This window comes from Petaurus breviceps, unplaced genomic scaffold, assembly GCF_028583685.1.
Source record: "Petaurus breviceps papuanus isolate PSGF00001 unplaced genomic scaffold, PetGlider_PUasm1.0 90602, whole genome shotgun sequence".
Classification (NCBI taxonomy): domain Eukaryota; kingdom Metazoa; phylum Chordata; class Mammalia; order Diprotodontia; family Petauridae; genus Petaurus; species Petaurus breviceps.
The window spans coordinates 294952-367040 of record NW_027187283.1 but is presented as its reverse complement, the minus strand read 5'-3'; the positions used below and the strand labels follow the sequence as shown (position 1 = coordinate 367040).

The following is a 72089-nucleotide window of genomic DNA, read 5'->3' as shown; positions in this document are numbered from 1 at the left end:
GAAATATCTCATGGGAAAAGAAACTGACCTGGAAAATATATCCAGGATAGAGAATTTAAAAATTATTGGACTACCTGAAAGCCATGATTAAAGTAGGAACCTAGAAATCATCCTCCAGGAAGTTCTCAAAGAAAACCACCCTGATGTTTTAGTACCAGAGGGCAATGTAGAGGTTGAAAGAATCCACCGATCACCTCCTGAAAAAGACCCCAAAAAGAAAACTCCTAGGAATATTATAGCCAGGTTCCAGAATTCCCAGATTAAGGAGAGAATATTACAAGCAGCCAGGAAGAAACAATTTGAATATTGTGGAAACACAATCAGGATAACCCAGGATCTGGCAGCTTCTACACTGAGGGATCGAAGGGCTTGGAATATGATATTCTGGAGGTCAAAGGAGCTGGGATTAAAACCAAGAGTAACCTACACAGCAAACGTGAGTATCATGTTTCAGGGGGAAATATGGTTATTCAGTGAAATAGAGGACTTTCAAGCATTCTTGCTGAAAAAAGAAACAAAGTTGAATAGAAAATTTGACATTCATATACAAGAAGCAAGAGAAGCATGAGAAGGGAAAAAGGGAAAAGAAATCATAAGGAACTTGTCAAAGTTGAACTATTAACATTCCTACATGGAAAAACAATAATGGTAACTTATGAAACCTTTCTCAGTAGTTGAAAGCATTCGAAATATATATACATATATATGTATATATATAGTCTCTATGTCTATATATGAGGGTATATGGGCATATGAATACATAAGTGAATGTGTGTATATGTGTTTACAGGCATACATAGATAGAGGGCATAAGACCAATTTAACAGGAAGGGATAATAGTTAAAAGGTGAAATTAAGAAGTGAGAGGAATATAATGAGAGGAGATGGGGAGAGACAGATTGGGGTAAACTATCTCATATAGAAGAGGCAAGGGAAAATGGTTACAATGGAGGGGAAGAATAGGAATGCAAAGGAAATGAGTCAACCTTATTCCCATTGAATTTGGCTTCAGGAGGGAATGAAATACACACTAAATAGGGTATCTCTCCCCCTAGGAGAGTAGAGGGGGAAGGGGATGAGAGGGGTAATGATGGAAGGGAGGGCAGGCTGGGGGAGAGGGAATTTGGAAGCACCCTCTTTTGAAAAGGGATGGGATTAAAGCAGAGAATAGAACAAGTGGGAGGTGGGATAGGAGGGAGGGAAATATAGTCAGTATTTTAAAATATATATACTTTGTTATTGTTTTGCATTAGCCACACATGTACAACCTATACTGAACTGCTTATCTTCCCAGTAAGGGTGGGTGACAAGGAAGGAAGGGAATGAATCTGGAATTGAAAGTTTTAAAAATCAAATATTCAAATACATATATATATTATATATGTATATATATATACTTTTATTAATACCATCTTACATGTTATTGGGAAATAAGATATACAGGCACTGAGCCATAGAGATCCACTGGAAAAGTCAAAAGGGGTATGGGAGAAAATATGGGAGAGAGCAGGTTGGAGGAGGGGATATCCTGTGGGACTGCTATTTTTGGGTGGTGGGTAGGGAAAAAACAGGGAGAAAATTTGTAACTCAAAATCTGGCGGAAACGAATGATGTAAATCAGAAGTTAATAAAGCATTTTAAAAAAGCACTAGAGAGCAAGGGGAAAATTTAGTTTTCCTTAAAATTGTAATTAGTTTCTGTCTTAAACTTTTGACACACATTATTTGTAATGGGGATAAGCTAGAAGCATTACTAGTAAGATCAGAAGTGAAATCAGGAAATGATAATAGGGAATGATAAAACAAAGCTATTTATCATTGCTTATGATATGATCATATACTTAGAAAATCATAAAGAATCAACTAAAAAGAGACTTTGAAAAAATTAAAAACTTTAGGAAAGCTGCAGGGTATAAAACAAACCCACAAAATCAACAACATTTGTCTGTATTACTAACAAACCCCAGCATCAAGAGTTAGAAAGAGAAATTCCTTTCAAAATAACTGCAGTCATATAAACCATTTTGGAGTCTAACTGCCAAAACAAAATCAGGATCTATATGCACAGAATTAGAAAATATATTTCACATCAATTAAGCTGTATCTAAAAAAAATTGGGAAAATATCTATTTCTTATGGGTAGTATAAGTTAATATAATAAAAATGACAATTCTAACAAATTTAATTTGCCCATTCAGTGCCATATCAATTAAACTACCAACAATTATCTTATGGAGGTAGAAAAAAATGTTAACATAATTCACCTGGAAAAACAAAAGTAAAGAATATCAAGGGGATTAATGAAAAAAATGCAAAGGAAGGTGGCCTAGTCATATGAGATTTCAAACTATATTATAAAGTGACATTCATTAAAAAAATTTGGTACAAACTAAGAAATAGAGTGGTATATCAGCGGAATAGGTTAGGAACACAAGACATAGTAGTCAATGGCAATGGTAATCTGTTGTTGATAAGCCCAAAAATCCCAACTTCTGGGATAAAGGATAAGAACTTACTATTTCACAAAACTGATTGAAAAACTGGAAAGTGGTATTGCAGAAACTAGTCATACAACAACATTTCAAATCATATGCCAGGATGAAATTGAAATGGGTATATGATTTAGACATGGGATGATACCATAAGCAAATTAGGAGATCAAGTAATCATTTACCTGACAGATCTGTGGAGAAAGGAAGAATTTATGACCAAACAAGAGATAGAGACCATTATTAAATGCAAAATAGATAATTTTGATTACAGTAAATTAAAAAGAATTTGCACAAACAAAACCAATGCAACCAAGATTAGAAGGAAAGAAGAAAGCTGGGAAATAGTTTTTATAGTCAGTATTTCTGATAAAAGTCTGCTTCCTATAACATGTAGAGAATTGAGTAAAATGTATAAGAATACAATTGATACAGTTGATAAATTATCAGAGGATATGACCAGGTCATTTTCAGATGAAAAAAATATTAAAGCTGTTTATATTCATATGAAAAAGTGCTCCAAATAACTATTGATAAGAAAAATGCAAATTAAAACTCCAAGGTACTACCTCACACATATCAGATTGGTTAATATGACTTAAAAGTAAAATAATAAATGCTGGAGAAGATGTGGGAAAATTGCAACACTGACACAATGTTGGTGGAGTTGTTGATTGATGCAACCACTCTGGAGAGCAATTTGGAACTATACTCAAAGGACTACAAATCTGTGCATGCTCTTTGACCCAGAAATATCACTACTAGGTCTGTATTTTAAAAGAGCATAAAATTGGCAAAAGGGCCCACATGTACAAAATATTTATATCAGTTCTTTTTTTTGTGGTGACAAAGAATTAGAAATTGATGGGATGTTTATCAGTTGGTGAATGGCCAAACAAGCTGTGGTGTATGAATTTGATGGGATACTATTGTTTTGTAAGAAATGATGATCTGGCAGATTTCCAAAAAAAACAAACAAACAAACCTGAAAATACTTGAATGAACTGATGCTGAGTGAAGTGAGGAGAACCAGGACAACATTATACACAGCAACAGTAACATTGTACTATGGTCTACTATGATAGACTCACCTATTTTCAGCTACAGAACTATACAACACAATTACAAAAGACTCGTGGTGGAAAATGCTAACCACATCCAGAGAAAGAACTATGGAGTCTGAATGAAGATATTTTCACTTATTTTTGCTTGCTTTTCCCCATATGTACTGTGCCTTCTTTCACAACATGAATACTGTGGAAATACTTTTAACATGATTGTACACATATAAACAATATCAGATTGCTTGCTTTCTTGGGGTGAGAGTGAAGTGAAAGAAAAAAGAAATTTGGAACTCAAAATTTTACAAAAATGAATGTTGAAAACTATATATGCAGTTGGAGAAATATAACATCAAGAGAAAGGAAAGGAAAAAAAACATTTCAAGGATAGAAAAAGAGGCTTACTGAAAAAAAAAAGATTTTATTTGAGCTAACCAAGAATGCAATAAGCTACCTCAGACCTTGTGATGGAGCCTTCTCTTTAACTTCATGTCTTAAAGCAATGGCTGGATGAAAACTTATTGGGAAAGTGGTAAAGAGGACCTTAGTTTATGTACTAGGTTAGAAGACACTTGGTTTCCCTTAATATTGAGATTCTGTGACTTACACTCTACTGTGAGCTTTTTACCATGGATCATCCTTTCACTATCCTGACCTCCTTCTCCCGTTTTTGGGTTCCTGTCAGAACTTTCACTTTGAGGAATGGCTTAGGTCACTAATTCTTTGTTTTCTCTCAAGGTCATTCTGATTCTTCAGATCCAGTCACCATAATTATAATATTTCCCCGATTACATGTTAGAACAGTTTTAAATTTTTTTTAAAGTTTTGAGTTACAAATCCTATCCTTATCCTCTTTCTCCCTTCTCCCTTCCCCCCCACCCCATCTCTGAGACAGTAAGTAATCTGACACAATTTATACATGTGCAGTCATGTAAAATATTTTCAAATTGGTCATTTTGTACAAAAATACTCAACTGAAAAAAAGAAAGCAAAAAATACTGTGCTTCATTACTGAAAGCTCTCTCAGTGTCTATGGCATTTTCCCTCTGGAATATTGCACTTGTTTTGGCCTCTTTCTTCCATTAATGAGTTCATGCTATAACTTCTGTTTTGTAGAAGTGCTCAGGTCATACTTCCTTCAATTCTTCTCCTAGCTCTTTATAATCAGTAGACTTCACCAACATAACCACAAGCAAGTACCTTCTGTTTTTGTTTCCAGATGCGTTGTCTTCCCCCATTCCTTTCCCTCTTCCTTGAGGTAATGAACTATTTGTCTTTTAGCACATTTCTTGGGATGTGATAAGCATGTGATGATGAAGATGATGTTTTGTTTACTAATTGTATAACAGTAATTATTGATATTTTATATATTTATTCATGTGTATGTGTATGCATGCATGCATTTATTTTGTCAACTTTAAAGGTTCTACAATGGTATTTTCTGTTTTCATGTCATGTCTCTAACTTCCAGGATAAACCTTCCACCTGATAATGCAACTCCCATTCCTTAGGCCTTGCACTTCTAATTGGTGAATATTATATATATATATATATGTGATCCACTGAGACTCAAGCATTCTATTCTCTGGCTGTCTTCATGACTACCTGTTTGCTCCACATTCTACTACCCCTTTATTCCCTCTAGATCTGAGAAAAATCTTCAAACCAATATCACCATTTTAGGAATAGACATGACAATGAATTTCGTATGGTTATATTAATACTTAATTATTATATAGATGACTCATGAAAATTTTACACTGTTAGAAGGGTAGATATATAACTGTTGTTGTTGAATTCCTCTTATTTAAAAAAATGGGGCCAGCACAGTAAATAGAGAACATGCCCTGGAGTCCAGAGGACATGAGTTCAAATCAAGCCTCAGACACTTGACACACTTACTAACCATGTGAATTCAGGCACGTCACTTAACCGCAATTGCCCTCACAAAAGCGAAAAAAATTGGCATTAGTAAGGTCAGAGTGTTTTGCATCCATACCCTTTTGAATCTCTTTTCCTCCTTCTTATGTAGCTCTCTCCTTGCCCAACAAGTGTGTTATTTTCATCATGAATATCCTCTATATACATTTGATCCAAACTGACTGTTTCTCTTGTCTTTGTTCTTTTAAGAACAGTTTCTAATTTCTTATAAGCACACTCAGAAAGAATAAAATCTGATATTGACTGTTCTTGATAATAAAAAATTTGTTAATATAATCTTTACAAATACATTTTTATATCCTTCTGTTATTTTCAAGTTTTATGTATCCTAGAGATGATATTACTTATTAAGATCCTTTATGTTATTTATTCTGATTTCACCATTCAATGTTCATTTCTACTTTTTGAGAATTTCTACTCATCCTTATTCAAAGATTTATATAAACAAATTTATACTCAAAACAAGTGTTGCATTTGGATGTCATCTTTCTCTGGGAAAGAAGCAGTGGGAAGATAATAAATATTTAATAACTGACTCTCCAAAATGCATTTCAAGTATTTTACTGCTACACCAACAATTAGATTTTTCCTAAATGCTAAAATATATTTCATTTCTGTGAGATTATTTGGACCTCAACATATCTGACTAGCAAAATCCTTCTCAAAGTAAGTATTCATAAGGCTTCTCTGTCATCTTCAAATTATGGTCTTCTTTCATTGATGTTATTGAATCATTTTTTTAAACATATTTCTTCCCATTATCACATTTTTCTTACTTCAAAATGAAGGCTCTTAGTATCAGAGCATGTATTGATTTAGATGGAAGAATCTCAAGTTCTTTGAAGAATTTTTCTATTCATATTAAGAAATGAATTTTGTCTCATATGCTACGTTAATTTTCATAATTGTCTTACTGAAAATTATCATTCATACCACATTAAAAGAATATCAAATATCCCATTAAATAATGTTCCTTTTTACCTTTGAGAGAACAACAAAATGAATTCTGCCAACCCCGTTCGTTTACCCTCCAAAGAGGATATGTGAGGCCACTCTTCACTTGGCTTTATCTTGCCTCTTTATTCTGTCATTGCTTAAGGGGAGAAGGTTAAAACTAATTTTACTAAGACCATCCAACAATATGTCCACTTTTTGTACATTGAATAAACAACTCACATTTAGAATAACAAAAATAAATTTGAAATTTAGAGATGGTATAAAAACCATATTATTCTTTATTTTAAACCAGTAAATTATTTATTTCAAATATACTTCAAAAATACATTCCTTGTTCCCTGGCAATATGGACTAGGGATAAAAATTAGTGGGGTTACATCTAGTACAATGGCAACTGAGAGAATGGATTCCTGTTTCTGGCTGGCTTGGGGACCTATGTCTGTATCTATGTCTATTTGTCTCTATATTTATCTCTCTACATATCTATACCTTGAAATCCATATCTCTATAGGACTTTGTCTCTATGTATCTCTTTTTATATGATATCCCTAAAGTCTTAGTGTGGTTTTATTTTTTAATTAAATTTTATGTTTATTTTTAGTTTACATCATTAATTTCTTTTTTTTCTTTTTTTATTAATTCTTTAATTTATTAATTTGTTTGTTTCCTTTTAATTTACAGGACTCAATTCCACAATTCCTTGAATTTCACATTTTGTCCCCCTTCCTCCCCTTCCCCCCCCCCATGGCATCTTATAATCAAGTATAGGATCTGTAGATACTTTCACATTATACAATGGTCAGGTTATAAGGATGGATTGTACCAGCTGGGATGAAAAATGGTATAGAGGACATAAAATCAAATAAGAGAACAAAAAAGATCAGGTATTTTGCTTCCACCTGGATATAAATTTAGTTCTTTCTAGTTCTTTCTCTGGATGCACGTTTTTCTCTCCATCATGCGTCTTTTGGGATTGACTTATATCCCTGCATTGTTGAGAAGAGTCCAGTCTATCAAAGTTGGTCATCACACATATGTTGTGTCCGTAATTGTGTACAAATTCCTCCTGGTTCTACTCTTCTCACTCAGCATCAGTTCTTTTAAGCCTCTCCAGGTAAATATGAAGACCGCCTGCTCCCCGTTTCTTATAGCGCAATAATATTGCATAACATGCATATACCACAACTTGTTCAGCCATTCCCCAATTGATGGACACCCCCTTAATTTCCAATTCTTTGCCACAACAAAAAGAGCTGCTATAAACATTTTTGTACATATGGGTCTTTCTCCCATTTCTATGATCTCTTTGGGATATAACCCTAGGAGTGGTATTGCTGGATCAAAGGGTATGAAAGTATTTATAGCCCTTTGGGCATAGTTCCAGATTGCTCTCCAGAAAGGCTGGATCCGTTCACAGCTCCACCAACAATGCATTAGTGTTCCAGTTTGCCCACATCCTCTCCAGCATTTGTCATTTTCCTGTTTTGTCATCTTAGCCAATCTGACTTGTGAGATGTGGTACCTCAGAGTTGTTTTGATTTGCATTTCTCTAATCAGTAGTGAATTAGAGCATTTCTTCATAGAGAACATTATAAAATGTAAAATGGATAATTTTGACTACATGAAATTGAAAAGTTTCTGTACAAATAAAGCCAATGTAACCAAGATTAAGAGGGAGGTGGGAAATTGGGAAAGAACCTTTACAACCTATGTCTCTGACAAAGGACTCATCTCTAAAATATACAGAGAACGGAGTCAAATTTATAAGAATACAAGTCATTCCCCAGTTGATAAATGGTCAAAGGATATGAACAGGCAGTTTTCAGAGAAAGAAATTAAAGCTATCTACATCATTAATTTCCACAAGATTTTGAGTTACAAATTTTCTCCCCATCTTTCCCCTACCCACCACCTCAAAACAGTGATCCCACTGTATACCCCATTCCCCAATCTGCTCTCTTCTATATCTTCCCCCATACTCCCTCTGACTTTCTGGTAGGGAAAGATGGATCTCCATACCCCAGAGCCTGCATATCTTATTTCCCAGTTGATATGTAAATAATAATAATAATATTTTCTGGAGGTCAAAAGACAAAGGATTAAAACCAAGAATCACCTACCCAGCAAAACTGAGTATAATGTTTCAGGGGAAAATTAGGTCATTTAATGAAATAGAGGATTTTCGAGCATTCTTGATGAAAAAAAAAAAGACTTGAATAGAAAATTTGACGTTCAAATACAAGAAGCAAGAAAAGCATGAGAAGGTAAACAGGGAAAATAAATAATAAGGAAGTTATCAAAGTTGAACTATTTACATTCCTACATGGAAAAATGATAATTGTAACTTATGAAAGTTTTCGCAGTATGAGGATAGTTGAAGGGAATATAAATGTGTGTATGTGTGTATGTGTATATTCATATATATAAATGTATATATATACATACATGTCGATATAGGAGGGTATATGTGCATCCATAGACAGAGGGCACAGAACCAATTAAATAGTAGGGAATGATATTTAAAAGGTGAAATTGAGAGGTGAGAGAGGAATATAATGAGAGGAGATGGGGAGAGACAGCATGAGGTAAATTATCTCATAGAGAAGAGGCAAGGAATAACTGTTACAATGGAGGGGAAGAATAGGAAGGCAAAAGGGAATGGGTCAACCTTACTTTCATTGAATTTGGATTAGGGAGGGAATGACATTCACACTAAATTGGGTATCTTGTCCTACATGACAGTAGAGGGGAAGGGGATAAGAGGGGGGATGATAGAAGGCATGGGAGGTTGGGGGAGAAGGTAGTTGGAAGCACACACTTTTGAAAAGAGACAGGGTCAAAGTAGAGAATAGAACGAGTGGGGGGCTGGACAGGATGGAGGGAAATATTGTCAGTCTTTCACAATATATCCACTATGGTAATATTTTTTGTAACTACACATGCACAACCTATATTGAATTGCTTATCTTCCCAATAAGGGTGGGTGATGAGGGAGAAAGGGAAAGAATCTGGAATTCAAAATTGTAAAATCAAATGCTTAAAAAAATGTTATTCTTCACATCTTCTTCCTCATTTCCCAACATTCTCCCTCATTGCTGAAGAAAATTCAAGGGACTAGAGAGGGATGGAAAATATTTGTCGCATGTCTTGCCAGACTAAAATCATAAATAAGAGATGATTCTGCTGCTCATAAGACTCTCTTTATGAAATTAGTCTGATGCTAGGAAAGAAGAATCAGCTTTTTGCTGACTCTGTAATGGGATAAATATCTATAAAAATCTTTGACATGTACTGAGTAATCATGTAAATTCATAAAATGTCCTAATGCTTACCTATTTCCTCACCAGGTACCATTAGCATTATTTTCCAGTAGTTTTCCTTCACTTTTTATCATATGACCATAATTATTATATATTTCATTCTTATACCAAATTCCCCCTCACATTGTCATCCAGATTCCCAATATTTTCCATTTCAATTCAGCTTAACTGCATAATTATGACTCCTGAATTGTCAGTATTTTTTAAATGTTGAGATAAAATGCACCAATAATTATTTTGATGCAATTTAAAAATCATGAATCAATATTAAATATAATTGGAAACTTTTCATGAATCTATTAAATTTTGGCCAACTGTATTTTAGGTGGAAAGGTGAAGGGACATACCCAAACAATTCACTCTGCAGATGCTTCAATCATTGAGATTATGCAGAAGTTATATTTTTATCATCTGCAGAAGTTATATTTTTATCATCTTAATAAAGTGTTAATTAAAATGTCTGTACCATATCATGACTTAAAGACAAAATGAAGTCAGCAAATAAAAGCTTAGCAAAATGAAAGTTCATTGTGTAGATTGAGGATCTTCCCTGTTCAACTCTTTTTTTGTTTCATTTCTTTTGTAATGCTTTGAATTTTATTTTGAATATTCAAAAACCTTACTCTGAGACAGGGTACATAGGTTTGGTTGTTTAGGGTGGGGGGGGCTGTAGTATTTATTTATTTTCTAGTTTTCAACATTCACTTCCAAAAGAATTTGTATTACAAATTTTCTCCCTGTCCCATACACCCAAGATAGCAAGCATACTGAATGCCCTTCCCCCCAATCTGTTATGTCCTCTGTTATGTCCTACCCCATCACCCCCCCACCCCTTACATTCTGTAGGGCAGTATGGATTTCTATCCCCCATTGCCTGTATATCTTACTTCCCTGTTGCATGTAAAAGCAATTTTTATATTTTGTTTTAAAACTTTGAATTCCAAATTCTTTCCCTCCTTCCCTCCTCACCCACCCCCATTGGGAAGACAAGTAATTAAATATAGGTTATACTTGTGTAGTTATGCAAAACATTTTCATAGTAGTCATAATAAGAAAGTTTAACTGTATTTGCTTCTATCCTATCCTGCCCCCCATTCATTCTATTTTCTCTTTGACCTTTTCTCTTTTCAAAAGTGTTTGTTTCTAACTAACCTCTCCCCTAATCTGATCTCCCTTCTATCCAACCCCCTCTTATCCCCTTCCCCACTACTTTCATGTAGGGTAAAATGCCCAATTGAATGTATATGATATTCCTTCCTTAAACCAAATCCAAAGAGCGTAAAGTTGATTCATTCCTTTTAACCTTTCTGCACTTCCCCTCCATTGTAGCAGTTTTTCCTTGCCTCTTTTATGTGAAATAATTTACCCTATTCTATCTCTCCCTTTCTCCTTCTCCCAATGTATTCCTCTCTCTTCTTAATTTTATTTTTAGATATCATCCCTTCACCTTCATTCAACCTGTTCCCTCTATGTATACATGTACACACACATATATACACACAAACCCTCCTATACACATATATGTATGTGTACATATATATGTATGCATATATATATATATATATATATATATATATTCCATTCAACTATCCTCAGGCTGAGAAAAGTCTTGTTAAGTCACAATAATCATTTATCCATGTAGGTATTTAAATAGTTCATCTTCAATTAGTTCTTTATGCTTTCTCTTTTCCTGTTTACATTTTCATGCTTCTCTTGCTTCTTGGATTGTGAAAGTCAAATTTTCTGTTCAGCTTTGGTTTTTTCATCAAGAATGCTTTAAAGTCCTCTAATTCATTGAATACCCATATTTTCCACTGAAGTATTATACACAATTTTGCTGGGTCAGTGATTCTTGGTTTTAATCCTAGCTCCTTTGACCTCCAGCATATCATATTTCAAGTCCTTCAATCCCTTAGTATAGAAGCTAATATATCTTTTGTTATACTGATTGTTTCCACAATACTCAAATTGTTTCTTCCTGATACATTGTAATATTTTCTCCTTGATCTGGAAACTCGAGAATTTGGTTATGATATTCCTAGAACTTTTCTTTTGGAGATCTTTTCAAGAAGTGATTGTTGAATTTTTTCTTTTTCTATTTTGCCCTCCCATTCTAGAATATCAGGGCAATTTTCCTTGAGAATTTCTTAAAATGGGGCGGCCAGGTAGCACAGCGAGTAAGAGCACTGGCTGCAGTGTTGGGATGACCTGGAGATCGAATCCCAGGCTCAGACACTTAGCACCCAACCAGAAACACCTGTCCATGTAACCTTGAGCAAGTTACTTAACTCCTGATTGCTGTAAAAAAAGAGAATTTCTTGAAAGATGATTTCTAGGTTCTTTTTTTGATCATGGCTTTCAGGTAGCCCAATAATTTTTAAATTATCTCTCCTAGATCTACTTTCCAGGTTAGTGGTTTTTCCAATGAGATATTTCACATTTCCTTCGATTTTTTCATTTGTTTGGACCTCTTTTATGGTATCCTTACTTCTCATAAATTCATTAACTTCCATTTGCCAATCTTATTTTGAAGGAATTATTCTCTTTACTGAGTTTTTCAACTTCCTTTTCTGTCTGGGAAATTCGACATTTTAAGGCATTCCACATTGGCTTTTTGGACCTCTTTTGCCATTTGAGTTAGTCTGTTTTTTAAGGTGTTATTTTCTTCAGTCAGGCTGTTGACTTCTTTTTCATGATTGTCTTGCATCATTCTCATTTCTCTTCCCAATTTTTCCTCCACTTCTCTTACTTGGTTTTCAAAATCCTTCTTGAGCTCTTGCATGGCCTGCAAGCAGTTCATATTTTTCTTGGAAGTGTTTTCACTTGATTGTCTCCTTCTGGTTCTATGTTTTGATCCACTGTATTCCCCAAACAGTGATTCTATAGTCTGATTGAGCTTATTCTGTTTGCTCATCTTGACACACAATTACTTGACTTTTGAGTTCTTTGCCATTGTAGAACTCTGCATCCAGAGTTGAGAGTGCTGTGTCCCCAATTTCAGGGGTTTTGCACAGCTGTTGTCAGAGTTTTTCCAGTCACCTGCCTTAGAACTGTGAGGAGTGCTTTCTCTATATAACCTCAACAAGCTCTGACACACCAGTGATCCTCACTCCAGGATCACCACCAAAGACTGTGACCCAGATCCATGAAGGGCAAACAAGAGAATCCTGCCTCAGTGCCAGCAGAGAGATTCCTGCAAATACCCCCAGGTCATTCATTTGGTCACCCTGTTATCTGTAGGACGGGAGTTGGAAGAAGGAGCAGCAGAAGTTGTAATCACCATCATCCTCACCACCTGGAGCAGGGAGCTTCTCTCACCTAGGATCAACAGGTTTTCCCGCTGATATTTCAATTTCTTATTGGTGTTTATGGATTGAGAAGTCTGGAAACCATGACAGTTGCTGATGATTGACTCTCCTGAAGTCTGCTCCTGCCAGTCTGTGCCATGGGTCAGGGCTGCTCTGCATCTGGGCCCCCTCGGCTCAAGCACTACTCTCCTCAGCTCACATACCAGTGTAATAGACCCTACCTGTTGGCCTTCCAGGCTGCCTTGAGTGGGAGGTTTGTTTCTCTCTGTCACTTTGTAGGTTCTGGAGATCTAGAATTTGCTTAGAATAATATTTTACAGGTATTGGAGGTGGTTGGAGCAGCAGCTGAAGCAAGTTCCTGCTTTTACTCCATTATCTTGGCTCCCTCCCCACACCATTCAACTCTTTACTCTTTGTATGTATCTTTGATATGTATCAGATAACTAAAGAGGGATTATAACTTCTATGCAATTTTCATAAATATTGCAGGAATTGTAATGTTATACTGTATTGTAAGACATTCCAAAGCTGAGGCTTTGCTTTCCAGATAGTCCTTGACTCCACAATATATTCTTGACATTTTATATAGACATTCCTACAATTTTGTGATTTTTTTCCTCTTTGATTCCAATCATGACTCTGTGCTTTCAGGTTCTACAGTCTATGAATGCCTGGATTTGACTTTAAGTTGACTTGACTAGCACTTGAATTTCAGCTTTGGCCATGCCTCTAAACATTCCTTCTTGGCTTGTGCAATATCACTGGTACCTAGTAAATTGAATCCTAGACCCTCAGTACCTCAACACCTCTTAAAAGCATGAACAAAGAGATAAATACAAGAGATTATTGCCCAGTGGACACTACAGTGGAAGCTCTAGAGTTTGTAATGCTAATTTTCTAGTCAGATAATGGAGATTTCTTTCATGGACATGGAATATCAAACTCAAAAATGAAAGAAGAATCAGTAATGTTCCTACTATTAAGAGACTTTTTTTCATTTTAAAGCTTTTATTTTTCTCAATTCCATGTAAAAAACAAATTTTAGTATTTGGAATTTTTTTTTGTTTGAGTTCAAAATTCTCTCCCTTACTCCTGCCTTTCTACTCTGAGTAAGAGAGAAAATAATTTGATATAGATTAAATATATTTAGTGATGCCAAAAGACATTCCTGTATCAAACTATGAAAAAAACACAAAAAACAAGATAAAGTAAAAACAAAAACAAATAAAAACAAACAAAAATGCTTCTATCTCTATACAGAATACTTCAATTCTTTCTGTGGAAGCAGGAAGAATTTTTCATAAGTCATTTCAGAATTGTTCTAGATTATTGCTTTGCTGAGAATAGCTAAATTTTTAAGTTGATCATCATGTAGTATGGCTGTTACTATCTATAAAGTTCAACTGATTCTGCTCACTTCACTTTGGCTCAGTTCATGTATTCAAGTTTTTCTGAATGCATCTTGCTCATAATTTAAATAGCACAATATTATTCCATCACAGTCAAACACAAATTATTCAGACATTCCTCAATTGATGTGAAAGTCATTGAATTTCTCAAATTAGGCATATAGAGGCTCTCCTGAAGTATGCCACAAATTAACCTATTTGTGAATTTTTATCTCCAAAGGGTTTACCAAGGTTTTTAACCCAAAATAATGCTATTCCTCATGAAAGAATTTTACCCTTGACTGCTATATATAAATATATATATATAATATGGAGGTTTTCCCTAATAAATAAAATAGAATTTTCAATAGTTATACTCAATTTCAAGCTTCTGAATTCACTGGCCCAGGTAGGTATAAGAAATGCTGGTGGAATATGAAAATTCCCTTAGGATCCGAAACCAGAATATACCTGACCTGGTTGACTGGTTTTTATTTGCTTGTTTTGTTTTTGTTTGGGGAGGCAGTGAAGTGAAAATGAATGCTTAATGTAGACTATAAAATGTAAAATAATAATTCATAGTACAAATAGTTAATATGATTTGCTTAGAATATTAATGCTCATTTTTATGTGAAATACCATGGATATGAAGACAAAGAAAAGTGCTTGTTTATTTTAGGACCAAGAAATTATCGTCACTGCATTAATATATGTTATAGATATTTTATGCTTTTGTTTTGTTTATGCCTTATGTTTTGACTCAATGTTTATTATTTTTACAATGTTTTTGTTTTAGAAACTGCTTGTGATTAGTTAATTTATTTTCCCACATTAACTCAAAATTAAAATAAAATGAGCCTACTCATTATGTAAATATCCACCAGCTGTAGCCCTTCATCCTGTTGTGGATGAATATAGATATCATTTTTATTAAATATTTCATTACCAGAAAAAATCTACCTCACAACTGAGGAATGTATATAAATTTCAAAGAGAGCTAAAATAATCTAGGAATATACATAATTATTATTCCTAGATATTGATATTCTCCATGTACTAACAACAGTAAAACTAGTACACCTCTTTTTGATATCTTAATCAGTTCTGATAGAATAATTCATCCAATTAATATTAACCATAAATATCACTTAAATAATTATTTCAAAAGAACTCTCATAGGCATGATATAACCACACAATTGATCCTACTATTAATACACTCCAAATCTTAATAAGGTGAATTCTAAATTTGATTGCAATCTATTTTTTCTGAATAAAAACCTATAGGAATAATGAATATCAGACTTGGAAGTATCCTCAAATTTTGACTTGTTCAACCTATACTTGTACAAATATGCCTCTATCAAATTTCTGATAAGACTTCATCTACTTTGTACAGGGAGACCTGCAAAGAAGATGAATGAACATGCTACTTCCTCAAGTCAAAGATATACCTAGAAATATTTTCGCCTAAGAAAAGAATTTAAGGGTGGGAGAAGGGTAAGAAAATATTGGCTGTTGTTGGTATTTAGGAGTAGGTATGATTTTCATCAAAGTAATCACAGGGCTACTGGTAGTAAATAACAGAAATTGGATTGGGATTAGAACTCATTCTCCAACTCTAAAGCCTCTTTCCTCTGTAATGCATTGTCATATATTACTCTATATTCCAGGTGTAGTTTCTGAAATTGAGTTGATGTGACTTTCCCAGGGCCACAGAATTGAAGCATGATGAAAACTCTGTTAAGGTATTTAGCCTAATAAGGAGGAACAGCAATAACATCTACAGCTACTGTTGTTGCTGCTGCTGTTGCTTCTTCCTAACAAATCTTCCCTGGGGTAGATGAGGTCATTTTAGGATGTGGTAGATTCCTGCTCCATGTAAGTATTCAAGTTAAATCCAAATATGTGATTGTTTATCATGTTGTAGAAAAAAAAGTCTTATGCAAGGTGTGGAGTAAAACAAAAGTCTTCTGAAATAATTTATACCTTTGATATTCAGTTCAATTTAATTCCTTAAGCAATTTTAAGGGCATATCATGTGTCAGGTACTGTGCTAAGCATCTTGAGAATACAAATAAGAAAAAAAGAGACAGTTTCTACCTCCAAGGAGCTGACAAATGGGAGAAGGCAATGCACATAAAGAACCCTGGGGGAGGGGGAGGAGTGAGTCACAGGGAGTCATGATGTTCCATGGAGTATAAACTATGCAGAGTTGCTGGAAAGTGGAGTTACCTGAAAATTTCTTTAAGTTCAGAGATCACTGTAAAGGAAAGTTTTGGGAGGAGTTTATTGCTTTATTCTCCTTCCCTCCAAGTAGGCTGAGAGGCAATTGAGGAGTTGAGAAACTGATGAGTATTAAAAACTGAGTCAGTTTGCAAGGTGATGAGATTTCAGGTAATCACTTTATCCTGAATGAGGTTTAATGTTAAATGGAGTTGAAAAGAATACTTGCTGACAGAAAATGGATAGTTACCAGAGATTAGGTGGTGATTTTTATGTAATGATGGACAAAGAAGACTTTTTTTTAATTAAGTATAAATTATTTAAGAAGCAAAAACTCTATCATGTGGCATAGAGGACCTATGGGCCATGAAGGATAAATCTTTTATTTTTTTACTTTTTTGAGGGGAGAAGGCAAGGAAATTAGATTTAAGTGACTTGCCCAAGGTCACATGGCTAGTAAGTGTTAAGTGTCTGAGGCCAGATTAGAACTCAGGTCCTCCTGAATCCAAGGCCAGTGCTCCATTCACTACACCACCTAACCACGCCATAGACTCAATCTTTTAAGAGCAGTAGTTAGGCAGTAAATATTTATTAGGTGCTTACTATGTGGCAGGTGCTGTGCTAAGTACTAGGGAAATGACAAAAAGGTAAAAGATAGATCTTGCTATCAAGGCGCTTACAATTTAATAGGGGAGATGCCATGAACATAACCTTATACAAAATGGCAAGTTATAGGACAAATTGGAAATAATCAACAGAGTGAAAGTCCTAGAATTAAGAAGAATTGGGGGGTGGAGTCAAGATGATGGGGCAAAGCCAAGAAGAGAGGGCAGAGTCAAGATGGAGGAGTGAAAGAAGGAACTCATCTGAACTCTCACATGAATTCCTTCAGTAACATCCAAAAAATGAATTTGAATGGTTTTTAGAGTGGCAGAATCAATTGGAAGACAGAGTGTGGCAAAATTCCAGCACAGGAAAGTGCAGAATGGTAGGATTTGTTGTGCCAAGCAGGAGAGCACAAAGCACAGAGCATGTAGGCTGCAAAAGGACAGACTTGACCATAGCAAAAAGGGAGTGAGTGCTGGCAAACTGGCTCACCCAAAACAGGTGATTCCTAAACCTCTCAACACAAGACAGGTGTCTTTCGCAGCTGGGTAAGAGAGAAGCACAGGGCCAACATCAGAGCCAGCAGCTACTCCTGGAGTTATCAGTCCACAGCCTGGAAATTAAAAAATCACCTACCTGAACTTCCAGGATACAACATGGTGGAATAAACTGTGGAATAAAACCCTCATATCACTCTCCAACCCTGAAAAACCTAGATAATATTTCCCCAGTGTAAAATCCTGAAAGAATGGAATGAGCATCAAGCTTGGGAGTACTAGTTGAAGGACATGGATGTGGCTGTACTGAAGCTGAAGTGCCGTATGGGAGGCATCCCAACAATCCCCATCTCTACTGGCCAGTGGAAGAACCTTAACCCACAGGAGGTGGAGGCAGGAAGTGATAACATGAGAACTCCATGTGTGCCTTTGCACAATAAGGGGAATCTGCAGACAGAAGAATGGCCCCAGCCACCATCAGCTGAATCTGCCTGAGTTCTACCCCAGGGTACAGAGGTGGAGTCCTGAAATGACTACACTAGCCCTCCCCCACACATCACACTGTGAAATTCAGTGTAATACCAGGGAAATGCCAAAAGTTCTGGACTTGCCCTCAGTATCAGTACTCAAAGGCCACAGCAAACAAGGCCAATAACCAGGTTTTTAGCTCCTAGCATAAGAAGCATGGGTCAGATCCCTATGTACACTAAAAGCAGAGATCCATTTTAAAAACCAGGAAATAGGCAATCACAATGGGCAAAAAGCAAATTGGGAAAACAAAGATTTTAGAATCCTATTATGGTGAATGGAAAGAACCAAATTCAGAAGAGGACAGAATTAATACTCTACCCATATCTGAAACCTCAAAAGGGAATATGAGCTGGTCTCAAGCCCCAAAAGATTCTTGGAAGAGCTCAAAAAAGTATTTTAAAAACCAAATTAGAGAAGAAGAAGATAAATTGATCACCTATTTTAAAATATAACTGGCAAGGAGTCAGAGTCAAGATGGTGGAGTAAAAGGTAGAACTTACTTAGGTTCCTACAACAACCACCTCCAATACCTGTAAAATATGATTCTAAACAGATTTTAGAACTATAGAATCCACAAAGTGACAGGCAGCCTAGCAAGCAGACAGATAGAGTCTATTGCCCCAAACTGGGAGCTGAGCACAGTACCACATCAACTGAGCAGGCCCAGACCCAGGGCAGCCCTGAATAGTGGCACAGAGTGACTGCAGCAGAATTCAGGAGAGTTACTAACCAGCAGCTGTGGTGGATTCCAGACTTCTCTACCCATAAATGCCAAGGAGAAAGTAAAAAGTAAATAGGGAACTCTGTTGGAACTGGGTGAGAGAAGAGCACTGTCTGGCTCCTGCCCCTGGGGTGAGAAGTGGCAGAGACACAGCAGGTGAAGCTGCTGCCATGTGGCTGCCTCCCAATTTCCTAGTCTACAGAATCATAGGGGGACCAAGAGAACATTCAGAGGGTAATCACTCTTGCTCTGACCTGCTTGGATCTGGGTCAAACTCTTGGGTAGTGGTCCTGGGGTGAGAAATGCCAGAATACCAGAGCTTGTGGTGATTGTAGAGAAGGTGCCCTTCTCATATCTCTGACAACATTTGTGAAAATCCCAGCAATTTGGGACACGGCTCTCTCCAGTCTGGAAGCAGAATTCTATTGTGGCAAAGATCTCAAAAGTCAAGTCAAGCAGAGAAAGCAAGGTCACATCATATACTCTTTTTGGGGGACAAAAAGGATCCAAACATGGAACCAAAAGAAGTCAACAAAGTCAAAACTCCTGCATCAAAAGCTTCCAAGAAAATTATGAACTGGTTTCAGACCAAGGAGGATCTCAAGAAGGATTTTGAAAATCAAGTAAAAGTGGAGGAAAAATTGGGAAAAGAAATGAGAATTATGGGAAAAAAATTATCAAAAGCAATTTAGTAGTCTGGAATAGGAGACCCAAAAAATACTGAAGAAAATAACACATTAAAAATAGACTAACTCAAATGGCAAAAGAGGCCCAAAAAGTCAATAAGGAGAAGAATGTCTTAAAAAGCCAATTGACCAAATGGAAAAGGAATGTCAAAACTTCACTGAAGAGAATAATTCCTTCTAATTTAGAATGGAGCAAATGGAAGGAAATAAATTTATAAGAAATCAACATACTGTAAAACAGATGCAAACAAGTTTAAAAATAGAAGGCAATGTGAAATATATTTTTGGAAAAAAACACTGACCTGGAAAATAAATCCAGGAAAGACAATTTAAAAATTTTTGAACTACCTGAAAGCCATGATCAAAAAAAAAAGAACCTAGAAATCATCCTTCAAGAAATTCTCAAGGAAAGTTACCCTGAGATAAATAGAGGGCAAAATATAAATTGAAAGAATTCACCAAATGCCTCTTGAACCTCCCCCCCCCCCCACAAAAAAGAAAACTCCTAAGAATCTCATAACCAAATTCCAGAGTTCCCAGATCAAGGAGAAAATATCACAAGCAGTTAGGAAGAAACAATTTTACTATTGCAGAAAAACAATCAGGATAACACAAGACCTAGCAGCTTCTACATTAAGGGATTGAAGGACTTGGAATATCATATTCTGAATGTCAAAGCAGCTATGATTAAAACCAAGAATCACTTCCCAAGGAAAACTGAATATAATGCTTCAGGGGAAAATATGGTCATTCAATGAAAGTGGAAAGAAATGCGTTGGTGGTTAGAAGGTAGGGAAGAAGTAAGGGGAAAGGGTAGGAAAAAGAAGAGGGGGCTGATAGGGAAGAAATATTGAGGGAGACAGTGGTTAAAAGGAAAACATAAGGAGGGGAAGGGAGATGGAGAAATAAAAGCATAAACAGGGGAGAGAAGAGGATGGAGAGAAAGACAGAAATAATAATCATAACTGTGAATGTGAATGTAATGAACTCTCCCATAAAATGAAGGCAGATAGGAAAATGGATTAAAAACCATAATCCTACAATATGCTGTTTGCAAGGAACACATTTGAAACGGGGATATACACAGATTAAAAGTAAAAGGTTGGAGCAGAATATATCATGTTTCAGCTAAAGTAAAAAAAAAGTAGCAATTTTAATCTCAGACAAAACAAAAACAAAAATAGATCTAATTTAAAAAAAAAGATAAGGAAGGAAACTATATCCTGCAAAATGGCACCATTAACAATGAAACAATGTATTACTAAACATATATGCACCAAGTGGTATGCATATATGCATCAAATCCTTAGAGGAGAAATTAAGGGAGTAAGAGGAAGAAATAGAAAGCAAAACTATACTACTGGGAGACCTCAACCCTCCCCCTTCTTTGAAATTGAAAAATCTAAACTGAAAATAAACAAGAAAGAAGTTAAGGAGGTGAATAAAATTTTAGAAAAAGGTAGATATGATAGACCGCTGGAGAAAATTGAATGGGGATAAAAAGGAATATACCTTATCCTCAGCAGTTCATGGCATATACACAAAATCTGACCATGTACTAGAGCATAAATACCTCAAAATCCCTTTCAGAAAGGCAGAAATATTAAATGCATCCTTTTCATATCATGATGCAATAAAAAAGGATATGTAATAAAGGGTCATGGAAAATAGACTAAAAACTAATTGGAAACTAAATAATCTAATCCTGAAGAATGAGTGGGTCAAACAAGAAATTATAGAAACTATAAGCAAATCCATTCAAGAGAATGACAATCATAAGACAACATGCCAAAACTTATGGGATGCAGGAAGAGTGGTTCTTAGGAGAAGTTTTATATCTCTGAATGTTTACATGAATAAAATGAAGAAAAAGGATATCAAAGAATTAAGAATGCAACTGAAAAAGTTAGAAAAAGAACAAATTGAAAATCCCCAATTAAATACTAAATTAGAAATACTGAAAACTAAAGGAGGGATTAAAAATGAAATTATGCAAACTATTGAACTAATAAATAAAACTAAGAGCTGGTTTTCTGATAAACCTTTAGTCAATATGATTTTTAAAAAAGAAAGAAGAAAATGAAATTACCAATATCAAAAATGAAAAGCGATGATTTAACACCAATGAAGAGGAAATCAAAACAATAATTAGGAATTATTTTACTCAAATGTATGCCCATAAACTTGACAGTTTTACTAAAATGGATGAATATTTACAAAATATAAGTTGCCCAGATTAACTAAAGAGGAAGTAAAATATTTAAATAACCCCATCTCAGAAAAAAAAAATCGAACAAGCCATCACTGAACTCCCTAGGAAAAAACATCTGGGTCCAGATGAATTTACAAGTGAATTCTATCAACGTTTAAAGAACAATTAACTCCAAGACTTTATATGGTATTTGGGAAAATTGGAGGAGTCCTACCAAATTCATTTCATGATACAAATATGGTACTGATATCAAAGGAGGAAGATCAAAAAGAGAGAAAGAAAATTATGACTATTTTCCCTCATGAATTTAGATGCAAAAATTTATAAATAAAATGTCTGCAGAAAGATTACAGCCATTTATAATGAGAACAATACAATTTGATCAGGTAAAATTTATTGCAGGAATGCAAGGCTCATTCAATATTAAGAAACTATCAGCATAATTGATCATATCAACAACAAACTAATAGAAATCATATTTTTATCTCAACAGATGCAGAAAAAATTTTTGACAAAATACAAAATTGATTCCTATTGAAAAACACTAGAAAGCATAGGAATAAGGATGGCTAGGTGGTGCAGTGAGTAGAACACTGGCCTTGGAGTCAGAAGGACCTGAGTTCAAATCCAGTCTCAGACAATTAACACAAAAACTAGCCATGTGACCTTGGGCAAGTCACTTAACCCCAAATGCCCTCCAAAAAGCAAATAAAAAAAGCATAGGAATAAATACAATCTTCCTTAAAATAATAAGTAGCATCTATCTAAAAACATCAGTAAGTATTATATGTAATGAGAATAAAATAGAAGCATTTACAATAAGATTGTGGATGAAAGAAGGATGTCCACTTTCACCCCTCTTATTCAATTTCGTACTAGAAATATATATAGCAATAAGAGAAAAAAAGGAAATTAAAGAAATCAGATCTGGCAAAGAAGAGACTAGGCTATCACCCCTGGCAGATGATATGATGTCATACTTAGAGAATCCTAGAGAATCAAGTAAAAACAACTACTTGAGATGATGAATAAATTTAGCAAAATTGTATAATATAAAATAAACTCACATAAATCTTAGGCATTCCTATATGTTTCTAATGACGCCCATCAGCAAGAAATAGAAAGAGAGGGGCAGCTAGGTGGCACCGAGAGTAAAGCACCGGCCCTGGAGTCAGGAGGACCCGAGTTCGGTTCCGGCCTCAGACATTAACACCCCCACAAAAAAGCTAGCCATGTAACCTTGGGCAAGTGACTTAACCCTTAACTGCCCTCCAAAAGGCAAAAAAGAGAGAGAGAGAAAGAGAAATTCCATTTGAAGTTACTGTAGATATTATAAAATATTTGGGAGTTTGCTTGCCAAAACAAATCCAAGAAGTATATGACCCCAATTACAAAACACTTTTCACACAAATAATGTCAGATCTAAATAACTGGGGGAAAACCAAAACAAAACAAAACATCAGTTGCTTGTGCTTAGGTTGAGCTAATATAATAAAAATGACAATTTTACTCAAATTAGTTTACCTATTTAATATCATAACAATTAATCTACCAAAAAATTATTTTATAGAACTAAAAAAAATAGTAACAAAACTTATCTGGAAGAACAAAGGTCCAGAGTATCAATGGAATTAATGAAAAGAAATGCTAGGGAAAGTGGCCTAACCATACCAGATTTTAAACTGTATTATAAAGCAGCAGTCATCAAAATTACTTGGTACTGACTGAGGAATAGAGTAGTGGATCACTGGAATAGATCAAGTACTCAAGAAACAGTAATCAATGACTATAGCAATCTACTGTTTGATAAACTCAAAAACTCCAGTTTCTGGGATAAGAACTCACTATTTGACAAGAACTACTGGGTAAACTGGAAAATAGTACAACAATCTGGGAGAGCAAAGAATAGTTTACCTGTCAGATTTATGGAGTAGGGAAGAATTAATGTCCAAACAAGAGATAGAGAGCATTACAAAATGCAAAATGGATAACTTTGACTACATTAAACTGAAAATGTTTTGTACAAATAAAGTCAATGTAGCCAAGCTTAGGAGGGAAGCAGGAAATTGGGAAAGAATTTTTACAACCAGTGTGTCTGATAAAGGCTTCATTTCTTTTTTTTACACACATTCACATATGTATTTATATGCCCATATACCCTCTTATATCAACATATATATATGTATACATATATATATATATATATATATATTCCCTTCAATTACTGAGAAAAGTTTCATAAGTTGCAATTATTGTTTTTCCATTTAAGAATGTTAAATGATCAACTTTGACAAGTTCCTTATGATTTCTTTTCCCGGTTTACTTTCTCATGCTTCTCTTGCTACTTGTATCTGAGTGTCAAATTTTCTATTCAACTCTGGTTTTTTCAACAAGAATGCTTGAAAGACCTCTATTCCACTGAACGACCATATTTTCCCCTGAAACATGATACTCAGTTTTTCTGGGTAGGTGACTCTTGGTTTTAATACCAGCACCATTGACCCCAGAATATCATATTCCAAGCCCTTTGATCCCTCAGTGTGGAAGCTGCCAGATCCTGGGTTATCCTAATTGTGTGTCCACAAAATTCAAATTGTTTCTTCCTGGTTGCTTCTAATATTCTCTCCTTAATCTGGAGACATGGCTATAATATTCCTAGGAGTTTTCTTTTTTTGGATCACTTTTCAGGAGGTGATGGGTGGATTCTTTCAACCTATTTTGCCCTCTGGTTCTAAAATATCAGGGCAGTTTTCTTTGAGAACTTCCTGGATGGTGAATTCTAGGTTCTTACTTTTATCAGGGCTTTCATGTAGTTCAATAATTTTTAAATTATCTCTACTGGATCTGTTTTGCAGGTGAGTGGATTTTCCCATGAGATATTTCACATTGCCTTCTATTCTTTTATTTGTTTGGATCTGTTTAACAGCATCTTGATTTCTCATAAAGTCATTAGCTTCCTTGTGCTCCAGTCTAATTCTGAAACAATGATTCTCCTAAGTGAGCTTTTGAGATTTTTTTTCCATCTGGCAAATTTGGCTGTTTAAGGCATTCTTCTCCTCATTGCCCTTTTGAGCCTCCTTTGCCATTTGAGTTAGTCTGTTTTTTAAGGTATGATTGTCCTCAGTCAGGCAGTTGACTCTCATTTTGCAATTTTCTTGCATTGTTCTCATTTTTATTCCCAATTTTTCCAACATTTCTATTATCTGCTTCTTAAGGTCCTTTATGGCCTGTAACCAGCACATATTTTCCTTTGAAGATTTTGGTACAGGAGTTTTGACTTCACTGTCTTCCTCCTGTTCCATGCTTTGCTCCTTTTTGTCCCCAAAATAGGAGTCTAATGTTGGAATCTTCTGTCTGCTTTGTTTCCTTTGCCTGGTCATGTCACCTGAGGCTTTTTGCCACAGGAGGACTCTGCCACCAGACAGGGGAGCTTTCGTCCCAAACACTAGCGTTTTCTCAGTTGCCAGAGGTATTAGATAGGTGCCCTCTCTGAGGTCTCCACAAGCTCTGGCAAGCTGGACACATACCCCAGGACCTCCACCCTAAACTGCAATCCAAATCCAAGAAGGTTAAAGCAAGAGCAATTACCCCTCAGACTGGTGCTTGGTCCCCCTACACTCTGCAGGCCAGGAACTCAAGCTGCCATGTGGAGCTGGCTGGCTGTGCCTTTGTCTCAGTGCTTCTTGCCCCTGGGGCAAAAGCCAGGCACTCCCACCTTCTGGGTACCAAAGGCCAGACTACACTGACCTCTCACTTTGTCCTTTGCATCTATGTGTTGATAAATCTGGAAGTGGCCACAGTTGCTGCTGATCTGGAGTCCCTCCTGCCTTGTCAGGCCTGCCCTGTGGCTAAAGCCTAGGCATGGGGCTGGGCTCGGCTCCCAGAGCACTGCCGCTGGCTGATTCCTGCCACTTGCTGGGCTGTCCTCAGTGGGAGGTTAACTTCTCTGTGTCATTCTGTGGGTCCTGCAGCTCCAAAGTTGGTTTAGAATCCCCTTTTTACTTGTACTGGGGAAGTTGGAAGAGCAGCGGGGAGGTCCTGCTTCTACTCTGCCATCTTGACTCCGCTCCCCCTAAAGGCCTCATTTCTAAAATACACAGAGAACTGAGTCAAATATTTAAGAATGAGTCATTCTCCAATTGAAAAATTTTCTAAGGTTATGAACAGGCAGTTTTCTGAGGGAAATAATTTAAGATATCTATAATCATATGAAAAAAATGATCTAAATCACTATTGATTAGAAATACGCAAATCAAAACAACTCTGAGGTACCACATCTCCCTGGTCAGTTTGTCTACCATGATGAAACAGGAAAATGATAAATGCTGGAGATGTGGGAAAATTAGAATCTTGATGCATTATTGGTGGAAGTGTGTACTGATCTAACCATTCTGGAGAGCAATTTGGAGCTATGACAAAAGGACTATAAAAATGTGCATTTGCTTTGACCCAGCAATACTATTTCTAGGGCTGTATTCCACAAAGATCTTACAAGTGTGAAAAAGACACATATGTACAAATATTTATAGCACCTCTTTGTGTGGTGACCAAGAATTGGAAATAAAGGGGATGACCATCAACTGAGGGATGGTTAAACAAGTTGCAATATATGAATGCAATAGAATACTATTGTGTTTTTAAAAATGAGAAGACAGACTTCATAATAACCTGGAGAGACTTATTTAAACTGATGTTGAATTAGAGTAGTAGCACCAGGAGAACACTGTACAGAATTACAGACATTGTATCTGCGATGACTGACTTGCAATGACAGCAATGCAAGGCTATAAGAGAACTCCAAAGGATTCATGATGGAAAAGGCTGTCCACATCCAGAGAAAGATTTACAGAGCCTGAATGCAGACTGAAGCAAGTTACTTGCTGTCTCTCTTTCTTTTTCAGTTTTTTTTCCTTCTTTCTCTTTCATTCCATTGGCTATAATCCTTCTTTACAACTTGACTAATGTTTAATATGAAGGTATTTTTAGAACCTATATAGGATTGCATTCTGCCATGGGTGGAGGGAGGTGGATAGGGAGGGGGAGAAAAGTTCTAATCCAAAAGCTTGTGGAACTGAATATTGTAAACTAAAAATAAATAAATAAGTAAAGTACATTTTTTAAAAAGAGGGATCAGAAGGTGGAATTTTAGCTGGGATTTGAAGGAATCCCGTGAATTTATGAAGAAGAGGAAGAACATTCTATGTAGGAGGGGCTATCAGTGAAAATACCCAGGTTTAGGAGATGGAATATCTTGTTCAAGGACCACCAAGATAGATATTCCAGGGATATAGGTACATTGCTTCCTACTTCCCACTCGCAAAAGATCAGTCCTCCCCTCTATGTGTCTATACCCTATGCAAACTGTCTGTTGCACTCAACTGGAATGTGAGTGAGTCCAATCTTGCTTTTGGATTATTGTACTTACATAGTCTGTATCTCTTTAATTACCTGAATTTTTAGTAAAACTAATAACTTCCCAGAAAAATAGTTTATGAGTGAGACTTGGATGTAGTGAGACTATTCTCACTCACATATGGTCATTAATAAGAAAATAGCCAAAATAAACATAAATGAATTGCTTCTATGGTAAAGTAGGAGAAGAAAGAAATCTCAGTGATTTTTACTGTTATTTCCTTGGTATTCTGAACATAAATGACAGGATGATCTCTAAATATATACTTTTACTGTAATAGTTAGACCAAGTCATAAAGCATTTGTTAAGCTCTTATGATGTGTCAGACATTGTACTGGACCAGAGGAAAATCCAGCTGGACCAGAGATACATTAAACTATTTGGTATCCTAAAAAAATATTGAAGCATCTCTTACATCTTTACCAGTCTTGCAAATTTTATGGAATGTGAATTTCAAGTTGTAAAGATTCCAAAAGTAGAGAATAAATTCTAAAATGACTGGTTTAGATATAACTTAGTTTTCTAAAATGCAGTGTGATTAATAAAATAGGGTTTGTTTTCATTTTATTATTGTAGAGAGATAAAAGCATATTTGAATTTCTGGATAGAGAACACATATGATGACTTCTCTAATATGTTTAATAAGCATCATTAGAATTGCTGTAAAAAGAGATCAAACTTTCTTCTTAGAGCATGTGACACATGTCATAACAGCTTAATACAGCAACAACTGTGTTTAATCAATAGAAAGAAAATGTTGCTCAGAGACTGGCACTGAAGATTTAAGCTTTTCATAAAGGATTGTTCACCTGGATACTGAAACTGATGGTCAAAATAAAAAGGAAAATCCCCAAGGTACAACTCTGTGTTTGAAGAGGTTTCTCTTTAACCAACTATAAATTATGATTCATCTAACAATTACAGATAAAGGACAAAATTATATTTAATATGAAAAATAACAGTTAATGTATACCTTATATCCAACAGATAAAATGTAGAAATATAGGATTGAAACAAACTGGTTTGCTGATAATTCATAAGAAAACCTAAAAGTTTTATTTGACAGCAATGGCCAATGTTAGGCCACAACTTCCAAAGGAAAGCACAGTTATTTACATCATGTTAAGTTTTTAAAAAGTATTTTTTTCCATGCAGAACATGGCAGATAATTATTTCATTGGACTCTAAAGTATTCAGAAAATATTTTGGCTAATGTGCTGCATCTGAGGCACACCTTTAAAAGAATATAGAAAATCTAGATCATGAGCAAAAATTATAGTGAGTATAAAGATGAGTATAAAGGAAATGCTAAATGACAAACAGATGGAGAAAGTGGGAAATGGCAGGATTTAAAGAAATGAGACCATGGGCACCACTCCTGTGTTCTTATACAAGTTATGAAATTTCATGGGTCTCATTTTCCTCATCAATAAAATGAAAGATGAAATTTATGATCTCTTTCATTCCCTTCTATCCTCAAACTCTGATCCTATGTGATCCTGTGATTCTAAAATGTAAATCTTCAGATATTTGAATATCTATCATTGGACAGAACTGAAGCAAGAACTAAGACCAATGGGTAGAATACAATTTGATTAAATTTAAGATGAATCAATTTAATACCTACTTGTCAAAAGATATTTGCTTAGCAGTTAGGGATACAAAGACAAAACAATCACTGCCCTTACAAAGCTTATATCCACTGGGAGTAAATAGAAGAAGGTTTGAACTCAGTGTATGAAGGAATGACTTTAAAAGATTTTCCAAAAAGAATACATTTCCTCAGGAAATGTTGAGCTTCCTATCACTGGAAGTGTTAAAGCTGAGACAGCTAGTCATCCTTAACAATGTTTTAGAGCAAACTCAACTATTAGGTATCAGGTACTTTACACCCTTTCAGATTTAAGGCTCTATGATTTATGACAACATTAGTGCTTATTTTAAAGTATTTCAGCCTATTATTTATCACATTATCTACTTTGTACCATGTCCTGGAAATGCAAAGACATAAGTGAAACAGCAATTGTTCTCAAGGAACTTATATTTTAATAAGAGGATACAGTACATATAGTGTATTGGTAGCCAAGGATTCAAATGATACTGTGTCCAGTCAGACTAAATTTCAATGGAGCCACAGTTTGATACATTTCTATATCCTTTCCATTATCAATTTATTAAATCAAAGTATTGATTTGATTATTATTCTTGGTTCCAGAGCAAAAAGTAGAAATGGGACAGAAAGGGGAATGTGTACAGTAGCAGGGCAAATGAAAAGATGCTTATCCTGAATAAGTGCTAGTGTCCTGGTGGATTGGTAGATGTAATATGAAGTATGATATAAAGTTCAAATAGAGTGGATTGTGGAAAACCACCAAGGAAGACAGTTCAGCCTAAATGGGAAGTCTCACAGTTGAAGTGATTACCTGTTTCTTATGGAGGTACAATCATATCTCTTGAGGTCCTAATGCATATTATTCCTGGAGGGAAATAAAGGGCCAGTCATGGGGTATGTGTGGATCTAGATAAGGCAAGGTAGTGTCTTATCACAAAAGAACAAAGATATAGCAGTCAAGAAAGTAAAAGTCTGGGCGTCCAGGTAGCACAGCAAGTAAGAGCACCGGCTCCAGTGTTGAGAAGACCTGGAGATCGAATCCTGGGCTCAGACACTTAGCACCCACCCAGAAACACCTGGCCGTGTAACCTTGAGCAAGTTACTTAACCCCAATTGCTAAAAAAAAAAAAAAAGTCAATAAGAAAATAATAAATGTCAAGTGCTTTAAACATTGGGGGTAATGGTGATGTTATATGTAACATTAAAGCATTAGTTTCGTTGAGTAATTCACATTTCAGTAAATTTTGCTCATAAAAAGCTCATATATGTGTTTATCTAACTGAAATTTATTTTCTATTTCTTTGTGTTATTCACATCAAAATAAATTCTTTGTCATTATTACAATTTAGAACAAGTGATATTTTTATCAATGATTTCGCATAATTCCATATGAGATTAGTCAGTTTCACTGTTTTCCCAGATGCTAAGACTTGATTTTCATATTAATAAGGGAGATCCTACCAGCATTTTCTAAGTGGCTGAATGAGCTCCTTACTTTATGAGATCAAATGTTCACTTGCACACACATTTCAACCAAGCCACATGTTTATTGTTCTGGGGCTCACTAGCTGATCCCCCACACTCTTTTCTTTACCAAGTAATGTAAAGAGTCTCAAAAATATTCTGTAACAAGGCCAGACATTTGATTATCCCAATGATTTATGTTGATGAGAACAGTGAAAAGGAATGGAAAGTTTCTGCTATGTTTATACAATTTCTTTTCTGTTGCACTCCAAGTGTTCTTTCTTTGCCTGAAGAATTCTACTCAGAACTAAGAACTGTACCTACAAATAGCAAAATGGACAAACATTTAATCCATTTGGGATCGTTTATGGATGTATATATCTGTGATAGAATCATAATATAATTGAAATCCAGTAGCCACTAACAAATTAGTGCTTTGTGTTTCTGATTTCTTAAACTAATTTCCCTAATATGTAAAGAGCCTCAAATAAATACATCCACACAGATGTGTACAACCTCATCAGCTGTTTGTCCTTTAGTCAAGATGCAAATTATTGGGGGGCAGCCAGGTAGCACAGCGAGTAAGAGCACTGGCTCCAGTCTCGGGATGACCTGGGGATCAAATCCAGGCACAGATACTTAGCACCACTCCCAGAAATTACTGGCCATGTAAACTTGAGCAAGTTACTTAACCCCTATTGCTTTAAAAAAAAAAAAGATACAAATTATTGGGACTCATATGGAATTAATTATAGAACAATAAGGAATGGTAGAAATTGTAGAGTCCAACTTCATCATATTATAGATAAGGAAGCTGAAATCTGGAGAAATCATGTGCTTGGCTCAAATCACACTGGTAAATAGCTTTGCCAAGGTTCAAATTCAGATATTTTGACATCTAATTCAGTGCTCTTAAAGCTAGACAACATTTACTCCTCTAATTCTTTCTGATTAACTCCTGTTCTTGAGTCTGTCTTTGTTCTCTTCTAGAAATATTGAATGGAATATATCAAATAATTCTCTTCTTAAGTCTGTATTACATGTTCTGTATGATCTAAAAGGCCAACACATAGAGAGGAATGTGAGCTTCCTCCCGCTACCAGTATAATTTCATCACTGTGGCATTTCTCAGATGAAGTGTAAAATCAAAGCACCACAAAATACAAAGATGAAATGTTCTTTCCTGGAATGCATATAGTCAGTGTTGGACTACCCTCAATACAACTATACTCTCTCCCCCAAAATAATTTTTTCCTGGGTGTAGTTCCAAATACTTATACCCTTGCTGTTCAAAAAAGCAACACAATCACTATTTCTGCTTCCACTGACAAAACAATTATTTTTATTCTTCCCTAACAAAAACTGCTATTTATAGGACACTTTTTAAAATAAAGAGTAATAACATGTTCATTTTCCAAGCAATCCATAATGATGATGTTTCTCTCTCCCCCCTCTCTCTCTATCACACACACACACACAAACACAAAACCATAAATTTGTTTGTATATATAATACAGTCCATATATACTATATTTAGTTTGTTTTTAAAAGTTTTACAAATGTGTGACTTCATTTAATAATCATTTCATTGAGTTCTTACTCTGTATAAAACATTGAATTTCTTAAGTTACAATTTAACTGAAGTTCATTCCCTTATTTTTTGTGAGTGATAAAAAGAGTTTTCTCCCCAACAAAGTTTAATTGAAAAAATGTAGTCATAGTCATTGCATGTTCTGATTTGGTGTGAGAGAGGGAGCAAGAGATAAGTAAGCAAATGAGATAAGGAAATTCTCCTAGTGAATATGAAAGTTCTTTTTTTTCCTCACTTGGCATTTTACTGTTCCATTTCTTTTGAATTGCAAGATAATAAGGACTTTTGTTTCATTTATTGCTGTATTTTCTAATTAGACTATTTTTTGGTAGATGATGTCAAATAAAAGATGGTGGGTATTCAACTTTACAATAATACCACACTATACTATTTCCAGAAAAATATTGTCTAGTAAATGTAAAGACAGCTTTAGGCACAACACTGGATGCAGAAGATGGTGCAATGTACAGATTCAGTCAGCACCTGGTGAAATCCAATGTATTCCCTATGGGGATTGTGGAATGATGATTTCAGGAGATTAATGAATCCAATGAGAAGGGCAATATTGTCACTAATAAAGGGTAACCTTTTCATGTGGTTTCAAATGCAGCAGTCAAGGGAAAGGGAAACTAATGTTATTATTTTGTCCCATATATATTTGCTAAATGGATAAACATAAATTTATAAACACAAAACCAATTATTATTAGCACCCATGAAGATCAGGATTCTGGGAAGCTACGTTAATGAATGTCTACATATTACCAGTGGAAAATGAACTGCGGCTTAACAAGCTCTCTCTGAGAATTGTTAATTCTGCCAGTGTCTTTTTTTTCCTTCTATTATTATTACTGGAAAGACTTTGTTTACTATGCTGTGGTCTATATTCCTAAATGTGTTTTCTGCGGCTTCAAGTTTTAGGGTACAAGGCAATTGAAGGATCTCAGATTTAGAGCTGAAAAGGAATGTAGAAAAAAACTTTCATTTTACAGATGAAGGAACTAAGGAGCAGGGAGGTAAAGAAATTTAACATATAATAAATGATAGAGTTTAAACTTGTATCCAGTTCCTTGGAACTGAAAGGGCATTACTAACTCCCTAATACATATTATTGTAATGATAAATGTTTTTTATTACAAGAACAGCAAAAGCCATAAAGTAACAAACACAATTCTAGGAGGTATTTTGACTACTATGATTAATAAAATACTGATTATGATTTAATCAGTAACCATTTATTTGTTACATGTTATTTGTGCCATGTACTATGCAAAGGGTTTGGAAATATAAAAATAGCCAAATAAGGACCTCTTCTAAAATACTGTGTTCTAATGTGGGCTTCAAAAAGAACATAACTTGCTGCACCATAAATACATACAAAATAAATGAAAGTAACTTGAAGGAGAAGGATGTGGAGACTTGGGGGAAAATGAGAAAATATCCTATAATGATGGTAGGGGATGGGATGTGAGCTGAGACTTGAATGCAACCAGAGAAATTAAGAGATCAAGACAAGAGGGTAGGATATTGCAGACATGAGGAGTTGATGCGGAGTGGGAGGATGAGGGTAAGAGACAGTACAACAGTGCAAAAGTTCTGAGACAGGACTTATAATATTATACAAGTAGACCAGTAGCCATTAACAGGAAGATATTGCTGCTCATTTCCTTAGGACTTTTGACTTGCTGTGTTTCCAGCCTTGTCCAGTTTGAATATCCTTAGGCAGCCTTCTATTCTCAGTTATCTTTGTGTTCATCATACTGGTGTGGTACTTACTATAGACACCCAAGCAGCTTTAGTTCTATTATAGTTCAGAACTCATACTCAAGAGACCCAAAAGCTTCATCTTCCCCAGAAGCAGGGATTCCAGGTATGTGCCACCTTGACAAGCAAGCCACTAAATCTGTTAGAGAATAGTGGCCACTAAAATCTAGCCTGTATTCATCAAAAACAGAGTATGTGGAAATATCCTATTTCTTTTTTGACAAGATAATTTGACCACCGATCACAAAAACAAGGTCCCAAAACTATGAATATGCAACCTAAAGAAATAGATATACATGGATATAAAGAAAACATAATGTTCTATTGAATGCACAATAACTTTTTAAAATTCCATTGGTGACATATTCTAGAATTTTGTCATCAAGAGAAATCAAGATCAACAGTCTGTATTTGGAAGAATGTAGTCTCTTTTAAATTTTTAATCAAGAGAATTAGAGGTGGGGGGGTTAGATAGAGAAAGCAAATGTTTAGATGTTAGGAAGAAATGGAAGATTAAAATGAGAGTGGGTATGATGTTAGAGGCACTCTTCAGGAGAAAATGGGATGAGATCAAGGGCACATGTAGACAGGTTTGCTTTCGCAAGGTATGAGACCTTTATTTTATTTTTTTCTGAGACTAGAGTGGAGGAAATAGTGAAATATGTCCTTGTGTTATGAAATGAGGAAATGTTGTGTGATTTGACCAGATGAGACTCTGGACAGCTGTTGAGAGCCCTCTCCCCCTCCTCCCCATCCCCGGCTTTGAAAACCCAGATGTTGATACTTCCCTTTCTGGTAACTGTTTAGGTATGGATGTATGTAATGGCGTTTGGAAGTCTGTCTGGTGAAATGTTTCTCTGTCTCATAACTTGTGCTTGTAATCTCTTTATACTCTGAAGTTCAGGGTGCTGACCTTTTCCCCCTGAACTAGGTAAACAATATATGTTTGATTGATTAAAGCAAGATTGTTAACCCATTTTGAGTTGCTTTGCTTAAAAAAAGCAGATCTAAGAACCTGTGTTGGCAGCCACCCTGGGTATGCTAGGGTGCTTGCTGCTGCAGGAACAAGGGAAAAGAGGGAGTTCTTTTTGTTGTTGTTGTTGATGTTGTTTAGCTTTGGCAAAGTACCAACTGAAGTACTCAACTGACACATTAAAGGGAAGCTTGAGGAAACAAGGTCTGAAACAGTCTCTGGAAAATTGCATAGAGCAACAATTGGGTTAGACTAAAATATTTGGCTCACTTCTCTGAGTCCCCAGTTGTACTCAGATAACTTACATTTGTCTTGGGCCCAATCAACACAGTTTCTTGAATTCCTCCAGCTCCATTAAAAGCAAGTGAAGCAAAGGAACCAGATGGTGGTAGCAATCTGGGAGTGGGGATTGGCCAGTCATTTTAGGTGATTGGAAAATGGGGCATGGGAATCATGAGTGGAGGAAAGTGTAAATTACAATTGCTTCACCAAGGGGACAAGATTTGGAGGGAAGCAATCTAGTGAATTTATGGGTGATAGTGTGAGGGAAAACAGTGAGATCCAGAGAGAACAGAGGTCATGGTGGAGCTAAAGGACAGGCATAATACATAGAAGAAGATAGAATTTTTGTTAATAATTAGATAAAGAAGTTTTAGAGCATATTAACATGAAAGTAGAACAATTATGGGTGATAGCAAGGTCAAGGTTGTGATCATCTTCATGTATAGCATGAGTTAAAATGGAACAGAAATGAAATTCACCTCATTTTAATATGGAATAAGGCACTAGCTAATTTATTTGCCTGGCTTCCTTTTCTTGCACACATTAGATTAATAGATAATAGGGTAAAGTAACACCTTTTTTACATTTAGAATTTTTGTGAAACAATATTCAAACTAAATTCAACAACCATTCTTCTAGAAATATATATGGAAATAAACTTAAAATATACATTTATGATAGAACTGGATTTTCTGGAGGAAAATTTAAGTCATGTAAGTTTTACTTTGAAAAACACTTGTTTAATCAAGGTTATATTAAAAAAGCATATATTTTTAAGAAGGAAACCTTTAGAAAAAAGAATTTTCCTTCCTTTTCACCTTCATTGATTCACCTTCTATTACTTTTATGTTAAAAGGACATTATTTAATATAACCATGAAATAGACACACATTTCTACATTAAATGTACAAAATGACAGGATAGAGAATAAAAATGTTCAGTGTAGAAAAGGCATTTAAATGTCACTGACTCAGGTACATACTCCCCCCAAAAATTTTTTTAAGCCCCAACAACAAGTAACAATCACTTTATCTTACAACCTGAGCTCATTGAGGGCAGAAGATATATTTGAACTTTTCTTTGTATCCGCAGTGCCTGACTTAAGTGATTTTTGGATTGAATACACTTAATGTGCTCCTATCTGAGTCAAGTAATATGTGTTAGATTAATAACATAATTTAAGATACTATTCATTAGATAGAATACTGCTTCATTTATCTTCATATTTATCTACTTCTTTATATTACATATTCATAGCAGTGGGACCTTGAATTTCCTATAACATTTCAGTAATCAATCATCAATCTATCTTGTCAAAAAAGGGACTGAGTTATGTTCACATGCTCCCTTTTTTATCAACCCAGACTGATTTAATGTCCATTGTTTTTATTTCTAAATACTCATAAACAATTTCCTTGGTGACATATTCTAGAATTTTATCATCAAAAGAAATCAAGCTTATCCCCCTGTATTTGAAAAAATCTGCCATCTTATTAATTTTGAAAATGTTCATAATTCTTCAATATGTTATTCTTTAAGGTCTTTATAAGTTGTAGTGGCTTGTTTGTCATGGTAACACACACCTGCGATCCTTGCTATTGGGGAAGACAAAGATGTTGGATCTCTTGAGCATGTGAGTTCTGAAGTGTAATAGAGCTAAAGCTAATTGGGTTTCTGTACTAAGTCCCACATAAATATGGTGAGCACAAAGAGGGTTGAAGACAATGGGTTGTCTAAGGAGATTAAGACTGTGCCAGATTGAAAACACAGCAGGTCATAACTCCTGGAGAAATTAGCAGTGATATCTATCCATTAGTGGCAACTATACATTTCAAATAGACAAAAGGAAATAAGAGAGAGACAGAGACAGACAGAGACAGAGAGAGAAGAGGAGAAGAGGGAGGGAGGGAAGAAGGAAGGAAGGAAAGAAAAGAAAGAAAAAAGTTTAGAAATCACTTCTACCAGAGGTTTTATTTTTATTTTTTTAGGTTTTGTTTGCTTGTTATTTTTTTCCTGTACTTTAATACAATGCACATAGCTTGTCTTAGTTGACTGAACTGGACAGTGCTTTGTTGTTTACTCCTTACTTATCTTGGGTTTTTCTTCTAAATTTTTTTTTCTTTCTTTCATCCTATACTTCCTGGGAGAAAAAAAATATTCTGCTTGGGAGAAAAAAGTGAAACAAAAATTGAGTTATTCAACATTCATCTTGTTTCTTCTTAACATTCCATATACTTGAAGCACAAGTATTTTTGCTCTTGATTTCTGTCTTCCCCATAATACAGATTAACCACATCCCTGCCCTAAAACTATATGTATATAGATCTTTATCCATATGATTAATGATTATCAATCTGTGATGACCATTAACTCTTCTATTTATTGCTCCTCATAAAATTCTTTGAAGACTGTGCTGTTCATCTGCATTCATCTTCATTTGCTTTCTTTTTCTTCCATGTTCTACAAAATTCTAATGTATCATAAAATAAGACAAATAAAACCACCTCAGCATTCTTATGTACAACATACAAGACTATTTTTATTGCCTTTTCAAAAATAACCACTTGACATTTTGACATATAGGGTACACTTTATATGATTATACCACAGTGTAGTATATTTTAATATATAAGAATATGCATGTCATATGTATATGATAATAGCATATTCCATTCATCAACAGCATTAGTGATTCTTACATATTCATGTAGTATGTTTTTAAATTCTCAAATATTCTCTCATGAGGATAAATTAGTAAAATTTCCAACAAATGTAATTTATACAAATTTAATTTACCAGTATAATTCATAGTTCATAACTAGCATGTTTATTATTTTCCCTCTCACTGCTGTTGTCCTAAGGGATGGAAATTTTTTAAGTTTATTTTATTTTTTACTTTTTGAATGTCAGTTAGGGTTAATTGACTTGCCCAAAGTCACATGGCTAGTTTTTGTGTTAAGTGTCGGATGCCGGATTTGAACTCAGATCCTCCTGAATCCAGGGCCGCTGCTCTATTCACTGCACCATGTACCGTGTTTCCCCGATAATAAGACCTATTCCGAAAATAAGCCCTTTCCTTACTGTGTAAGATTCCTCTAAAATAAGCCCTCCCCCGAAAATAAGCCCTATTGAGATTGCTACTGTAGTGAAGGTGATCCCCTGCGCTACACACTACATTACAGTACCCTCGGTATGCACCGTCCCCCCCCCCCCCGTGAAATGCCCCCCCCCCCCCCAGCTGCATCCAATCAGAGCTGCAGCAGTGAGCGCGTCATCCTGTTCTTCCCCAGTGATTTGCTTATTGAATAAAGGTACATTTTTTTGTTCACATTTACCTGTTTATTAAAATTGCTGTCAATGTTCATTAAAATAAGCCCTCCCCTGAAAATAAGCCCTCTGGTGTTTTTCTGTCCAAAAATCTTAATAAGACAGTGTCTTATTATCGGGGAAACACGGTAGACGCCCCTTAAGTTTTATTTTTTTTAATAATTCACATTATATTGACATATTTCTCATTCCAAATAATCTTCATCCAGTGTCTATAAAGTTAATATTCTTTGGCTAATTTTTGGTAGCTTACTCAGCCATTCCTGGGACATTGCTTTTGGAAACTGTATTGTAAAACATGAAAAGAAAACTGTTGTGGTTCCCCACAGGAAGCACCAGAATTATCAAGTGGTCAACACGGTTCTCATATTCACTTTGGTCTAGTAATTTCTTTCCTTTAATGAAGAAAATGTAAACAATTTCAGTCTTTATGGATATGTGACTTGTCCTTTAAAGCCCAACTCTTTCTTTAATAAGCTTCACTTACTTCCTTTGCTCTCAGAAAGTTTTTTTTTTCTTTAGAAATAGCAGTAGATCTTTTTTTTCATGAGAAACAAATTCAGTTGCAAATAAATTCGACAATGACAAAGACAGTGCACACAGAGTGTTAATAGAGCTACATTAGCCCACCATGTTTCTGGTTGCTGTCCTAAATGGAAATTCAATAGCTATACCATATATCCTCCCTTCTTCGATCCCTCTTCCTCCCCACTACACATGCCTTTCAAATTTAAGATTTTTTAGGGGACTTTGTGCTTCTATATCATCAGTCGCTTGAGATAATTACTCTTATTTCCTTCTCATCACAATATTTCTATTTGTGACTTTTAAATTTTATTTTGGAGAGCTTCTTATTCTTACTTGTCAAATGTTCTTACAAAATAGTAATCAGTCTGTCAACAAGCATTCGTTATGCACATACTCTATGTCAGGTTCTGTACTAGGCACTCAGGATACAAAGAGAAGATCAAAAACAGTACCTTTGGGGCAGAGTCAAGATGGTTGAGCAGAAGCAGGACCTCTGCAGGGCCCCAGCTTCCACCTTCCCCAATTCATGTAAAAGGGGACTCTGAACAAACTCTGGAGCTACAGAACCCACAAAATGAGACAGAGAAGCTAACCTCCTGCTGAGGAGAGCATGACAGGCCATCAAGAATTGAGCAGCGTAGTGCTCTGGGAGCTGAGCCCAGGCCCGTGTGAGCACCAAGGTGGGCCTGACCAGCTGCCTGCCAGAAGGACTCCAAATGACCAGCAGCTGTAGCAGTCTTCAGAATTACCAACAGATAGATGCGAAGGACAAAGTGAGAGGTTTCTTCAGGACCACATCTGGGAGTGCATTGTCTTTTGCCCCCAGGGCTAGAAGTTGCTGAGGAGCTGTAGCTGTGCAGCCACAGCCACTTGGCAGCTTCAGACCCTGGCCTGCAGAGTGTAGGGGGACCAAGAGACCAGTCTGAGGGGTCATCACTCTTGCTTTAACCTGCATGGATCTGGATTGCAGTTTAGGGTGGAGGTCCTGGGGTGTGTGTCCAGTTTGCCAGAGCTGTGGAAGCTTCAGAGAGGGCACCCATGTAATACCTCCAACAGCTGAGCAAACCCCAGCCTTTAGGATGAAGCTCCCCATCTGGTAGCAGAGTAATACTGTGGCAAAAAAGCCCCAAAGTCAAGTAATTGAGTGGCAAAATGACCAAGGAAAGGAAACACAGCAAAGAGAAGATTGCAAATTAGACTCCTGTTTGGGGGACAAAAAGGAGAAAAGCATTGAACAAGAGGAAGACAGTGAAGTCAGAACTCCTGCACCAAAAGCTTCAAAGGAAAATATGAGCTGGTTGCAGGCCATATAGAACCTTAAGAAGCAGATAAGAAAAGTAGAGAAAAAATTGGGAAGAGAAATGAGAACGATGCAAGAAAATTATGAAATGAGAGTCAACAGCCTGACTGAGGAAAATAATACCTTAAAAAATAAACTAACTCAAATGGCAAAAGAGGTTCAAAAAGGCAATGAGCAGAAGAATGACTTAAAAAATGAATTTGCCAGATGGAAAAAGAATCTCAAAAGCTCACTGAGGAGAATCATTGCTTCATAATTAGATTGGAGCAAATGGAAGCTAATGACTTCATGAGAAATCAAGATGCTGTTAAAGAGATCCAAACATATGAAAGAATAGAAGGCAATGTGAAATATCTCATGGGAAAAAACACTCACCTGAAAAATAGATCCAGGAGAGATAATTTAAAAATTATTGGACTACCTGAAAGCCATGATAAAAGTAAGAACCTAGAAATCATCCTCCAGGAAGTTCTCAAGGAAAACTGCCCTGATGTTTTAGAACCAGAGGGCAAAATAGAGGATAAAAGAATCGACCACTCACCTCTTGAAAAAGATCCCAAAAATAAAACTTCTAGGAATATTATAGCCAGGTTCTGAAATTCCCAGATTAAGGAGATAATATTACAAGCAGCCAGGAAGAAACAATTTGAATATTGTGGAAACACAATCAGGATAACCCAGGATCTGGCAGCTTCTACAATGAGGGATCGAAGGGCTTGGAACGTGACATTTCAGAGGTCAAAGGAGATGGGATTAAAACCAAGAATCACCTACCCAGCAAAACTGAATATCATGTTTCAGGGTAAAATATGGTCATTCAGTGGAATAGAGGACTTTCAAGCATTCTTTTTTTTTCCAAGTGGATATAACTTTATTGACTGTTAAGAGTGAGGACAACCCAAATCCAACTGTCAGCCTGGTATTCAGACACATTATATATATTAATATTACATATTCATAGCATTAGGAGCAACTGCTATTCCCCCTCCTTCCAGAGGAAGACTGGCTAGGCTCCTAGATCCCTCCCTTTGGGCTTGGTTCTTGCATAACTTCCTAGGCAGAGACTCTTTTGCTACTGTTTGCTAATTTTGGCCTGCTCTGTTTTGAGGGGAGGGCTGGTGGGCTGACCAGCCTCTCCCTAGTCCTTGTTCATTCATTGCCTTGATCAACCCCTCCTGCTTCCTTCTCACAACCTTCTCCAGGCTCCAGATGAGAATATTGTAACCCATTGCAGAGGCCAATGTATCCCCCATGGGATTAAACATGTTTAGCAAGATAATGCCAGAGCAGTCTGGATCATAAAGCTGATGTGTCATCTTCCCTGAGATCGCATCAAATAAATCAATCCTTCGAGGCTCCTAAGGGTCAGATCCTGGATACCGGGAGTCTTGATAGTGATACACCACAATGAGGTCATAACGAGGGTGCCATGTTGCCTTGATGGGTGTGAGGTGCTTGAAGTAGCGATGTGGGTGTGGAATGAGTTGCTGGGGATATGCCCAATGGGAGGCAGAATACACCCGGATCTTGCTGTGCTGATCTGTGGTCAGGAGTGTGGCCCCATCTGGACTGAAATAAACTGCATTAACAGCAAGCTCATGAGGCATCCAATGGACAAAGAAAGACTTCCCTTTGACCTGGCACAGGTCCCAGATTTTCACTGTTTGGTCTACTGAGGCTGTGGCCAGTAACCAGTCACAGAGAGGATTCAGAGCTACATGGCTCACCTTCTTTTTGTGAAGCTTCATATTCCAGATCTCTTTGCCATCCATGTTCAGCAAGATCACATTGCCCACACTATCCCCTGTGACCACCACTCAGCTTTCGGCAGACACATCCACACTGGTGTACCAGTAGTCCCAGGTTTTTGTGCTGGTGAAGACTCTAATTGTGTTGCTGTAATATAATGCCAAGGAAAGGCAACTTCCCAAGGTTCAGAATACCAGCATAGGTGCTCTCCATTTTATTCAGTGACCAACCAAGAACAGAGAAGATCAAAATATGACATCATTCCAAATACAGCATTTACTAAATGTGATTAAATAATCTCCAAGGACTACCCCACCCCAGGACCTTCCAATCATTCAATCAATTACAAAGTCTCAGGTTCTAAATACTTCTCCACCCCTAGGCTATACCTTAATTAAGTCCACCACAAAGCCCCTCTTCTCAAATGGAGATTAGTTTCCAAACATAAGGTCAAAAGTTCCCCACCCCTGGATCACAATTGAATCTACCCCAGAGTTACATCAAGTTTAAACACAGCACTTAATACCCAAATGGAGGTCTTTTCTTCATCTTGACACGAGGCAAGTTCTCAGCAATCTTAGTTCCTGGGGAGACAAGGCTTAGCAAGGCCACAAGATACATTGCCAGTCCCTTCATTAATTCATCCTCTGTCTGTAGAACAGTCCTAGAACCCCTGAAAACATTAGCAAAACCCTCTCCTAGGGTTTCTGTAAACATACAACAAGAAAATCCTTCTTCAGGGCTTCTGAACCAACAGAAAGGTTCCCAGACCCCTGCAACAACAGCACTGTCCTTCATCAGTGGACAGTATCCACTCTCTGTCTGCAGGACAGTCTCAGGGCTTCTTAACCAAAATCCGGGTTCCAGGACTTCTTCAACAACAGACTGTCTTTCACCAGTGGACAAATCTGGCAAAAGAACATCAAAACAGACAGACGAAGTACCAGCAAAACAGCCATGTCTCCTCAGTCCTTGGCAGCTCAAGGGGCACGTCTCAAAAATCCAGGGCGATTCAAAGTGGCCCCAGCAATCTTTCTCAGTCTCTCTCTGCCTCCACGAGGTGCCACTTCCAAAAAGTTCTCCTGCCTCTCTCTTGTCTCTCCAAATCTACATTACCAGCTCCTCCCAGTTCAGGACTTTCTTTTCACATCAACAAGTCCATCCCACAGGTGGGATTAACAAGCTCTGGGTTTTAACACAATCAATTTGAAAACCAAGCCAATACAGGGGAATCTTTAATTGCCATTACTATCACATTATCCACCCACTTATTCAACAGAAAAATATTTTTGACCATCCCAGCATATGATTTTGTAATTTAGTTGCTGACTACTTACCAGCATAAAAAATGCTTACCTCGAGTCAGATAACAAAATGATGTTTTGGTGGTGGTGGTGGTAGTGGTTGTCAAATGACAATGTACTTATACCATACTTCACTTCTATAGAGTTCAGTACAGAAGTATTTCTGTAAGTACATGGAAATATATGTAACGATGGGTGATTATAATGAGAATTTGAGTTCTAATCACTTTCCCTTAAGTCCCTTATTTTCACACTAACAACTATGACTTCTCCTTATTTGAATATTTGGTAGAAATTTTATTACTCATTTGGATTTTTTGCATCCATCACCTTGCATTGTTGATATTTTCCCTGGAGGAATGCCATCTATCTCTCTCTAAAACAGAGAGCATCCTGGGAGTGGAAAAGTATAGGAAAATAAATGAGGAGCTCATCATTGTCTGTCACTTCTTAGCTTCCTTGTTAATGTATTAAACTCTACTATTTCTCCACTACCAAGAGTTCATAGCGCTTTAAATGTCATACCCTGGAACAAAGCCTCATTTGAACCTTTTTTTAGTACTAATTCTAATATTTTTAAAGCATAAGAGATGAAATAAAAAAAAATCAAGTAACAGTGCCTTTTAGAATTAGTCAAAGTAGATAATACTCATTTTTCATAATTTTAAACAGATGAATATAACCAAGGGATTTTAATAGTTATTGCTGAGTAGAGAGAGTCATAGATAGTGAGCTAGAAAGTGCTTGCTGACACAGAAGAAGGAACCAACCTAAAGAGAAAGGCTGAAGGTTACAGAAATTGGATAGTCAATAGAGCAAGATACAAAAGGAGATAGGAGGAGATTCGATTATAGATCACAGAATCTGAGAGCAGACAAAAAATTAGCAAACATTTAGATCAAACCTTTCAGATGAGGCACTTGAAGCCCAGGGTCATTAATTCATTTTCCCAAGATCATGTGGCAATAATAAATTTTGCCAGACTTCTGAAAGTTAAAAGCGGTTCTAGTTCTAATTCATTTTTGAACAAGGATACCATCTCAGTATTTCTTGCCCACTCAGAGTTGAAACCACTTTGTCTGCAACAAGTAGGAAAACAAACAAAAACAGGAGTGAAATGTTTGTCACCTCCAACAAAATGTTGCTGGTTTCTAATTCAAAATGATGTGATATAAGTAGAATAAAGATTACTTTACCAATTGGGATGAATAAAGGGATAATTTTCTTATCTCTTCAACAAAAAATGCATTCAAAAAGAAATGGACTCTTCTGTGCTTGAAGAGGAGGAAAGTAAAATATATAACTGACAATTTGGAAATACATGTGAATTATAAAAGAATTCAGTTTCTAAGTAGCCTCAAAGTTTGTTTTTAATTTTTTCTATGTTCTCCAACTCAGAAATATTTGATTACCCCCTTGGTTTCATTATCAGCTCTATATTTTGCATTTGGAATGATTTAACCTGTCTTCAAATCTCAGCTATGCCATAGTTCCTATTTGTGTGATGGTAAATTCAGTTAACATTCAATTTTGTTATAAAATAACTAGTTCAATGGCTTGTGTGATCCCTTTTATTTCTAAATCTATGAATCTGTTATATATTAATCAAATTCAGGTCTCTCTCAATAGTTTCCATCCTATATTTTTAACTGCCTGTGGGATAGCTTGATGTGAATGCCAATAAACAAGCAATGAACTTAGCTTTATTCCTAAATCTGCCACTTCTAATTTACCCCATTCTAGCAAAGAAGTTTACAATTCTCCTGGATGTCTAGGCTTAATAGTTTTGAGTTATTACTGATTACTTCTTGTAATCTCTCCTCTTTTATAGTCAACTAGTTACAGAACATTAGTGATTCTACATTTGAAATATTGTTTACATATAGTCCACTGCCACTGCTACCACCTTTCCTCAAGTACCTACAGCCTCTGGACTGAACTATTGTAATGCCTTTCTAACTGTGTTACCTTCCTCTATTTATTCTTACTTATTATTTTCTCCTCTCCAATTTATTCCTCACAAACCTATTAAAGTAGTCTTGGCTAATGAAGAATCTAATCATACATGACTAAAACAAAACAACAAAAAACTTTAATATCTCTACATTGACTACTGGTAAAAAAAATTAAATATTTTAACTATATCAATATACAAAATCTTAAATTCAATGCATTTTTATATCACCTTTCTCTAGCTTCCTCATTCCACGGCATTCCCAATGATTATTGTGTGAGTCTTTAATCCACACCACCAGCCTCTCAACTTTTTAATCCCAGACCTTCCCAGTAAGTCCTTCCACAATCCCTATCCAAGCTACCTACCTTAAATCATTTTGTTGCAAGTCCTTCTGCAGTGCTTGAAAGACCATTCCTAGACCAACTCACTTAATAATAAAAACAATTTTCTTCTATTTAGGCTCTCAAAGGCCCTAATTTCACCTGCTTCTGCCTGCTATAAGGTAAGTCTTCTGGATCTTGAAGAACACAACCACATCATCTGCCAAACGAGAACAGTAAAATCCCCTATGTCTCTCAATAGACCCCTTATCCATCCACTGATCATCTGCTTGGACTCATAATGTTTAGCATCCTGCTACACCCTCATAGTCTCTCTTTGCAATAGTGATTCTGAACCGCCTTCTGCTATTGAACAAAGACCATTTCTTCTTCAACTTGACTCTCCCTATGGCCCTCTCCATAGTTACCTGCCCACCCCACTGTGCTCTTTGTAAGACCTCCTATATAATTAATAAGTTAACATTGATCTTAAACATTTTCTTTTCTCACCCCCTCCAAATTTTGTTTTTTACTGGTCCAGTTGATCCTGCATCCCTGTCCATTTTTTCTAGTATGGTTTACACTTTCACTCATATCTCTCCACTCAGTAATGGAGTGTGGGGGGATTGTGAATGCTACTTTCTACTGGCACTTCTCGACTCTACCTCTGTAATCATCACTCAGTAACCTATAATCTTTCATACTTTATCATATACAAATTAATTACCCAGTCAAGATTTTAGTAGGTCTTATCTGTCTACCCTTAAGAAATTGTTCTTCCTTGCTCAGTGATTACAGTGTATAGCTATCATACAAGATACATGAGTAGAAACAACTTACCAGTATGCATATTAGGACCAACAATAGACTAACAAGACATACTCTTATGTATGCATTCAACCTTTATTTACTATTTAACTATACAGTTATCAATTCTAAAAACAAATGATCAACATTATTCTTAAAGATAGAGGTAAGCATTCAGTGTACTGGTGTTCAGAATAGCATTCTGTCTCTACTTTAGAGGCTATATGGCTCCTTCCTGATGGTGTTTTCGCAAATCTCTCTCAATTAAGCCCTGATCTCAAAAAATAAGTGACGATTAGCTCTTAAAAGTGGGAAACAGGATTCTATCTCAATCTCAATAAAGGAGTCTTTTGCCTCTTATATTTTTATATGGTTCTTGTTAGATGAGCTTACAGATTACATTTGAGGTTTGATTGACAAATTTAGCCTATGATGAAAAGAAATTCTCAATGAAAGCTAATGAAATTAGTAAGTATTTATCAGTTATTTACCAGATTTTTATTGGGCGATGGGTCACCAATTGTAATTTACCAAATTTTAAAAAGACACATTGTCAAATTATACCACTTGTGTTGTTATCTTTTTACTGGAAAAAATACCTTATGTAACAATTATTTTCTCACAAATGGAGGTTTAAATTAAGAGAGTTTATCCAAAACTAAAATATTCTATCCCACTACAATGATTCATTGTGTCTTCATCACAACTCCTGACTTCATAGAAAAGACTTCAACATACTTCTCGATGTTTTTTCAAACACTTTAATTTATAAATTCTTCAATCTATTCAAAACCTATGATTACTATTACTATGATTACTTTAATTCAGATGCACACAGAGATGATCATAGTCTTAACTTGTAATCACCCACAATTATTCCAACTCCTTGGCATTTGGACTTTTCCCAGTCGAGATAAAGAGAATGGAATCTTACAACGTAGTGAAATAAAAATATTTTCATGAAGAAAGTCTGAAAGTCTTGGCATCCCAGATCTATAGTTATCAGAAGTGACTTCCAGGGGAGCCAAGATGGCGGAGTAGAAGCAAGACCTTCCCGCAGCTCCGGCTTCCACCCTCCCCAATCCATGTAAAAAGGGGAGTCTAAACACACTTTGGAGCAGCAGAACCCACATAATGACACAGAGGAGCTAACCTCCCGCCAAGGACAGCCCGGCAGGCCGTCAGGAATCGGCCAGCGCAGCGATCTGGGAGCTGAGTCCAGCCCCACACCGAGGCTTTAGCCCCAGGGCGGGCCTGACCAGCCACCGGCCAGAGGGACTCCAGATCAGCAGCAGCTGGGGCCGTTTCCAGATTTATCAACACATAGACACAAAGGACAAAGTGAGAGGTTCGAGGCTGGGAAGGCCCGTGGCAGCGACGCGGGGGACGCAAGCCGTAAGGCATGGCGGCTGCAGCGCGGTGGGTGCAGTCTGGGAAGGCCCGGCGGTGGCAGTGCAGCAGGAGCAGCCTGGGAAGGCCTGGCGGGGCAGCGGCGGCGGCGGCGGCAGCGGAGGACACAGGCCGGGAAGGCGCAGCGGCCTGTGCAGGAAGGCGTGGCGGATGCAGGCCTGGAAGGAGCCGGATCAACTCGGAGGGCAAGTCTTCCCACCAACCACAAGGTCCACTACCAGGCCTATCATCAAAGGGCTGGGACTGGAAAGAGCAAGGTAAGAAGCAAATACAGGGGCCCCTATACTGGACAGCAAACACTCCTGGGGCTACCACTTCATAGCCCAGAAATCTTAAAAAAAAAAAAAAAGCCCCTTTCAGGACCTCCAAAGACAAGGATGACAGAGTGAACCCCACTTGCTCCAAACCCCCCCTCTAACCCTGAAGATATAGTAACTCTTGCCCCAGGGCAAAACCCTCTACAGTAAAGGCTTGGGATCCTAGAGGAAGGGCATGGCTAGGACACTGCCTCAAAATGGGTAGAAAGCAGACTACAAAGACAAAGACTCTGGAGTCCTACTATCCTCAGAGGGAGGAACCAACCTCAGAGGGAGAGAATGTGGACTCCACACCCATAGCTGAGACTTCAACAGGGAATGGATCCCAAGCACAGAAGGCTCTCCTAGATGAGATCAAAAGGAACTTTGAAAGCAAAATGAGAGAGATAGAAGACAAAATGAATAATTCTCTCAAAACGAAAATAGCAGAATTCGAAAAACATTATAATGAGGAAAACATCTCTCTAAAAAGAAAAGTGTATGATATGGAAAAGGAGCTTCAAAAATTAACCAAGGAAAATGATTTGCTAAAAACCGGAATTAAACAAATGGAAACAAATAACTCTATGAGGAACCAAGAATTAGCCAAGCAAAACAACAAAAATGAAAAATTAGAAAAAGAGGTAAAATACCTCAAAGAAAAAATAACTGACCTGGAAAACAAATCCAGGAGAGATAATCTGAGAATCATAGGCCTACCAGAAAATTATTATGAAAAAATGAGCCTGGACAACACTCTTCAAGAGCTCGTTAAGGAAAACTGCCCCGAGATACTAGAACCTGAGGGGAAAATAGAAATCGACAGAATCCACCAGACACCTGCTGTAAGAGATCCCAAACTGAAAAATCTTCGAAATGTTGTGGCCAAACTCCAGAACTACCAGATAAAAGAGAAAATACTTCAAGCGTCCAGAAAGAAACAATTCAAATATCGAGGGTCCACAGTGAGGATTGCACAGGATTTGTCAGCCTCCACACTGAAAGATCGCAGGCAGTAGAATACAATTTTCAGGAAGGCAAAACAGCTCGGATTACAACCAAGGATCACGTACCCAGCGATACTGAGCATATTCTTCCAGGCAAAGAGATGGTCATTCAATGATATAACAGAGTTCCAGACCTTCTTAATAAAAAAGCCAGAACTCAATGGAAAATTCAACCTCCAATTACGAGAAGCAACAGTGACTTAGAAAGGTAAACAAGGAGAACACACATCATTTTAGAGGGAAAGAGGGGAGGGAGAGGAGCTTCGCATGAGATCTATTCCTGTCATTCTTGATGCGAAGAAAAAATAGCATACCTCATTAAGTATAACAATATCTTACAGGTAGTAGGAGGGGGAAAGTGTTACAAAAGGGGGGTGGGAGTGGTTTGTAGGGAGGGAAGTAGTAAGAGGAAAAGGGGAGGAAAAGGGAGGGAGGCCAAAAAGGGAACACTGAGGGAGGTGGTGGTCAAAAGGAAAACTATTAAGGGGGGGAAGGGAAAAGGGAGGGAAAATACGAATATTAACAGGGGCAGGAATAGGATGAGGGGAAAGAAACAGATAACAATCATAACTGTAAATGTGAATGGAATGAACTCTCCTATAAAATGGAGATGGATAGCAGAATGGATTAGAAATCATAATCCTACAATATGCTGTTTACAAGAAACACATTTGAAACAGAGGGATACACACAAGGTAAAGGTAAAAGGTTGGAGTAAAATATATCATGCCTCAGCTAAAGTAAAAAAAGAAGGGGTAGTAATCCTTATCTCAGATAAAGCAAATGCAAAAATTGACCTAATTAAAAAAGATAAGGAAGGAAACTATATCCTGTTAAAAGGCACCATCAAGAATGAAGCAATATCACTACTTAACATATATGCACCAAGTGGTGTAGCATCCAAATTCCTAGAGGTGAAGGTAAAGGAAATAGAGGAAGAAATAGATAGCAAAACTATACTAGTGGGAGACCTTAATCTCCCCCTATCTGAACTTGATAAATCCAACCTCAAAATAAACAAGAAAGAAGTTAAGGAGGTGAACAGGATTTTAGAGAGGATAGGTATGATAGATCTCTGGAGAAAACTGAATGGGGATAAAAAGGAATATACTTTCTTCTCAGCGGTTCATGGCACAAATTCAAAAATTGACCATGTTTTAGAGCATAAAAATCTCACAATTCTATGCAGTAAGGCAGAAATATTAAACGCAACATTCTCAGATCATGATGCAATAAAAATTATATGCAATAAAGGGCCAGGGAAAGAAACACTAAAAACTAACTGGAAATTAAACAATTTGATCCTAAAGAATGAGTAGGTCAAACAAGAAATTATAGAAACAATCAGTAATTTCATTCAAGAGTATGATAATAATGAGACAACATACAAAATCTGTGGGATACATTAAAGGCAGTTCTTAGGGGAAGTTTTATATCCCTGAGTGCATACATGATTAAATTAGAAAAAAGGGAGCTCAACGAATTGGGCATGCAATTAAAAAACCAAGAAAAAGAACAAATTCAAAATCCCCAATTAAATACTAAACTAGAAATATTGAAGACTAAAGGAGAGATTAATAAAATCGAAATCAAGAAAACTACTGAACTAATGGTTTTATGAAAAAACCAACAAAATTGATAGACCCTTAGTCTATATGTTAAAAAAAAAGAAAGAAGAAAACCAAATTATGAGTATCAAAAATGAAAAGGGTGAATCTACCTCCAATGAAGAGGAAATCAAAACAATAATTAGGAATTATTTTTCCCAATTGTATGCACATAAATTTGACAATCTTAGGGAAATGGATGAATATTTAGAAACATACAAGTTGCCCAGATTAACTGAAGAGGAAGTAAATTACTTAAATAATCCCATCTCAGAAAAAGAAATTGAACAAGCCATCAGTCACCTCCCTAGGAAAAAATCTCCAGGGCCAGATGGATTCACTAGTGAATTCTATCAAACATTTAAAGAACAATTGATTCCAATACTCTACAAATTATTTGGGAAAATTAGTGAAGAAGGAGTCCTACCAAATTCTTTTTATGACACAAATATGGTACTGATACCTAAATCAGGAAGAGATAAAACAGAGAAAGAAAATTATAGACAAATCTCCCTCATGAATATAGATGCAAAAATTCTAAATAAAATACTAGCCAAAAGACTACAGCAACTTATCTCAAGAATAATACACTTTGATCAGGTAGGATTTATTCCAGGAATGCAAGGATGGTTTAATATTAGGAAAACCATCAGTATAATTGATTATATCAACAATAAAACTAGAAGAAACCACATGATCATCTCAATAGATGCAGAAAAGGGTTTTGACAAAATACAACATCCATTCATATTAAAAACATTAGAAAGTATAGGAATAAATGGAGCCTTCCTTAAAATAATAGGTAGCATCTATTTAAAGCCATCAGCAAGTATTATATGTAATGGGGAGAAACTGGAAGCATTTGCCATAAGATCAGGGGTGAAACAAGGGTGTCCACTATAACCCCTCTTATTCAATCTGGTACTAGAAATGTTAGCAGTAGCAATTAGAGAAGAAAAAGAAATCAAAGGAATCAAGTTAGGCAAAGAAGAGACCAAGCTATCACTCTTTGCTGATGATATGATGATATACTTAGAGAATCCTAGAGAATCAAGTAAAAAACTGCTTGAGACAATAAATAAATTTGGCAAAGTTGCAGGATATAAAATAAACCCACATAAATCCTCGGCATTCCTATATATTTCCAATCAAATTCAACAGCAAGAACTAGAAAGAGAAATCCCATTTAAAGTTACTGTAGACATTATAAAATATTTGGGAATCTACCTGCCAAAACAAACCCAGGACCTGTATGATCATAACTACAAAACACTTTTCCCACAAATAAAGTCAGATCTAACTAATTGGAAAAATATCAATTGCTCATGGCTGGGTCGAGCTAACATAATAAAAATGACAATTTTACCTAAATTAAATTATATATTTAGTGCTATACCAATTAATTTACCAAAAAACTACTTTATAGAGTGAGAAAAAATAGTAACAAAATTCATCTGGAAGAATAAACGGTCCAGAATATCAAGGGAATTAATGAAAAAAAAATGCTAGGGAAGGTGAACTAGCTTTACCAGATTTCAATCTGTACTATAAAGCAGCAGTCATCAAAACTACTTGGTACTGGCTTAGGAATAGAGGAGTGGATCAATGGAATAGATTAGGCACACGAGATTCAGAAGTCAACAACTAGAGTAATGTATTGTTTGATAAACCCCCAGACCCTGGTTTTGGGGATAAGAACTCACTATTTGACAAAAACTGCTGGGAAAACTGGAATATAGTATGGCAGAAACTGGACATAGACCATTATCTAACACCATATACCAAAATCAAGTCTAAATGGGTTCATGATCTAGGTATAAAGGTTGATACTGTAAGCAGTCTGCTAAAACAAGGAATAGTTTACCTATCAGATTTGTGGAGAGGGAATGACTTTATGACAAAACAGGAATTAGAGAACGTTATAAAATGCAAAATGGATAATTTTGACTACATGAAATTGAAAAGTTTCTGTACAAATAAAGCCAATGTAACCAAGATTAAGAGGGAGGTGGGAAATTGGGAAAGAATCTTTACAACCTATGTCTCTGACAAAGGACTCATCTCTAAAATATACAGAGAACTGAGTCAAATTTATAAGAATACAAGTCATTCCCCAATTGATAAATGGTCAAAGGATATGAACAGGCAGTTTTCAGAGAAAGAAATTAAAGCTATCTATAAGCACATGAAGAAATGCTCTAATTCACTATTGACTAGCGAAATGCAAATCAAAACAACTCTGAGGTACCACATCTCACCAGTCAGATTGGCTAAGATGACAAAACAGGAAAATGACAAATGCTGGAGAGGATGTGGGCAAACTGGAACACTAATGCATTGTTGGTGGAGCTGTGAACTGATCCAGCCTTTCTGGAGAGCAATCTGGAACTATGCCCAAAGGGCTATAAATACTTTCATACCCTTTGATCCAGCAATACCACTCCTAGGGTTATATCCCAAAGAGATCATAGAAATGGGAGAAAGACCCATATGTACAAAAATGTTTATAGCAGCTCTTTTTGTTGTGGCAAAGAATTGGAAATTAAGGGGGTGTCCATCAATTGGGGAATGGCTGAACAAGTTGTGGTATATGCATGTTATGCAATATTATTGCGCTATAAGAAACGGGGAGCAGGCGGTCTTCATATTTACCTGGAGAGGCTTAAAAGAACTGATGCTGTGTGAGAAGAGTAGAACCAGGAGGAATTTGTACACAATTACAGACACAACATATGTGTGATGACCAACTTTGATAGACTGGACTCTTCTCAACAATGCAGGGATATAAGTCAATCCCAAAAGACGCATGATGGAGAGAAAAACGTGCATCCAGAGAATGAACTAGAAAGAACTAAATTTATATCCAGGTGGAAGCAAAATACCTGATCTTTTTTGTTCTCTTATTTGATTTTATGTCCTCTATACCATTTTTCATCCCAGCTGGTACAATCCATCCTTATAACCTGACCATTGTATAATGTGAAAGTATCTACAGATCCTATACTTGATTATAAGACGCCATGGGGGGAGGAAGGGGAGGGAGGGGGACAAAATGTGAAATTCAAGGAATTGTGGAATTGAATCCTGTAAATTAAAAGGAAACAAACAAATTAATAAATTAAAGAATTAATAAAAAAAAAAAAGAAGTGACTTCCAGGACTCACATAATCAAAAAGTGAAACTAGGACTCATCCAGAGTTTACTCCACCTTTAGATGCCAACTTATTTGTACCAATGGAATTGAACTAAGCTTTGAGTCTACTAACCCAGAGACCAAGGCTGCATGGGAAAGAATATGCTGTCGAATTTGCACATTTGATTTGCTATATCTTTGAAGTAAATTTTTATAAAAGTTGACTAATTTTAAATGGTTAAAGAGCACTGACAAATAATAATAGAGCAAAGACAGCTTGTGGGAACTTTATCTGATGGAAATAGAGGGATAATACCCATAAACTTTGCAGGCTACCCCAAAAACCTGAGGGATGATGCAACAGGTTTGATTCTGGAGGAGAGGGCCATAATTAATAGGTAACACAGACACTGAGAATAACCAATGGGAAGCAAAGCCAAGATAGAAGAGTAAGGCAGAGCCTCCCCTGAGTTCTGTCCCAACTTCTTCCAAATATCTTTAAATATTGACTCCAAACAAAGTCTAGAATGGCAGAATACAAAAAAAGACAGTTTTCCAACCCAAAAGAATTTAGAAGTTTGGAAGTAAAGATCTGGGTGACAGAGGGATGAGAGAGGAGCACAATTCAGTGTAGGCTGAGTCAATGCAGACTGAGTTGCAGTAAAACAGGAGCAGACATTGGGGTAACTGAATCAGTGGCAGTAATGGCAGTTTGCAGACCTCTCAGGCCACAAACTCAAAAAAAACTTAGAAGGTCATCAGGAAAGGTCTGATATACCTCAGTGAGAGTTTAGCAGAATTCAGCACATGCAATGCTAGGATATTCATAGCCCTGATAAAATAGAAGCAGTCCTTGGGAGCTACTGAATCATCAGTGACAGCAGCTTCTCCAAGAGCTCTCAGAACAAAAATGGTAAAGGAGTAGAACAACTGATCAGAAGGAGATTACAGGGGTCTCTTTGTTAGAATGGAGACAGGACTTTGCTGTTTTACCCATACTTGACTCTGGGTCACGGTCCTAGGTGGAAGTCTCAGGGAAAGGAGGAATATTAGCATACCAGAGCTTGTGGCCACAGTGGAGCCAGGATGCTACTTATAGTTTCAGGAAAGAAAAGAGTGCATGTGGTCACTCACAGACCAGAGCACAGAGTAGTAAACACGTCTCATTATGTCATACCACCTTGGAAGAACTAAAAAATTATAGATTTCTGGAACTATCTCTGAAAATAGCTGCACAAAAACCTTGAAGGTTTGGACAGTGTGCCTTCCATCCTGGAAGCAAGGCCTTATTTTAACAAAAAAAAATTAAGTAAGGAAATAATTTGGGAAAATGATCAGAAAACAAAAATAAATAAATAAAGATTATGGCCATAAAGAGTTACTATGGTGACAAGGAAGATCAAAACACATACTCAGAAGGAGATATCAAAGTCAAAACCCCTACACCCAAAGCCTCTATAAATTGGTCTCAGGCCATAGAAGAGCTCAAAAAGGGTTTTGAAATCAATTAAGAGAGATAGAGGGAAAATTGAGAACAAAAATGAGAGTGATGCAAGAAAATCATGAAAAAAAATAGTCAATAATTGGTAAAGGAGACACACACACACACATACTGAAGAAAATATTGCCTTAAAAATCAGACTACAACAAATGGTAAAAGATGTATAAAAAGCCAATGAAGAGAAGAATGTCTTAAAAAAGAGAATTGGCCATAGAGAAAAAAAATTCACAAAAATTCACAGAAGACAAAAAAACTTGTTAAAAAGTAGAATTAACCAAATGGAAAAGGACATACAAAAGTTCACTGAAGAAAATAATTGCTTAAAAATTAGAATTGAGCAAATGGAAGTTAATGACTTTACGAAAAATCAATAAATAATAAAAAAAACAAAAGAATGAAAAAAGAAAAAATGTTAAATATCTCATTGGAAAAACAACTGACCTGGGAAATATACCCAGGAGAGGTAATTTTTTAAAAAATTATTTGACTACCTGAAATCGTTGATTAAAAAAAAAGAGCATATGCATCATCTTTCAAGAAATTATCAGGGGTGGCCAGGTAGCACAGTGGGTAAGAGCACCGGCTCCAGTGTCGGGATGACCAGGAGATCGAATCCCAGGCTCAGACATTTAGCACCCACCCAGAAACACCTGGCCATGTAACCGTGAGCAAGTAACTTAACCCCAATAGCTTAGGGGCAGCCAGGTGGCTCAGAGAGTAAGAGCACCGGCTCCAGTGTTGGGATGACCTGGGGATCAAATTTGGGCTCCAATACTCAGCACCACACCCAGAAATAACTGGCATTGCAACCTTGAGCAAGTTACTTAACCCCAATTGCTTTAAAAAAATAAATTATCAAAGAAAACTGTCCTGATATTCTAGAAGCAGAGAAGAAAATAGATAATTAAATAATCCACTGATTACTAGCTGAAAAAGGTAACAAAATGAAAAGTCCCAGGAATATTATAGTCAAATTCCAGAATTCCCAGGTCAAAGAGAAAATATAGCAATCAGTCAGAAAGAAGCATTGTAGTATTGTAGAGCCACAGTCAGGATTATACAAGATTTAGCATTTTCTACATAAAGGGATCAGAGGATTAGAACATGGTATTCTGGAGGGCAAAAGAGCTATGATTACAAACAAGAACCACCTACTTAGAAAAAGTGAGAGGAAATCCTTGAGAGGAAAAATGGATATTCAATGAAATAGAGGGCTTTCAAGCTTTCCTGATGCAAAGACCTATACTAAATAGAAAATTTGACTTTCAAATGCAAGATACAGGAGGAATGTAAAAAGGTAAACAGGAAAGAGGAATCATAAAGGACTAAATTAGGTTAAAATGTTTACATTTATGCATACTTCTACCTCATAACTTTGTCATTATTAGGGCAGTTAGGAATATGTACAGACAGAGGGCACTGAATTGAGTTGCATATGAAGGGATGATAGCTAAAGGAATAAAATTAAGTTATAAGAGAGGAAAATACTGAGAGTGGGAAAGGGAAAATCAGGATTGGGTAAATTATCTCACATAAAATAGGCAGGAAAAGCCTTTGCAATGGAGGGAAAGATAGGAGAGGTAAAGGGGAGTGACTCTCACCAGAACTGACTGAAAGATGGAATACTATACACACATAATTTGGTATAGAAATCCACCTTACACTACAGGAAAATAGGAAGGGAAGGGTAGAAGAGAAGTGGGGTGGGGGTGATAAAAGGGGGGCAGGTTGAGGGAGGGAGTAGTTAGAAGCAAAACGCTTTTGAGGAGGCACATGGTGAAAGGGGAAAGGGAATAGAATAAATGGGGTGTTGGGTGGGGTACCAATAGGATGGAGGGAAATACAATTAGCAATAGCAACTGTGGAAAAAAATGAAGGAAATTTCTCTGATAAAGAACTCATTCCTCAAATAGAGAATGGAGTTATTTTTTTTTAAAGTAAGAGCATGCCCCAATTGATAAATGATCATAAGATATAAACAATTTTCAGATGAAACAATCAAAACTATCTATAGACATATAAAAAATGCTCTAACACACTGTTGATTAGAGACATGAAAATTAAACAATTCTGAGTTATTACCTCATACCTATTAAATTGACTAATAGGATGGAAAAGGAAAAATGAAAAATGTCAAAGGTGATGTAGGGAAAATGAGACATTAATGTACTATTGGTGGACTTGTGAACTAATACAACCATTCTGTAGAACAATTTGGAACTATGCCCAAAGGACTGTAAAACCCTTTGACCTAAGAATAACACTACTAGGTCTATATCCACAAAAAGATTAAAAAACAAATTGGTAAAGGATCTATATGTACAAACATATTTATATCAGCTATTTTCTAGGAGCAAAGAATAGGCAATTGAGAGGATGCCCATCAACTGGGCAATGGCTGAACAAATTGTAATATGTGATTATGATAGAATACTATTGTGCTACAAGAAATGATGAGTAGGATGCTCTCAGAAAAACCTCGATAGTCTTATACCATTTGATGCAAAGGAAATGCACTATGTACAAAGTAACAACAGTATTTTAAGATGATCAGCTGTGAATGACAGCTATTCTCATCAATACAATGATGGAAGACAACTCTGAAGGACTTTTGATGAAAAATGCTTTCCATCCCAAAGAAAGAATTAGTGGTATCTGAATACAGACTGAAGCATATTTATTTTACTTTGTTTTTCTTTTTGGCCTATGTTTTCCTTTACTACATGACTATTACAGAAATGTTTTGCATGACTACCTAAAAATAGCCTATATTGAATTGCTTGCCTTCTCTAAGGGGATGAGGTTGGGGAAGGTGGAAGGGAGAGAGAGAATTTGGAACTCAAAGTTTTAAACATGAATGTTAAAATTGGTTTTTATATGTAACTTGGGAGAAATGAAATACTAAATATTTTCTAAGACAGAGAAAATAACCTATACAAATGTATAGAATTCAAAGGTGGAATATTTTATAAATCGAACAGCAAGATGGCAAATTTGACTAACGTATGGAGCGCATGAGATCATGTACAAGTCATCAGTCTTAAAATACAAGTTGGAGTCAATTTGTAAATATCTATGAATGTTGAATTCGTGAGTTTATATTTTATCTAGTAGTGATATAGGCTACTGAGGTTTCTTGAGCAAAAGGCTGCTTCTAAGAATGTGAAGTTGATAACAAGGTGATAGACTGAAAAGAGAGAGAGTTAAGTCAGGGAAAACAAATAGATTTGTGTTTGGCAGGGAGATGATGAGTCCCTCAACTATGGTAGTGGCGACCATTAGGTTAAGGGAAAAAGATGTAAGAGACTGTATTAAATAGGAGAGATGAGAACGAGTAAAGAGCAGAAGATGGTACTGAGACAAAAACAGAAATGACTTGAAGTACAATGTTATGAAAATGTTACTTCATAGTAATTCCTTTTAGCATCACTGTGCTCCAAAAAATTTGGAAAATTTACTATTATCTAATCTTGCTCTATGTAATAGATAAAACTATGTTTGACTTTACTTAGATCCAATGTGGGTGGAGATTTGTGTTAAGTCTAGAAAGTCACAGTATAAGAAGGATTTAACATGCTGCAAATTGTCTAAAGGAAGGAGACCAGAATAGTGAGAGGATCAGATTTTTTTTTTTTTTTGCCATTTTAGGATTGTTGAGAGAATTGCAGTTGTTTAAATTGAAGAAGATAAAATTGAGATCAACATTATTGCCATTTTTAAATATTCTAAAGTTGTTATAAGACAAAGAATATATCCCATAAAATGAGATGCTTGTCCTCATAGGGCAAAAAGAAACAATGAGAAGTCTTTAACTTTGGGGATAGTGGTGTAAGAGGAATCTGTTCAAAATGTGAATGTGCTGCCTCATAAAATAATGAATTCTTCATCACTAAGAGTCTTCTGGCTCTGAAATTCTTTGATTCCTCAGTTTATTGGAATCTGTACAGATAGACAGATACACATAGAAATGAGGATTTTTCAAAGAGAGGCTTTTATTTTAGAGTGGTATTTTAAAGAACAAATTTAAACATTAAAAAAAACAGTATGGGTTTTATTGTTACTTTACATATTTAGCATTGCATGACCTTTTTTCTTAAAATGACAGTGACTAAGTTAGCAATCAGAATTTTCATTGTATATCTGAGATACAACAGGATGTATATGAAGGTTAAAAAATATAGAATAAAAAAGTGACATTATACCAATCTGTTTTGTAGAATACATGTAAAATACTATGCTCAGCAAAAACTTATAAGCAAGAACAAAAATGTATTTCTCTGCTTTTGATTACGCAAATGGTATACATAAAAGAATGAAAATGTAAGCTCAAGTATAGAAATAAACTTTGAGAAAACACTATCTTATTCAATTGGGGATTTAAAAAATGGTATTACACACAATTCTCAATTTCTTGGTTATAATTGAAAGTAGAATGAAATATACTGGGACAGCTCATTCCCTTATGTTAATGCTATTGTCACAAGACCCAGCAGTCTGATTGCTTTGGTTAAATATGGAAACTATACCCATATGGATAAATTCTCTCTGGAGTCAAGCTACTCAAACTACTAGAATTCATTTATCATAAGAAGATACAGATATAGGCCCTCACATTTGCTCTGTGATTTCCCATATGTATCCATGAACTTGATTAAATGCAACTGGGTAGCAAGAAGAGAAAAAAAATTAAAAACACTTTTAAAACTACTCAAGAAAATGTAAATCACTGTTACACCTCACTTCAACAGCTGTTTTCTATTTTGGTTATGAACATATTAGAAAACTTCTGAATGAGGTTTATAACTTCCTTGAAATTTCATTCAGGTCTCATCACTAAGAAAAATTCTTACCTCAGATGAATGTCATAGAAAATAGTTTGAACTTGAACTTTCTTAGGTGATGTGGGATTTGACAGTATTTTATTTCTTCCATCAACACAAATGACACTCCATCTACAAATTTATAACTGGTCCCTGAGAGCTTCTTTGGCAAAATTCAATCAAATAATCAATCAATCAATCAATCACTATTCTGAAAGAAATCTACTGACAAACCTTTTTCCATTTCAGTTAGGCTGGTCTCTCCAACAGTAAGAATATAGTCTTTTAGCTTGTATTAAGATTGCCTAAATTTATATTCTACTCCCATAGACTTCAAACTGACACCTCAATGAATCATTGTGATTGTGCACTGATGCAATGAATTCATATTACTTTTATTGTAAAGTAATTGATGGTTAAAATACCTGCATCACACTTAAGCATCCATGGTTGCAAAGGCCATATCTTTGGGGATATAACCCCCCTCCCAAAGCCCATTTTTATGGGATCTCTCCTTGTTGGTCAAGAGATAAATGTTGTGACCTACCGGAGTTGGATAGAGTGGGGAGAGCTTCAGATTTGCCAGTGTCCCTTCACGGTTTCTCAGGTTTAATTTCTTTGGGAATCTTTAACCTCCAATCTTCTTCAAGACTCAACTGTCAAGTTGCTTTAGCCACTTGTAGCTTTCAGCTTCAATAAAGAAGATGGAAGAATATAACACCTTTAGCAACCTGAAGGAAAATACTCTGGCAAGATATGAGAAAAGAAGACAAGGCCCATCATATCCCTATTCCTAGCTTGATATTCTAGCGATTTTGGGGAAATTTCACTTTGATGAAATCCATGAATCTCTCTCTTGGTTAAGCTGAGTTACCTCATTCCCAATGGTAGAGATCCTTTGCTCTGTGGTGTCCAATATATATTTCCTATCATATTTTCATATGTATACTTTCTCTGATTTCTGCTTTGCTATGATTTGGAGAAATGGATTTTTTTGTTATTTGCTATGTATGCTAAAATCTGTCTTGGAGAAGAGTGGAGGGAGAAGAAACTATAGATGCCTATTCTGCCTCTTTCAACCACACAGTGAAAGGCTCTCACAATATGTTGACTCCTCTCTACAAGTGTGTTTCACTCATCACTCTATCCTTATATTAGATAAATTTTCTTCCTTAGGTTGTAGTTCTCAACAAATGTGCATCTTTAAAATGTGATTAATAAATTAAATTGAAAGATTGATACAAAGTACATTTGGAAGTATACTCCTGTGGATCAGAACACTCATCAAATTAAGTTAGCCAATAAATATTCAATAAGTGCTTACAATGTTGCGGGCATTGTGCTAAGTCATGGGGAGGAAAGAAAAGAGGAAGAGGAACTGTAGTCTTAAAGAGCTAACTTTCTAATAGGTAGATAGCATTCAAATAACTATGATAAACAAGGTAGATATATAAAAATGAAATAACAAATAGGAGCAGGTCACAAATTATTGAATGTCTTCTTATGGAAAGTGAAATTTTGGTTGGGACTTGAAAGAAGCCAGAGAAACCATGTACAGAGATAAAGGGGGAAATCCAGGCATGGGAGGCAGCAAATAAAAATGTCCAGAAGTCAGAGATTAAAAGTTTTGTGGTTAAGGATCAGGAAATAATTCTGTCACAGGATCACAGAGTATGTTGAGATATGTGTGATTGTATAAGACTAAAAATGTAGTGAGAAATATGGCAGCTTTTGAATACCAAATAGGGGGATTTATTCTTTATATCTGATCCTTGCTGCAACAGCAACCAATGAAGTTTATTGAAAAGGGGATTAACATGGGAAGACCTAAGCTTTAGGAACACTATTTTGCCAGCTGAGTGGGGAATATGCTGGAGATGTGTCACAGGCAGAGCAACCAGGAGACTATTACAGTAGCTCAGGTGTGAGGTGATGAGGGCATTTTAATAGGCTAGGAGACAATATCATAGAGAAGTGAAAGTTGGCAAGAGATAAATTTTTTTACTCAGGAAAATATGAGGGAATGTTAATAGGGACAGCTAGGTGGCTCAATGGATAAAACACCAGACCCAGAGTCAGGAAAGCTCATCTTCCTTTATTCAAATCTGGCCTCAGATACTTAGTAGCTGCATGACTCTGGGCAAGTCACTCAGCCCTGTTTGCCTCAATTCCTCTTTTGTAAAATGGACTGAAGAAGGAAATGGCAAAACATTACACTATCTTTACCAAGAAAAGCCTCAACAGGGTCATGAAGAGTTGGACATGACTGAACAACAAATATCATACGAATGGTTTGGGGAGAACACCCCATGGGAGGTTTGGGAGCAGATGAAAAAATTGGAAAGATCTTCCATGATAAATAATATAGTGAGTTAATTATTGAAGTAATGATTTCTTTGAAACAGTGAGGGCACAGTTGAGGTTATGTAACATCAATTTAGAGTTAACTGGTCAGTACAATTTCATTATTTTTCCAACCTCATTTAGTCGCATATGTGTGAGAGTGAAATTAGTGGATGGTGGGAGTAATCTAAGACCTCAGTCTTGACAAGACTTCAGTTTCACAGGACATTGTTGATTTGATAAGGGAGCAAGGAACTCAAAAGAAAAGAATAGCATATAGCTTAAATGGCTAACTAAGGGTTCAAGAATAGGAAAAAAGAGGAAAATGTAGATAGTAGTGCAAGAGAAATTTTCTGAGAAAGAATTGAAATGTTAAAGGAATGGGATTTACTGGTGGAAAAACATAGTTTAGGTCTGCAAGACAGAGGGGGAGATGGAATGGCAATATATTGTGATTAGGCAGGGAAATTCAGAGTTTATGAGCATAGAAGATGAAATGATCAAGAGCATGATGATCTTTTGTGCAAATGAGCTGGGATAGGAGACTAAGTTATATAAAATAAATAAATGAGGTTGGAGTGTTCGAATAAGTTTCTATATATGTCGATGCCTATTAGAAGTATAAGATTTGGGGAGGTGAAAAAAAATTATGAATGGGTTTTGAACTAATTAAGAAGTAGAGTTTCCTGGAAATTGGTAGGCAATAGAAATTAGAACTTTGATTGAGTGGCAAATATGGATTGAATGAATCTCAAAGGAGGAGAGGTTACTAACTGAGTCAAGTAGAGGGAAAATTTAAAGTGGCAAATGGGAGCAAGGAGCAATCCAAGTTCTGCCAGAATGATTGAAATTACATCCAGCCATAGGAAGTATAGTGAGGGAAGCTATGTATGAAGAAGAGACCCAGGTTTCAGTGAGAACCTCATTTTGGAATATGGATTAATGGATGGATTAATATGAGTAATTCTTTCAATGATGCAAATCACAGTCCATCTATTCCTGTGCATTTAATTCTACCCAATGACCTACTGTAAATACACACGAGTCTGAGCAACAAGCTAAGTGCCTTCTTTATATTCTCTTTGCATTATATTGCAGTATGATACAAAAAAATTCTGTTATTCTTTAAGAGAAAAACAATTAATCAAATTTTAAAAACATCTTTAAAAGGGTGAAACTATATCTATTTGACAGTTCAAAAATTATATCAGAAAATTTAGTCATTCTCTCTCACAACTGGTGTCTTTTTCACTGAGATATATGTTCAGAATCTGGCAACAACAATTTTGTTTTGAAAAAATATAAACTAGAATTTTCAGTCAATACCATATTGTCAAGAGAATTATACAGACAAGCACTAAAATTTGGCATCTACATGTGGGAAAAAGCAAAATATCCTAACATAAATGTGAATTGTAAAGAAATGAAGTTGTTTACTTAGACTAAATAGACAATAAAATAATATTCTAAATAGACAACAACAATAATAATCAATAGGGGCCATCAGTATAAATCTCAGGTATTCAAAGATTTTACAAATAGCTTCCACCTTCCTTTGAAATAGCTTTATCCTATGCATTGGAGAAGGGTAGAATGGAATGGTCTTTCATGGATATCGGTAGCAGCAAGTATCCACAGGGTGGCTGCCAACACAGGTTCTTAGATCTACTTGTCTAAAGGAAAGCAACTCAAAATGGGTTAACAAGCTTACTTTAATCAATCAAACATATCATTTACCTTGTTCAGGGGTACAAGAAAACAGAAAAATATATCAAGCAGACAGGCCTCCAACTGTCTTGTCCATTACATCCATACCTAGTTAGTTACCAGAAAGGAAAGCATCAACATCTGGGTTTTTCAAAGCCAGGGCCTCTCAATAGCTGCCCAGAGTCTCATCTGGTCAAATCACACAACACTTCTCAAAGTGAGCCCCAAAACAAAGCCTCACATCAGGGAGCATATAGCCTTCTCCTGGGTCAGAGAATGCAACAAGCCTCTTGACCCACTGCCCAATCACAAAGCACCAAGGTGCGCATTCCCGAATAACAAGTCTCCAACCACAGGCTCCAGGTGCACTTAACATAGGGGCAGGGAAGATCTTAAAAATGTAGATTCCTATAACAATATCCTTAAAAAAATAATAGATTTCAAAGACTATCCATAGCGTTAGCCTTGATGATGCTAGTAATTGTGTTTAGGATTTATTTCTTTTTAAGATCTCAATATTATTTTCAAAATTTGCTTTTCATCTCAGTTCTTGGGAAGTTTACATATCACTAGTTTAGTGATTATACTAGTTTTATTATGAACACTGTTATATCACTAAGGTTAACTGTTGTGAAATGGAAAAAAAAGGATTAAAGTAAAACTGATGTGACATAAGTTCTATATTATCTTTGTTATCAACTCCCTGGGTTCCTTTGGGGAAATCACCTATCCTCCTTCAGCCTCAGTTTTCTCATCTATAAAATGAGTCTGAACTAAATGATTTTAAATTTCCTTCAAATTCTAAGATTTAATAGTTGTAGCTTATGCTTTTATATCACTTTTTCTTTGGAAGTACTTCCATTTGTGGGGATTTCTTTTGATCCTAATATTTTCAGAAAATACTGTTGTCTTTCTTCTCAGTTCTTCCAAAGTGAATTGTTCATCCAGCCTCTGAATTACTACTGAAAAAAAACTAAGAAAAATTTTTGCATCTCTTTGATTTTAGTTCAGAATAACTTTGAATTACAATGAGTAACTGGGCAATGGATCCTTCAGTCAACCCAGTTATCTTTGACATGAAAGGTAAATTGTCTACTGTTTTCTGAAGTTAGATAGATAAGAGATATGGATATATACATATATACATACTTTTGTATCAATATACACACATAATGGTATATACAAACATCTTATGTAACTAACTATATACAAAACTCTATTGTTTGTGTGTAGATATATGTGCTTATTTATATGTATAACTATTATGAAGATATATGTTATAATAAGTATTTCCCCAGAATATAAAATACATTTAATTAACCTTAACTAAACTGTAATTTGGAGAGAGACATTCTTTTAAAATGTCTCAAATTTCAGTTCAATTAATTATGTTTATGTAGAAAAGTGAACTGGAGAGGTATAATACTAATTCAAATAATTCAGGACCATGATGCCTTTAGTTATCCCAGAAATTTCCCCAAATGTAATTTTCATGTACTTCACTTCTTTACATTCTAAATTTTATTTATTTTATTTTTAATTTATGAAATGAAAAAGAACATTTCTGTAACGTGGTACAGTAAGAAGAGATGAATGCCCATGAAAGTACAAATCTATTTTGTACAACTTGCTATTCCTTTTAAGTATATAATAAAGTTATCATTCAAATTTCTTTGCTTTTTCTTTTCTATCCTCCACCCTGGAGATGGCAACCATCAGACACATACACACACACACACACACACACACACACACAAAATCATTCTATGTATGTTTATATTTATTAGTTCTTTCTCTGGATACAAATAGCATATTCCTCCACATGTCCTTTATAGTTAATTTGGTTATTTATATTAGTCTAAATGGCTTATTCATTTAAAGCTGTTCTCAAAATAATATTGCTGTTACTGTATATAGCATTCTCTTTGTTCTGCTCATTTCACTTTTCACTATTTCATTTCAAGTCTATCTACGTTTTGTTGTTTGTAATTCATTGAGCTCATCATTTTTATAGCACCAATCCTATAATGCCTTAAATGGCCCCTTGACCCAAAGACATCCCTAAAACTGCTTTAATAATTGAATTGAATTAAATATTTATGTGATTTTTTTTCATTAAATGCAGTGGGGATTTTAAATTTGGATTTCCTTTTTTTCCATTTATTATTAAACTAATTATGATGAGCATTAATTTCTTAATTGGCCACACTATATGTTTTTGCAAATCTTTGGAAATGTAAAACAAAACAACCAAACTGACAAAAGAACAATAACACAATGTTAAAAAAAAAAAACCATATTTTAGCCTTTTACAAGGAAAAAGTAGTATAAATTGTTTTGCAAAAATAGAAGGTGACTTTTGTGTCCAAATCTAATTAGAAAATATGTGCATTTTGTTTTTTGCCAACAACCTTATATTTGGGGGGAAAAAAAGCATCATAGTCTAGGAGACAGAACCTGCCTCTAAGACCACTTAGCCTGACTGGTGAATGAAGTTATCTTTAGAGATGGATGCATTGTGCAGAAAATATGACACAAAGTCTGGATAGAGATGACTTTTATAGGGAAATATGTGAAATTCATTTCAAGAACCACATTAATATGAGATAACAGACTTTCATATCCTGTGGAGAAAGAAGTGCATCCAGTTTCCCTAAGTGCAAATAGGGTATATTTTTGGAAATTGTTCAACATGCTTTTTACATCTGTTTATGGTCACATAATTATTGAATGAGGACTGTGGTATGATGTGTAATCATTGCAATGATGGCATAGATCTTCTTTTGTGCACTTGGTCAAAAGAGATCCCAGAGATATTTTTCTTCAAAGAAATAAGTGCATATTGTTTAATACCATACAAAAAGACCATGTAGTTGACAGCAACCCATTGAAATCACCGTCGTCCTATATTTCTCAGTAATTAAAGTATACAAATAGTTAAAAATAGTTTTGATGACTTCATAATTCTCCCACATTCCTTCATAGCAAGGGTGCCCAATATTTTCTGTTCTTTTGACCACCTTAGTAGGGCAAAAGACTCCGCTGACACTGTAGTTCCACCCCCTCTGATTTGCCACCCTCAAAATAGTCTCATCAGAATTAGACGACTTTTTTATGTTTTTTGATGAAACCCTAACCAAAGAGATGCTTAATGGTTTTAATTAAATAACATAAGTGAATTATTAATTTACTTGGAAAAATAAAGCATAAGTAAAGCTAGAATGTAAATATTAATGCCAGAGTGTAGGCCATGAGCCACCTGGAAGATATTCATAGTTTGCTAGTGGTCTAGAGACCACACTTCAAGAAAATTTGCTTCAAAGCAGAATTCTTTGACACTGCCAGCCCGCCCTTAGACCAGCATATTTTATGCCACACATTTTCTAAGATATTACGACCTTTCTGTACTCTGTCTTCTACAGTTGTAGAGGAAAGCAAATCCAGTGTTTCCCCCAATGATAAAGTGTTTTTTATCTTTATTGACTCAGATATTTCTCTGTAACCTTCACTAGGTTAGGATTCAGATTCTTTTCCTTATGAATTAAAATATCTGTTAGGTGATCAGAGGCATATGCTAACCCCCTGTCCTACATTTATGATTTGTAGTAACTGAAACTTTGTACAAAAAATCCTGGCTAAGGAAAATTGAAAATTACTGTGTGCTACATTACCACACCCAGTGCCGAAGGGAGATCTCACTCAGCTTTTTTTGACTTGCCAAAGCATTCCTAGCTGGAAATGAACAATAGCTAACATAAAAATGCAACAAGAGGCAGATGCTTTTTTTCATCATTTTATAAAAGAAATACAGCTTTGGGAACTTTGGTCTTTGCTTATTTTCTTCCAGATTCTTTCAGCACATTCTAGTAAAGGGATATTAATAGTATAACCCATACTAATAAATAAGCAAATACCATGGCCACAGTCTAACAGGTGAGAGTTATCCCTAGATAATTTTTATATTGCTTATTAGAATTATATTAAAAGCTAGAATATCAGATCCAAGGCATTTTCTCCCTGATTAGAAAGTATGGTAGTATAAAAATCTGTACCTTTTTCTAATGATTTAAATTATTGTGGTTATTGAATTTTATATCAGCCTCCTCATTTGATAGATGAGGAAACTGCAAATTAACCGAGGTAGAATGAACTACCCAAGCTCGTATATTTAGTAAGAAGAAGAGTCAGCTTGCAAACACAGTCTTCTGACCAAATCTGATCCAGTCCAATCAATATGTATTAAGTGCATCCTATGTTCCAGATAGTGGACTAAGCACTGGGTATACAAAAAATAAAAAGAAAGAGTCCCTGCCTTCAAGAAGCTTACGATCTACATGCGACATAGCAAAAAAGAGGCAGGAAAGCTGGGGGAATTCGAAGACAAGATACCAGGGGATACCATGTATGGAGGCATCTTGATCCCTAAAGTTGAAACCAGACAGGGAAGCAAATGCAAAGTGGAATTAGCTGAATCCAGTTTCTGCCCTTTATAAAGGAAGGTTTAGGAAGGAGTGTGGTTCTCTACCCACTAGTCATCCTTTCAAGGAGGAAGGTGGTATTAATCAAAGTTTTAGTTAGGAGCATGGTGGTGAGTTTAGAAGATTAACTTATCCTTGGAGAGCCATATTGTTCCATAGAGTTGAAACCAAGTGAGTCAGTCAATGTAAATGACTGATTAGATGCCAGATCTAGATGTTTTCCAATTTTTTCTAATAATTAATTTTATTATTATTCCCCCTCCCTTTCCTCTATTTACAAAGGTTTGATTCATTTCTGGAGTTGGAAACTGTACATTTCCTTTGCAAGAGTCCTTTGCTTATTATATATATATATATATATATATATATACATACATATATATATATATAATAAGCATATATATCAGAGGCAATCTTCCCTAACGTCAATTGTATAAATCACTTAATCTAAGAGATTTAAGATTGAGTTTAATAGAACTCTTTATTGAAATATAATAACAAAAAAGTTGCAATTTGTATATGGGAAAAGTTCATAGAGTAAAGAAATTTACTAAGAATTATTCTATTCTCTGCATCTTCATGTTGAAAATATTTTCTATTTAAAGTATCAAAATATTCCCTGTCTACCTTTCTAGTTTTATTACATATTCTTTTTAAAGTGATTTACATTATAGACAAATTGATCTACTGATTTTCCTTATATACAACATTCATCTACCATCTCTGTTTCTCTCCCCCCCAAAAAAAGAGAGTCCATTAATTAAAATAATACTGTTAGGGAAAGTAGAGGTTGAGGGTTTGGGGAGGTATGAGTTCTTCATAGGACATATGGAACTTTAGATGTCTGTGAGACATCTAAAATTAGATGAATAGGGAATTGGCAATAAATACTGTATCTCAAGAGAGGTAGAATAGCTGATTCTCTTGCAGTTGAATTGTAATCAACTGAATCTGTGAGATAACATAAGATCACTGAGAGTGTAGAGAAGCAATCTCCTAAAAAGAACCAGAATCCAAGGCTATAATTTCATATTGAGGCAGAAAGTCAGTGATACATTTATGGAAATCACAATAGATTTTTATTCGGAAGATCTGAGTTTGAATCCCATCTTTGTTACTTAATAGCTGTGTAACTTTGGCAAGGCATTAAACTATTCTAAACCATCATTTTCTGTATGCATAAAACAGGAATAATTTTAACTAGCCTGCTTCCCTTGAAAGATGTTTGCTTAAATATCAAGGGAGATAACTTTTATGAAGTGTCTTATGAATCATAAAGTTTTATGTGCAAATGCCTTTCACCATCTCCACCACCACCACTACCATCATCATCATCAACATCATCACGATCATCCTCAATTTGCCTCTGTGGATGATAGTGGTAATGATGGCAAAAACTCACCATTCTACCTCCAAGTTATGCCTTTTTTTAAATTCAGTAATAAAAGATAGAAGAGAGCACTGGAAGTTGCAACTACAGGAATGTGATTAACACAAAGAAAAAATATTGTGCCCCATATTTTTATACATTTTATAACATATTTAATATTATATTATTATAATATTTATATTTGAATGATTTGAAAACTGGCATAGACTGATATAATAAGGCCAGTGCTCTCTTTATTAAGTATTTTATTAACAAAAATGTATAATTAGCAAAGAAGTACTTCTTGGAGATCAGTGACAAGGCCTCAAGGACACATATATTGAACAAGAATATAGCTGCATAGCTTGTATTTTCATGGAAGCAAATTAAAGCAGAAATGCTGACAAAATGCAAATCACAAAATAATGAAACAAAAAAATAGTAAGAAAACAAATTTATAATCATCTGGTATATTGATAGGAAATAAATTCTTTCACTTCAATTATACACATACTCTATTAAAATGGACATTGGAAAGGGGGAGGGAAACTGAAATTACAAATGTGTTCAGAGAATTTCCTTTTTTTGTGAGCCAGCACATGAGCTGGCCATGTTTTGTCTGATTATTTTTTTTTTACCATATTGTCCTGACTTTCTCTGTTCTTCATATTTACAACAAAACATTGCTTTAGCTGTGGCATAATTGTATTTCTCTTTAAGAGTAAACTTTCAACCATGTGGGGAAAATTATGAGGGAGAGGATACTATTACTGAATTGAAAGAGGTAATTTATAATTGTCCTAGAGGTACTGATTTCAGATTACATGGAGGTGTAATTTATTAAAAAAATTATTATGGTTCTTCAATTGATAATATTTATAGTTCCCATGTAATCTAATGTAATTGGTCCCAAAACATATCCTTTTTTTTTACTGAGCATTATTTTTACATTGTCTTTTCCTCAATATGTGAAGAGTTTACAATCATCACTGCTAATTTTCTCCCAGATCCCACCAAAGTGGCACTACTTGGAAAGAGATTATCTTGTAAGGAATCTTTATGATGATAATGATTTTAGAAGGATTCATATATTAGTATTACTGAACTTAATGCATCCTCCTATATTTCAAGTGTGAGTATAACATGTCACCAAAAAAAAATATTACCCTGGTTTCTAATCACACTTGTCAGGAGCTAGCAATCAACAAGAAAATATGACCCATGAGAATTACTGAATTAAAATAATATAGAAGTTTTTGAGCTGTTATGTGGTATCTGTTCTCAGGCCCTTTGAATCTCTCCACTAAAAACAGTACACTGAGCTCTAGCAGAAAGAGATGCTTGAGATCATGCATCATTCTGTGTAAATCCTAACCTGACATCAGCCCATCAGTAACGTACATGACAATCAAGGACTACTCCTTGATTTTGTTCTAGGGTTCCTATGGTAGGTCAAAAGATTTTACCGAATTATCTTGACATTTACTGAACATTAGCGTTATATTTTTCATATCATGAAATACATTGGATCTTAGAATAACAGGTGTAATTAAGCAAGTCTTGTCAATTAAGTGATGTTTAAGAATGGGATTTTTTCATGGTCTTCATATCAATACAAAGTATAAATGTATATTATAAAATTATATCATAGATATATGATATATCCTAGATATCCATAGTTACATCCTAGACAGAGTGTGAACTAGCACCCTACCTTGGATTGACCAGGGTACACTTAAACAGTGGTATACAACAAACCTAGTTGTGTTGCTAATTGTATAGAACTTGCATTTGTAAATGCATGGGGTAGTGCAATCTAATAACTATCTTATAATGAATCCCAATTCCTACCAACAAATAATAATATTGTGACTCGAACCAAAAAAGTTTGAGAACCACTGTAATAGAATAGGAATGCAGGAATCAGCTTGTTAGCAGTAGTAGTCTATTGAAATAGGCTTAAAGTGTTTAGTCTTAATTGCACCTGGGAGTTTCAATGTCCTGGGTGTAAAAAGGACTTTGGTTTCCCTATTCTCTCAAGACTTAAGAACTTTGGCGGGGTAAAATTTCTCTAAGAAAGAAGTCAT

At 35.7% G+C, this 72089-nt stretch overlaps 1 pseudogene; it reads right to left on the bottom strand.

The window, feature by feature from the left end:
• Positions 1-41200: 41200 nt before the first annotated feature.
• LOC138142742 (DNA damage-binding protein 2 pseudogene) lies at positions 41201-70038 on the bottom strand (annotated as a pseudogene).
• Positions 70039-72089: the final 2051 nt, after the last annotated feature.